The 68,906-nt window shown below is 53.7% G+C and overlaps 5 protein-coding genes across 5 annotated transcripts in view; 3 read left to right on the top strand and 2 right to left on the bottom strand.

Moving 5' to 3' along the window:
• The first annotated feature begins 18,660 nt into the window (after positions 1 to 18,660).
• LOC128818088 (uncharacterized) lies at positions 18,661 to 21,156 on the top strand. The gene is made up of 2 exons (XM_053997127.1): positions 18,661 to 18,940; positions 19,216 to 21,156. Exons 1-2 carry the CDS (start codon positions 18,731 to 18,733, stop codon positions 20,836 to 20,838), a joined length of 1,833 nt encoding a protein of 610 aa, XP_053853102.1. The 5' UTR covers positions 18,661 to 18,730; the 3' UTR covers positions 20,839 to 21,156.
• A 7,419-nt stretch (positions 21,157 to 28,575) lies between these two features.
• LOC128817937 (serine/threonine-protein kinase pim-1-like) lies at positions 28,576 to 31,303 on the bottom strand (the record flags this gene model as incomplete). The annotated part of the gene is made up of 4 exons (XM_053996842.1): positions 28,576 to 29,435; positions 29,626 to 29,775; positions 30,031 to 30,210; positions 30,787 to 31,303. Coding segments are annotated over 3 exons (804 nt in total), but the record flags the coding sequence as incomplete, so codon positions are not given.
• A 27,704-nt stretch (positions 31,304 to 59,007) lies between these two features.
• Positions 59,008 to 62,239, top strand: LOC128818090 (gastrula zinc finger protein XlCGF49.1-like). Its single transcript, XM_053997128.1, has 3 exons — positions 59,008 to 59,118; positions 60,898 to 60,979; positions 61,165 to 62,239. Exons 2-3 carry the CDS (start codon positions 60,925 to 60,927, stop codon positions 61,833 to 61,835), a joined length of 726 nt encoding a protein of 241 aa, XP_053853103.1. The 5' UTR covers positions 59,008 to 59,118; positions 60,898 to 60,924; the 3' UTR covers positions 61,836 to 62,239.
• A 1,650-nt stretch (positions 62,240 to 63,889) lies between these two features.
• LOC128817939 (olfactory receptor 14J1-like) lies at positions 63,890 to 65,023 on the bottom strand. Its single transcript, XM_053996843.1, has one exon. The coding sequence runs from the start codon at positions 64,880 to 64,882 to the stop codon at positions 63,890 to 63,892; it is 993 nt and encodes a 330-aa protein (XP_053852818.1). The 5' UTR covers positions 64,883 to 65,023.
• Positions 65,024 to 67,628: 2,605 nt separating this feature from the next.
• LOC128818091 (serine/threonine-protein kinase pim-1-like) overlaps positions 67,629 to 68,906 on the top strand; it is a 2,093-nt gene continuing 815 nt past the window's right edge. The window contains exons 1-2 of the mRNA XM_053997129.1: positions 67,629 to 67,935; positions 68,579 to 68,758. Coding sequence (XP_053853104.1) covers positions 67,680 to 67,935; positions 68,579 to 68,758 — 436 coding nt within the window. The 5' untranslated portion in view covers positions 67,629 to 67,679. The remainder of the gene's footprint in view (positions 67,936 to 68,578; positions 68,759 to 68,906) is intronic.

Raw genomic sequence — 68,906 nt, forward strand, 5'->3', positions numbered from 1 at the left:
TTCACCTTCCGCAAATTTTTCAAACAATGCAGGGCAGTTGTGTGTTTTCCTCCACAGCAGACGCTTCATTCTCATCCGCAAGCACCCAGCCTTCATCTTCGCAGATGCCACAGATGCCGTGGATGTCGGTGAGTTCTGCTGCACCAAAGCAGCACTCACAACAGATGACTCCACTCTACAGGCAAGTACCCACAAAACTTCCAGCTTTACCGAGCGCAAAGTTAGACTGGCAGGACATTCGAGCAGAATTGGAAAAGGAGAAAGGTTTATTGCAGGGCTCGGGAAACATCATGATGCCAGTGAACTATGACGCTCAGGGCCAAAACCCAAGGTGGGAACTCCTGGATCGTGGTGCGATCAAAGACCTAGCCAAGGCCATCCGAGACAACGGGCTGTCATCACCCTACTTCAAACAAATGTTGAAGAGCATTTTTGGTATGTACGATTTAACACCCTATGATCTTAAACATCTCGCAACATCAGTTCTTACAGACACCCAAGCTCTTGTGTGGCAGAAGGCATGGAGGAGATCCCTGGAGGAGCTGAGAGCCAGATACCAGGGCGGACCAAACGCGAACCTCACCATGGTGCAGCTTGCTGGTGATCCTCCCAAAGACGACCTGACTCAACAAGCGGTGAGGCTTCCACGGAACGTGCTCAGCGACATCAAGGAGGCGGCACGGAGAGCAATCCTACAGATTGCTCCGGCGGGAGTCCAGGACAACATCTACACGGAGATCAAGCAGGGTCCTTCGGGGCCATTCTCCTCATTCGTGGATCGTCTTTCCCAAGCAGTGGAATGACAAGTGGTCGATGAGGGGGTGAAGCCACATTTGATCAAGAGCCTCGCTTTTTCCAATGCCAACCCGGAATGAAGGCAAATCATCAGCATGATGCTGCACCAGACCAACCTGGCAGACATGATAGAGGCGTGCAGCAAGGTGGGGACACCGCAGCATGTCACATCCATCGTGGAAGAGCAGTTGGGAGAGAGGATTGAGAAGCATGTCAAGGAAGCTCTTGCGAATTACACAGAGAGCAACAGCAGCGCAGGAAGGCGATGTTTTGGATGTGGGAGTGTCGTGGTTCAGGGCAAGTCTGGGGAAAGAATTCCCCTCCCCCCCACAAAAGGGTTCCTTTAGGAAAGCAGATTCAATTGGCCCCTCCCCCCAGCCAGTTCAGGAGAAAATACCTCTGGAGGAAAAAAGTGGAAAAAACCTGTTTATTATACAAGAGAACTTAGACACTATTAAACAATAAGACTTCTTGCCACTCCAAGAGAGACAAATTCAGAGCAAATCCCCCCCCCGGGCTGCAGCTCAGCTCACTCAGTCTCTGACCAGTCCTTCCGGCGCTGGCAATGCCGCGGCCCAGGCCCGGCCCGCTGGGCCACAGGTGTGAGCTGCTGATGCCCTTCTGGTGTTCAGTCCAGAGCAGATCCAGAGAAAGGAAAAAAAACACAGTCCAGGGAACTTCTCTGCCTCAGCTAGCTAAAACTAACTAGAAAAAGCAAAGGAGAGCTCTGTCTCGCTGTCCGTCCGTCTGCAGACAACACCGTCCCGGAGCAGGAATGTGGAGGAGGGAGTGAGTTTTTTGAAAACAAACCCTGAGCTTCTTCCCTCCTCCTTTCACTCTTGGAACAAGACTTCAACATAAACAGGGCAGACGACTGGGGATAAAGGCATCATACAGCCACCCTAGGACATTCCACCCCTTATCCCCATATCGTCAGCTTACTACTAAAACTAATATATATATATATTCAAACCCTATAAATAGATACATTATACATCTAATATACAACTATACACAGACAATGGCAGCAGTATTCAGGAAACAGTGACAGTGATGTCATGGTTGGACACTGGCGCAATGCCAGCGTCCCCATGAAAATGCACCTTTTCTAAATAAATGCTGTGAGATGTTATCAGGAACAGAGCAGAGCAGGCCCAAGCTTAATAACAAAGGAAAAAAAACTTTATTAAACTACTACTAATACAGAAAACACATAAACTAAATCCAGGATGAAGACCTTTTAAAACACCCCTCCTCCTCCCAATTCCAAAAACACCCAGCCATGAAACATCACCCGGGATTCTTGATCAAATCACCACCCTTCAGGTAATCTATACTCAAACTATCAAGGGAGAGAGAAGTCTCTCTTGTACCACAGACCCCCAGGAAACACAGCTGCCCCCCTGTGTTTCCCTGTCACACATGGCAACCGCCCGGGAAAAAAAAATCTGCCAGTGTGACACTCTCCATTCCATGACACAGTGCTCTCACCACCGTGCATGGACAGACTGCTCATAGGGCTCCTTTAAGGATGCTTTGCCACGGACCCAAAGATACAACAGTTCAGTTTCTCATCCTGGGACTACAGTCCCCCCCATTTTCCCCTGGGGCCGAGGGGTCCAAAAACAGGACTCATCTTCTTCCCGAAGACAGAGGGTATCACCATTCCCTCTTCAGCTTTCTTCGTTTCTCGCCATTCTTGTGCTGCTTGAAGCTGAAACAGGTCTCCTTGGGTCACCACTGCATCCCCCTAAAATGCAGTCTCTATTGCAGGAGAGTTTGGTTCAGTCCATGGCTAACAAGAAAAGTCCAGCCAAAGCTACTTCATCATCTCTTCCCACCTAAATATTTCTTCTTCTAACATCTCAGTTCCCGGACTATCTCTCTTCCACTACAAATCAAGGAGGAGTAATACTTTTAAAAAGCCCTCATTTCCTGGAAAGGGTTAAAAGTTCAGACTCCCTGGACGGCTGATATCTCAGTCCAACATCCCGTCTCCCACGCTGGGCATCCCCCCCCTTCTCCTTCTCCTCTGCCGGCAAATTTCCAGGTGCCGCCAGGCTCTCTGTCTCTTTCCCTCTTGGGGGGGGGCAAAGGCATCTCCCCTTCTCTCCACCCTTCCGTCCAGGAGCTGGCTCGGCTCCAGACCCTCAGCCCCTCGGCCTACCCGGACAAGGCCGCGTGGCTTCCCCTCCCCCACCCAGCCTGAGGCCGGGCAGGGGAGGTCTGCACTCTCTGACGACCGGAACCAAAAGAGACAGTTCTCCTGGGAGTTCTTGCTTTTAACCCCCTGTGTTCTCAGAGGCGTGTCTATACTTTCAGTGGTCACTCCAGGTGCCAATATCCAAACCTGACCACTGATTGGTTTGACCCAACTTCCTGGAAAAAATTCACTTCCATGTCAAACCACGACAGGGGCACAAGGACATATTAAAAAGAATTGCCCACAATTTGTAAAATTTGACAAACCACCAGATCTTTGTCCCCGATGCAGGAGAGGGAGGCATCTTGCGAGTGAATGCCATTCGCAGACAGATGTGGATGGAAGACCTCTGCCGCATCCGGGAAACGGGAAAAAGAGCGCGAATCATCTCCAGCATGCTCCGACACAAATCATGGCAGTGACGCAAAATCAGCAGGGACAACCCTCGGGGAACAACAAACAGATCCCCTCAGCAGAGCAATCTACAAAATCCCCAGCGACCCAGACTTGATAGCGCCCGGATTCCAATGTGTGCTGGCAACCGCCAAATTGACGTGTCTTTTGGACAACAGCCACACAGTGATACCCACGGGTGTCACTGGGACTTCTTGGAAAAGGCAAGATTTTTGGAGAATGGCCAGGGACAGAAGCAGCATTCTTGGACTTGTTGTTTATCCATCCTTGATTTCAGCAAACCACAACGAGGAGCTGATGGTCACGGCAAAAGCCCTTCAACCACCTTTGACAATTCCACAAAATACACCGATAGCCCAGGCCATGGCTTTGCCATCTCATGCAGGAAAACAAATTGTGCCAGTGTTTAACAAGCAAGACTCCTTTTCTGGTGATCAAGCAGAAGTACATGCGTCCTGGGTGAAACATTTGAGCCGAGATCGGCCCATCGTTACCTGTCAGTTGACTTGTAACGAAAAAACAGTCATCATCACAGGGATGCTCGACACAGGGGCAGATGTCACAGTCATCTCATACATTTCTGGCCCCAGGAATGGGACTTGGTTGCACCTTTGGGTTCTCTCACAGGCATAGGAGGAAGTTCCCTATGCATGCAGAGTGAGAACGCAATCGTTGTCACAGGTCCAGGAAGAAAAACAGCAATCATTCGTCCTTTCATTGTGCAAAAACCCATCACAGTGTGGGGAAGAGACCTCTTAGCACAGTGGGGACTGAGATTGGAGTTGGATTTTTAACGGGGGTCACTGTGGCACTCACCACTCTGAAACTGACTTGGAAAACCAATGATCCTGTTTGGGTGGATCAGTGGCCCCTTGAGTGAAAGAAATTGAGTGCACTGAAAACGTTAATCCAGGAACAGCTGCAGAAGGGACACATCAAACCAACGAACAGCCCATGGAATTCCCCAGTGTTCGTCATTCACAAGAAAACTTCAGGATCTTGGAGACTGCTTCACGATCTCAGGAAGATCAATGAGGTCATCGAAGACGTGGACCACTCCAGCTGGGGTTTCCATGTCTCTCAATGATCCTGAGAGATTGGTCGCTTGTGATCGTCTATCTCAAGGACTGCTTTTTCAGCATTCCACTCCATCCAGATGATGCTCCACGTTTTGCATTTTCCATCCCAAGCATCAACAGGGAGGAACCCCTGCAAAGGTACCATTGGACCGTTCTTCCACAGGGCCTCAAAAATTCTCCGACCATCTGTCAATGGAACGTGGCTCAAGTTTTGTGTCCAGCGCGGGAGAAACATCCGAAAACAAAAATCATTAATTACAGGGATGATTTGCTCATTGCAGCACCAACAAAACAGGAGGTGCAGAGAGTCCGCGACTGTGTGATCGCAGAGGTACAGAAAGCAGGAATGGAAATCAGTGCCTCAAAAATACAAGAAATTGCACCTTGGAAATATCTGGGATGGAGGATCACAAAGCAAACAATAAGGCCACAAAAACTGTAAATCAACACAAAAGTCACCAATCTGCAAGACTTGCAACAGCTTTTGGGGGAGATCAACTGGATGAGACCGATCTTGGGAATGATATTTTGTCATTGCTCGATCTCATGAGAGGGGACAACAACATCAAATTTCCCAGAACTCTCACGCCTGAAGCACGGAAAGATCTTGAGAAGATCACAGATATGATTCAACAGAGACAGGCACATCGCTTTGCGGAATCACTGCCTTTCCATTTGGCAGTGCTGGGGGAAACAGCAAAACTGTATGGGTTGATTTTTCAATGGGACTTGTCTCAAACGGACCCTCTTCTGATGATAGAGTGGTTTTTTTTAGCTTACATACCTTCGAAAACAATTCTCAAAGACTTGGAGATGATGGCTCAGATCATCATCAAAGCAACGACAAGGTTGCTGACAATGTCAGGCAGAGATTTCTCAATCATTCATTTACCTTTGAAGAAAAAATATTTTGAGTGGGCAATGCAAATATCAGAAGATATTTTGATCGCGTTGTTAGGGTATCCAGGAGTTTGCACAGTTCATTTTCCAGCTCACAGAATGCTAAATGCAAAAATAAGTTTTAGAGAAAAACCAAAAATAAGCCAGGAACCAGTGGAAGGGGTGACAGTGTTCACTGATGGCTCAGGGAAAACTCACAAACCAGTGATCACCTGGCAAAACCCAAAACCAGGGGAATGGGAATCAGACATCAAGACAGAGCAGGGTGCACCACAAATTGTAGAATTGGCAGCAGTGGTCAGGGTTTTTCAGTTATTTCAGGAACCTCTCAATCTAATCACAGATTCAGCATATGTTGTGAATGTGGTCAAACGATTGGAGGGATCACTTTTGAAGCACACAGATAATGAAATTTTATATTCATATTTATCATGCATGAGAACAATCCTAGAAAACAGGGAACACAAATACTTTGTTGCACACATCAGGGCGCATTCCTCCCTTCCAGGGTTTTTAGCAGAAGGGAATGCTCGCGCAGACAATCTCACAATGCCCATCTCGCAGACACTGCCAGACATTTTCGAGCAAGCAAAATTGAGCCATGCATTCTTCCATCAAAATGCTCAAGCATTGATGGAATCCTTTCACCTTTCAAAAAGCCAAGTGAAGGAAATCATCAGTGCGTGCCCAGATTGTCAACTTGTGCAGCCACCTGCATTCACAGGAGCAGTCAATCCGAGAGGATTGCAAAGTCTCCAGCAGTGGCAAACTGATGTCACAAAATACCCATCTTTTGGGAGGCTCAAAAACATCCATGTTTCAGTTGACACATTCTCAGGGGCAATTTTTGCATCATTACATACAGGGGAGACCGCAGAACATGCCTGCAGACACTTTTTACAAGCATTTGCATCATTAGGGATGCCACAAGAAATAAAAACAGATAATGGACCAACCTACACAGGCAAAGTGCTTGACAGATTCTTAAAAAAATGGGGAGTCAAACACATTTTCGGTATTCCTCATTCTCCCACAGGTCAAGCAATCATCGAAAGAACACATCATACCCTGAAATCCCTTTTGGATAAACAGAAAAGGGGGGAGGCAGGTGCAACACCTTATATGCGGTTGAGCAAAGCTCTGTATGTGTTGAATTTTTTAAATGGCTCTTTCTCAGAGCCCACTCCACCAATTATCAGACACTTCACGAACAACACACAAGCAAAACTAAGGGAAAATCCTTTAGTTCTGATCCGAAACCCAGAGACAGGACAAATCAAAGGCCCATTCACATTAATCCCTTGGGGCAAGGGTTTCGCTTGTGTCTCCACAGGGCGAGGGCTGAGGTGGGTGTCAGCAAGGCACGTGAAACCTTACCGGGTGCAGACGCAAGCGGACACAGATCCAAGAAGCAAAGAGACAGGCATGCAGATGAAGGCAGACGACGGTGCTGCAAACATCTCATCAGACAACGACTGACAACTCAGAGACTTGGGGTTCTTCTTGGGACTCGAGTGTCATTCGGGTGTTGCTGCATTGCAAGGTTTCTCACAGAGAGTGAGGACATGGGCATGGGGTTCAGACAGAGAGTGTTCATGTGCTCCATTCTCTTGCCTGTTGCCATGGGCAATAGGGCACATTTTCCCATGAGACAGCCAAAGGGAAATGTGTGGGAGACTTTGGCAAAGGCAGCGGGTCTGGACAGCATTTTTCTGACCCATTCAAGGCCGGGGAAACCATTCTCAACATGTTTGGTAGGTGTGCCGGTGAAGGAATGGCCGATCCCAAAGAACATCCCTCCAAAGGTTCTGAAATCTTTTTTGGATCCTGTGGAAGGATGGCATGTTTGGACACAGTTCCTTCCTGTGGCTCGTTTCAAACCCCAGGAACTGGACATCTTTGGGTCAACAAGAATGAAATTTTGCATCATATTCAACCCATCGGGAGTGACAGAGACAGATAACCACACGATAGATGTCACTCCAAACCAGCTCCTTTACAGAAATGCATCATCCTGGTGCAATTACACCAAGATGATGAGCAAACTATCCCTCCAGAATCCAGCCGTTTTACCAAAAGGAATTTTCTTGATTTGTGGGGACAGAATTTGGCCTGCTATCCCTGCAAAAACCAGGGGCGGTCCATGCAGCATTGGAGAACTCTCACTGATAACACCCAATTTGAAAACTTTGAGGGGACAGACACGCAGGGCAATAAGATCCATTGAACAATATGGCCCAAATTGTGATGATGAGGTTTATACCTGGAACAAGGCTTGGAGAATTGCAGTAGTGATTTTCTCACCCCAAGCAGCATCGGGGGTGGCCTTGACACAATTGGACCACATGGCGTGTTGGCTGAGCAACTCATGCCATTTTTTCTGCACTGAGCGACATGTTAACAGATATCGACAGTGCGAGACAAGCAATGCTTCAGAACAGGGCGGCAATTGATTATTTGCTGCTATCACACGGACAAGGGTGTGAAGAATTTGAGGGGATGTGCTGCATGAACTTGTCTGATCACTCGAAATCTATCCATGAAAATATAAAACAAATGCAAAACAGCATCAGCAAATTGCAAGAAGTTACAGGATCCTGGTGGGATGACTTCATCAACCTTTTTAGTCTCTCACCATTGTGGAGGGAGCTTTTGAAAATAGCATTTTATATCCTTATAGGATTTGTAGTTCTTCTGCTTGTTCTGCCATGCATTTTTCTATGCATTCGGCGGGTCATGGACAAAGTGGCAAGACAGGTCTTCTTGGTGCAAACAGGAGGGGGAGATGTCGGAACCCATGGTGTCCCTCAGATGCTCCTGGATGTTCTGGGTCCAGGTCAGAAGCATCTGAGACCCTGGCAGGCAGCAGGAAACCCCTGTGGTTTTGAGTTTGACCCATGGAACAATTTACCAACCTTGCAGGAAGAACAAGAAATCACAGAAGTTTAGATATTATAGTAGAAGTAGTGACAAAGTGAAAGGAAGGATTTTTGAGTGCTGTACAGGGGGGTTTTAGGCCTTGTACAGAGGGGTCTGAGTTTTGTACATGGGGGTCAGAAGTTCTAAGACAGAGGGATTTGGGCGTGCCCTGTCCTCCTTCTTTCTCCTTCCTATCCTCCATGTTCATGGTGATGTTGGCACTCACAGACTGGTTTAGACTAGAAAGTCACTGTTCAATATAGGTGATAGGCATTGGGGAAAAACTATAAACATTTAATACGTAATGTGTGATATAAAAGATGGCACCAGCCCCTTGGGCGGGAGAGACAGAGACAGAGAGAGACAGAGACAGAGACAGAGACAGAGACAGAGACAGAGACAGAGACAGAGACAGAGACGGAGACAGACGGAGACAGAGACAGAGACAGAGACAAAGACAGAGACAGAGACAGAGACAGAGACAGAGACAGAGATGGAGATGGAGGGAGACAGAGAGGGAGAGAGACAGAGAGAGACGGAGATGGAGGAGGAGTCAGAGAGAATGCCAGGGAGTCTGTGTGCCTTGAGATAACATGCAATAAACTGCCTTGAGACCGGACGACTGAAGACTACTGAGTGTTTCTTTGAAGGCCCGGGTTGGAGGAGAGATTTTACCACCTCCCGGGGTCATCCCAATGTGGGGGTGATTCCGACACCTCTGGTCTCACTTGGTTGGCTTTCTGACTGGGTCTGAGGCTGGGGCTGCCATTCCTCGCTTGTGGGGACCAGAACCACACCCGGGATCCCAGCACTGCCTGACAGCGCTCTGGGCACTGGCATGGTCACATGCCTGAGTCTCGGGCACTGTGCTGCTGCTTCATTTGCTCTTAGGCACACCCAAAGCTCTCTGTTAAGCCCAGATGGTCTCTGGTTCTGCCCTCTTCCTGATCCTGTGCAGGGATGGAGCACTGCTGTGCTTTCAGGAAGCTCTTCTTGAAAACTTCCATCATTACAAGCTCCTTTGCCCTCTGTGGATGCTTGCCATGGAGTCCCTCACAGCTGGGTTCAGAGCATCCTCAGCTTGGCTCTTCCAAAATCCAGGGGCTCCAGGGTGCTCAGCAAGATCTGTAACTCCACAGTGTTGTGGAACTGGACCTTCAGCACCGATCTGCCCTCGTTCCTCTGTGTGTGTGCACAAAACACGGTGTGGAAGAGAACGGCAGGAGGGGCCTGTGTGTCCCAGGGCCCCAGATTTGCATCGCTTCAGCTCCACAGACAGGCTGGTAAAGCGAAGCAGCCAAACAGTTTATGAATGGAAGGTGAAGCAAAGGCATGAACTGGGAGGGAAGAAAGGGGATGGGCAGGGTCTGAGGGCTGCAGGGAGGGAGCTGTCAACAGGGAGGGAGAAGGCAGGAGCTATGGGAGCTTCCCAGAGGCTCAGCTGTGCCAGTCATCAGCTGTGCCTGGAGCTCCAGCTGGTCTCCTCTGGTCTCCAGGTGGTCTCACCTTCCAAGGGATCTGCAGGTATTAAAGAGACACTGGTTCTTCTGAGCCAGCAGATGGAAGTAGTTCTGCAGCTCTTCCCTCAGACATCACCTGAACAAATATGCTTATGCGGGAGGGGCTGTCGTCTTCACTCAGGGCTTGAAGGGCTGGAAGAGAGAGGAGCAGAGCCACGTTCAGAGCCTGGATCTGCAGGAATCCAAGGAGACCTTTCTGCCAGGGCCATCCCACCCAGCTCTTGCCATGGCCACAAGAGAGGAGAGGGCAAGGGGATCAGCTGCAAGGTGCTGGCCATGAATCCCCCCACCCACGTTCCTGAAATCTCTGTGTGCTCTGCTCATGCCACCCCTCATCCACACAGGGAGCGAAGCCCACCACAGCTGGGGCAGGGATTGCAGCTCCCTGCCCAGGCATTGCAGCCCACCCAGCCAGCCCCTGCTGACAGCTCACTGCCCTCATTCACACTCACGGAGGGCCTGGATCTCTTCCTTCTGCCCCATCAGGAGCACCCCAGCAATCCCTGGGAACACAGGCTAGCCATAACTAAGGCTACTGTGGCTATTTTCCAGTTTGCTTTATGGCTTAATAAGGTGAGGAATTCATGGATCTTTTAAGTTCTGCTGGAAGGCAGGCACGTGGATTCAGAGCTATCACACACTAACTATATGGTTTTGGGGTTACTTTAATAATGGTACCCACTGTGGGGAAATGACACCAGGGGAAATTTTCTCCCAACCCTTCACTCAGCTCTTTGGGTCTCCCACACCAGTTCTCAAAGGGTTCAGATCCACTCTAAATACTAATGATATCATACAATGGTTGGTGTTGCTGATAGGCCTGTTACATTTAGCATTCAGAGATAAGGGAAGATTAACCTGGATAACCAGCCTGACACCTACCCCAGAGACTAGGGATGCTGCTGCCCCAGAGCCTGACCCTGCCCCACAGCCCACCTTAGAGATGAACCACTCAGACTGGATGGGGGTTCTGGTGAAGGAGATGGGCCAGATGCTGAAGGAGAACATTTCCCCAGCTGGTGAGAAACCCTCCCCCTGCCTCTAAGAGGGAGAGTCTGATGGTGCAGCAGTGGAACCCACAGATGTTACAACCGTCCAGGTTCCAGCTGAACCGCAAGGGCAGTCAGAGCCAGCAGCAGTCACCCCTGTGGAAACGAGGAAGTCTAAGATGAGATCAGAGCACCCAGACAAGGATAAGAATGGAGGGCCTTCACCACCCACAGGGGAGCCAATGGTTGAGATCATCACTGAGTCCCTGACGTACGAAGGTCTCTGTAATCTGCATAAAGACATTTTATGACAGGGACGTGAGGCTTATCCAACCTGGTTACTCTGGGTCTGGGACCTTATGGGTACAGGCATGCAACTGGATGGTGGTGAGGCAAGGAATTTGGGAGCCTTGACCCAGGACTCAGGTATGAATCAGATTTTTGTAAGGGAGTCAGGGTCCCTTTCCCTGTGGGAGCGGCTTTTAATGAGTGTCAGAGAGAGGTTTGTCCACAGGGAGAGAATGCAGGAGCACCACCATAGAATGTGCTGGAAGACCCTTGAGGAAGGGATCCAACAGCTGAGAGAAGTGGCAGTATTGGAGGTACTCTTTGGGAGGGATGGACAGCATGCTAATGACCCCAACAAGGTCAGGTGCCCAGGGCAAATGTTGTGGAGCCTGGCAGATCTAGGGCCATCTCAATTCACCACCTTCATTGCAACGATTAATGCCGATACCAACCGAGAGACAGTGGGTTCTGCTGCCAACAAGCTTAGAAATGATGAGAGTATGATCAATGGCCCAATGCAGGCTCATGTCTCTGCTATGATCAAGGACCTCAAAGAGGAGATAAGGGAGATGAAGGAGGAGGTGAGTGTCCTGGATTGACTGTAGGATGCTTTTATCCCCAATCGTCTGTTTTTTTTATGCTGAATAATAAGTTTTGCACCTTTAAGACTTGTTCCAGGAGTGAAGGCGGGGGGGAGAAGAAGTGCAGAGTTTGTTTTCAGAAACTGCGCTCACTCCTCCACATTCCTGCTCCTGGACTGTGTTGTCTGCAGATGGACAGACAGCAAGACAGAGCTCTCCTTTGCTTTTAATTAGTTTTAGCTAGCTGAGGTGAAGAAGTTCCCCGGACTGTGGCTTTTCCTTTTCTTTGGACCTGCTCAAACCTGCTCTGGACTGAACACCAGAAGAGCTCCAGCAGCTCGCCCCTGTGGCCCACCAGGCCCGGCCTGGGCTGCGACATTTCCAGCGCCAGAGGGACTGATAAGAAGCTGAGTGAGCCAAGCTGCAACACATGGAGGGGACTTTCTGAGTTTGTCTCTCTTTTGGAGCGGCAAGAAGTTTTATTGTTTAATATTGTTTAGGTTTTCTTGCTTAATAAGTGTTTTTTTCAACTTTCCACCAAAGGGGTATTTTTTCCCAAAGCAGTTCAGGGGAGGGGCCGATTGAATCTGCTTCCTAGATTTCTTCCTAGATTTACTTCCCAAATTTGCCCTGAACCAGGAGAGTGAGGAAGATCAATGCAGCACCCATGCGAGTCACAGGCCCAACATCCCCCAGCTAGAGAGAGGGGGTACAGCCCACGGGCTGACCTGTGGTTCTTTCTGCATGACCATGGGGAAGACATGGGAAGGTGGGATGGGAAACCCACTTCTGTCCTGGCAGCGCGGGTGTGTCAACTCAAGGAGGGAAACACTAACCGAGGGAGTTCCACTAAAGTGAAGGCAGCCTCAGCCTCGCATGGCCGAGCTGCTGGGTATGACCTGTCAGATCCCCTTGAAGGTACCACTAGTATGTACGTCCAGGAAAGAATTAACAACCCGGGCTAGAGGGGCCCTGCCTCTAGCCAGGAAGAGGCACGGGAAAACCGGATCTTCCGGATGGTGTGGATCTGCTGGCCTGGCACATCAGAGCTACAAAAATATGACATCTTAGTTGATATTGGTGCACAGTGTAGCCTGATACCATCGGGACATGTGGGGGCAGAGCCTGTTTCCATTGCTGGGGTGATGGGGTGTCCTAGGGTGACGGTATGGTGCTTGTATCCCAAATTGTGTGTTCTGTGCCTTCAGGACTGACTCTGAAAGTGAAGGATTGTTTTGTCTTGTTATCAGCCAGCTCACCTCCCCCCATGGTCTGTGTCTAGGAGAGGCTTGGCTGGCTTGGCTTTGCTTGCTTTTGCTTTTGCTTTTGCTTATTCGTTAGTTTAGCTAGGCAGTCCAATTTTTACCCTGGACTGTTTCTTTTTCCCTTCCCTTTCCTGAATATCATCTGAACCTGCTCTGGACCTGGACCTGGGAAACATCAAGAAACACCAAGAGTCTGCATTTTGTGACCTGCCATCCCCAGCGCCGGAGACTGATAGCTGGGCAACCACTCCCAGGAGAGACTTTCTGAATTTGTCATCTCTTCAGAACGGTGAAAGAGTTTTGTCATCTGGTGTTGTTTTTTGTATTGGGGACTGTTTTGCTTGTTAAATAAACAGGGTTTTTTCACTTCTCTCTGAGGAAATCCTTCCCAAACCAGGTGGGGGAGGGGCCGTGGGGGGTTTGCTTTCTGGGGGCTCCTTCTGGAGGTCTTCTCCCAGATTTGCCCTTAACTAGGACAAATATTTTGGCGCCCAACTCGGGGCTCGAGAGAGTGGAAAAAACCCTGTTCTAATCATATTTTGGTTGCAATTACTCTGGGCTGGTATAGAGCAGTTACTGGCTATGTTGTTTGAATTCATAATGTCTCTTGGGGTGCAGGCCTGCATGTGTTTCTGGTCCCTAGGGTTTTTTGAGGTCTTACTACCTCTATGGTCCTTAGGTTTATTTTCTTATCCAGAAATAGCTTCGGTATTGTCCCTAAGACGTAGTTTTTGCAGTAGAGGGGCACTGACCAGAATATCCATTGGGCTGGGCTTGGTTGTAATGGCTTGCAGGAGGTTTATAAAGGTGCTGGAGTCTGTTCCAGGAATGTATGGTTCATGGTTATGGTTGTGCACCCAGTTTGTTAGAGGAGAAGCAGGAGATGAGGCTTTTCAACCTTTGCTTTCCTTCTTCTCCTCTGAATCTGTTACATCCCTATTGGAGAATGTTCAGTTTTCCCTGAATATTAAAGAGACCATCTTTCTGGTATTCAATTTGGTAAGCTTTCTCTATACAGTCTGCAGCTTCTCTAGAATGAGGGCTGAGATTTCTAGAGGGGCTGATGAGACCCCTGACCCAGGAGTAGACCCAGGTGTGAGAAATCCTGAGTGGTGTGGGAAATGGGAGGACATGGGCCAAATCTTAAAGGAGTTTTCTGACCCTATAGTCTGGCACTTTCCATGTGAACAAATTCAGAACCCAGCTGAGGTGGCAAAGTACCTGAAAGAGAAGTGCCATGATACCTCTAAGGAGAAAAAGATCATTGCAGTGAGCTGGGCCCTGGCATATGCTTATCGCACCCTGCTAGATACTGTAGGGCAGCAGACAGAGGAAGGGGGGCAGGGAGATAAACCAGCAGCCATCCCAGTCACTCAGGCTGCAGCCAACAGCCCAGGCTCGAAGCCAGCAGCTAAACCAGACTGTGAGCCTCAAGCAATGGCTGTTGCTACTAGCACGAGAAGTGGAAAGTGCACAGACAAGACCGATCGACCAGTGGATGATGATGATGATTATGATGCAGGAGAAGGACCCTCAACACCTCCTGACATAAAATCAGGAGTCAGAGCAACTGGTACAAGATCAGAGGCCAATGTTGAGTCCTTTTCCCTAAAGGACCTCCGTGGCCTGAGAAAGGATTACACTCGACGACTTGATGACTCTATAATTAGTTGGTTGGTCCATCTTTGGGATGCTACAGGTGAAGCTACAATTCTAGGTGGCACTGAAGCGAGGCATTTGGGATCCCTGTCACATGATCCTGTCATCGACCAAGGAATGAGGGGAGCTAACCCTCACAGCCTCTGGGCATGGGTCCTGGAAAGTGTAGCACAAAGATACCTGTGTGCAGATGATCTTTATATGCAGCGGACCCAGTGGAAGAGTATAGAACAAGGGATCCAATGCCTGAGAGAAATGGCAGTGGCAGAGATTATCTTCTCAGATGAAATAACAACTAGGAATCCAGACATGGTACCATGTACATCTGTGATGTGGAGAAATCTTGTACGGCTTGGGCCACATGAATACGCTTCTGCTTTAGCAATAATGAAGCGGGATGACAGGGATGAGACCGTGCTCAATATGGCAAAGAAGCTCCAAGCACATGCAGATGCTGTGCATGGCCCGACACATGCCAGAATCGCAGCAGTGGAAACACGTCTACAGAAATTAGAAGACAAGCTAGAGGAGAATCACCAGAAACTCAGGGAGGAGATTAAAGAGGACCTTCTCCAAATCTCGGCAGTACAAATTAGAGGCCCTGGTATCCAACGCAGACGTTCCCCAGATGGGGAGAGAAGGTCACCCCACGAGCTGAGCTCTGGTTCTTCTTGCGTGATTGCGGATAAAACATGAGGAGAAGGGACGGAAAATCTGCTGCTCTGGCACAACGGGTGCATGAATTGAAGGAAGGCAAGACTCAAATAGGAAGTTCCACCAAAAGGAAAGCAGCCCCAATTGCCCGTAGCCAAGCCTCCAGGTATGACGATGATGATGACATGTCCGATCCCCTGGAAGGAACCTCTAAGACATACGCCAAGGAAAGAAGGATAACCAGGCTTAGAGGGGCCCTGCCTCTAGCCAGGTAGAGGTGAGGGAAAACCGAGTTTTCTGGACTGTGTGGGTCCGTTGACCTGGCACATCAGAACCACAGAAATATAAGGCTTTGGTTGATACTGGTGCACAATGCACACTGGTCCCATCAAGGCATCTGGGGGCAGAACCTGTCTCCATCGCTGGCGTGACAGGGGGATCACAGGACTTTACCTTGGTGGAAGCTGAGGTGAGCCTGACCAGAAATGAGTGGAAAAAACACCCTATTGTGACTGGCCCAGAGGCCCCATGCATTCTGGGCATAGATTACCTCTGAAGGGGGTATTTTAAAGACCCAAAAGGGCTCAGGTGGGCATTTGGGATAGCAGCTGCAGTGACAGAGGGCATCCAGCAATTGAACACCTTGCCTGGACTGTCCGAGAATCCAACTACAGTAGGACTTCTGAAGGGAGAAGAGCAAAAGGTACCAATTGCCACTTCAACAGTGCATCGCCGACAGTACAGAACAACCCGAGATGCTGTGGTTCCCATCCATAAGATGATTCCAGAGCTGGAGAGTCAAGGGGTGGTCAGCAAAACCCACTCACTCTTCAGCAGCCCTATTTGGCCTGTGCGTAAATCTGAAGGAGAATGGAGATTGACTGTGGACTACCGTGCATTGAACGAAGTGACTCCACCACTGAGCGCTGCTGTGCCGGACATGCTGGAACTCCAGTACGAGCTGGAGTCCAAGGCAGCACAGTGGCACGCCACTATTGACATAGCTAACGCGTTTTTCTCCGTTCCTCTGGCAGCAGAATGCAGGCCTCAGTTTGCCTTTACGTGGAGGGGAGTGCAGTATACCTGGAAGCGACTGCCCCAGGGGTGGAAGCACAGTCCTACCATCTGCCATGGACTGATCCAGACTGCATTAGAAAAGGGTGAGGCTCCAGAACATTTACAGTATATTGATGATATCATTGTGTGGGGGAACACAGCAGCAGGTGTTTGAGAAAGGAGAGGAAATCATCCGAATCCTCCTGGAAGCTGGTTTTGCCATCAAGTAGAGTAAAGTTAAGGGACCTGCTCGAGAGATCCAGTTCCTGGGAGTGAAGTGGCAAGATGGACGGCGTCAGATTCCTATGGATGTCATCAACAAGATCACAGCTATGTCCCCACCAACCAACAAGAAGGAAACGCAAGCTTTCTTAGGCGCCATAGGCTTTTGGAGAATGCACATTCCTGAGTACAGTCAGATCGTGAGCCCTCTTTACCTGGTCACCCGCAAGAAGAACGATTTCTACTGGGGCCCTGAGCAGCAACAAGCTTTCGCCCAGATTAAGCAGGAAATTGCTTATGCAGTAGCCCATGGCCCAGTCAGGACGGGACCAGAGGTTAACACCCGAGGCTCTACCAATCGAGTGGGCCCTGCCCAATCTGAGCCTTTGCATATAGTAGATGGAGACAAAGTCCCAGTGGTGCATGTCAGAGGTTTGTTAAGGAAGACCGTGTGGATCAATTCTGCCTCGAGTGCAGACAAACCCATTTGTGGGATTGTCTTTGCTCAGGGACCAGGTTGCACATGGTGGATAATGCAGAAAGATGGCAGAACACAATGTGTACCTCAGGGAGATTTGATTGTTGGGTGAGAACTATGTGTAAATATCACTGTTTGCTGAATGTTACTACCATTGTCTTTGTATAGCTGTATATTGGATGTGTTTGTAGAGTTAGAATATATATATTAGTTTTAGTAGTAAGCTGATGATATGGAGATAAGGGATGGAATGTCCTAGGTTGACTGTATGATGCTTTTATCCCCAATCGTCTGTTCTGTTTATGCTGAATAAGTTTTGCACCTTTAAGACTTATTTCAAGAATGAAGGGAGGGAGAAGAAGAGCGGAGTTGGTTTTCAGAAACTGCACTCACTCCTCCACATTCCTGCTCCTGGACTGTGTTGTCTGCAGATGGACAGACAGTGAGACAGAACTCTCCTTTGCTTTTAGTTAGTTCTAGCTAGCTGAGGCAAAGAAGTTCCCCGGACTGTGGCTTTTCCTTTTCTTTGGACCTGCTCAAACCTGCTCTGGACTGAACACCAAGAAGAGCACCGGCAGCTCGCACCTGTGGCCCAGCAGGCCGGGCCTGGGCCGTGGCATTTCCAGAGCCAGAGGGACTGATCAAAGATTGAATAAGCCGAGCTGCAGCCCGGGCAGGGGGGGATTTTTCTGAGTTTGTCTCTCTTTTAAAGCGGCAAGAAGTTTCGTTAGTTAATATTGTTTAGGTTTTCTTGTTTAATAAACAGTTTTTTCCACTTTTCTCCAGGGAAGTATTTTTCCCCAAACCGGTTGGGGGGAGGGGCCAATTGAATCTGCCTTCTAGAGGAACCCCTGTGGGGATTCTCTCCCAAATTTACCCTGAACCAGGACAATGGCCACACAGAGCAACTGGAATTTTGAATTTAATGTTGCATCCATCTGTACTTTTGTTAGTTTTGGCTATATTCTGCCTACTGTTTATAATCATCCTGTATATCCTGTCAGAAGATAAACCAAATTATATCCATCCAGCATGTAAACCACATACAGTGAACTCAGTGCATGAAATGTTCTATAATTGCAGTATTTCTGAACCATAAATGAGAAAACCTATCCATTAACTGTACCCTTACCTCTAATCTGCAATACACCACATATTTATGACAAACACACAAGAGATAACTGTATTACCACTCGAGGAGTTGGTAATTTGTATTAAATGGAGCCACAGGGTAAAGGGAGTCAAAGCTGGGCAGAGGATATGAGGTGTGGCCTCCCCAGAGTCCAGCACAGAGGGACAATCAGAGCCCGGTCGTGCTGCCCACACAATTGCTGACACAGAATACCAGGATGCCCCTGGCATATTCCTGACCAGAATCCCGATGTCCCTTGTCCCTCCCTTGTTATTAATCTTTTTAAAAAAACCCACATTGATAATCTTTCACAGTAGCCATCAGAGTAATTTCAAAAGGAGCTTTTGCCTTCCTGATGGTCTTTCTTGAGGAGGTCAGGGCTGAGGGCTGGGACCCAGGGTGGGCTGGGTGGGAAAAGCACTTTGGCACTTTGGCACAGGGATTCCTTGGGGATGTTTAGGGGAGGAACAAAGGTGGGACAAAAGGCCTCTGGGAGAAAGGGCAGCCATGCCCACCAGGCCTTTGTGACCCGCAGTGACATGGTGCCCAGAGGCCATTGTGACACCGGTGCATGTCATGACCCTTGGGGCTGCCAATCCCTGCAGGAGCCACTCCCACGAGAGCAGCTCTCTGAGGAGGCAGCAGCTTCTCTGGAGGCAGCAGCTCCCCTGGGTGATTGTGGCCAGTGTTCACCAGAGCACTGCCACAATGCTGAAGGAGGAGGAGGAGGAGAATGCCCACGGCCAGCCCCGTGAGGGGCGGCCACTCAGGTCCAAGCAGCAAAAGGTGAGGGAGAGGGATCGAGGGACAGCTTGCAGAGGGACAGCCCTGGGGCAGGGACAGCCAGGCCTGGCACCAGGCCATGCTCTGTGGAGGGGACAGTGCTGCGATGGCCCAGGCACAGCAATGCCCCAGAGGCAGTGAGCCCAGCTGGGAACCCGGCCCAGCCTGGCTGCTGTGGCCAGCACCGGCCTTGGGGCCAGGCCCGGCCTTGCAGGCACGTGGGGGACGCTGTGCCCGCACAGCCGCCTCCATCCCGTGCCTCCTCCTGCTTCCCACAGGTGACCCACAGGCAGCCACAGGCGGCACCTCAGGTCACCTGGAGGAACAACACGCCACACAGCAGTGTCACACGGCCACAGAGACTGTCCGTGTCGGACCTGCCGCCTCTCCACGGCCCTCAGTTGCCGCTGGTACCTCCCTGCCAGCTCAGCCCTGAAATGCAAAGAGCAGCCTCTGCGAGGGTCAAGCTGCCACATCTGCCAGCTGCAGCACCAGGAGCAGCCCCTGGGTTTTCTCCTGGAGGCACAGCACGTGCTGTGGGCCCCGTGGCCAGAGGCCAGACAGAGATGGTACCACCCCCACCAAGGGGCACTCTGGCTGCTGGTGGGGCCTGGGAAATGCCTTCCCTGGCAAGGAGAACAGAAGGGCTGTGGTGTGGCTCAGCAGCAAGGCAGGGCCATCACCTGCCACCCGTGCCACCCGCACACGGCCTGCAGATCTGCACTGGGACCCAGCCAGCTTGGAAACACCTGGGGCACTCTGAGATAGAGGAACTCATCAAGGTGAAGGAAGGGCTTGGAGGCAACACCTGCAGTGACCTGTTTAGAGACCTGGGCCCATACCTGCGTGAGAACAGGTCCGTCAAGTCCACCTTGAGAACCCCCAAGTGGTTAAGTGCCCGCCAAGAGGCAGAGGGAATTCGTCGGCCAGCCCAGCAAACTGCACAGCACAAGCGGCTGTGCCCAGAGGATGAGGAGGCTTTGATGGAGCGTCTGCGGAAAAAGAGGGAGGAGCTGGAGGAGCTGGAAGACAAAGTCCATGAAGAGATGTTTAGAGCCATCTTCTCCTCCTTGGATGACGCAGAAAGCCCCATGAGGTCCAAGTGCATCCTCAAGGATGCATCAAGCCTCACCCTGGAGCCAGCTGCAGGCCCCTGGGTCCCGCACAGCACTTGCAGTGTGATCGCTGATGCCACAGGAGAGACACAAATGTCCTCAGAACTTGTGTCTCTTGACCAGTTGCTGGCTGAGCTGTGCCCTGTCTGGGACAACTCGCAGTCATGCAATGCCCTCAAGGACTCCGCGGGAGAGACAGAAAAGAACGCAGGGATTGCACATCCTGACCTGCTGGCAGGCCTGTGCCCTGTCTCTGGTGACTCGCCATCCTGTGCCGTTCTAGATGAGCTCCTGGAAATGTGGGAGGAAGACGAGCTCCAAGACAGAGCAGTGGCAGGAGAGAGTGACAGTGAAGCAGAGAGCCCGTTGCCTCTCCCGCTGCAAGAGGAGGAAGCAGAACCACCAGCTTCTCCCGTGGACAGCGATCCCTGCATTGAGCTGCACAGCGAGCCCCTCCCCACGGCCTCACTCGAAGACCCAAATATGTCTGTGGGTTGTGCCTTGCCTGCTGACCCTGCGGACGAGGCCGAAGAAGCTGGCAAGGAGGCTGGTTGTGCCCAGGTCGCCCCTCCCCAGGAAAAGCTCTGCGGGGATGAGGCGCTGGCAGGAGCTGGCCCGGTGCCTGCCCAGCCCCTGGCACGCTGCGTTCCTGCCTGCCCCACTGGCAGCGCAGCCGTCCCGCAGCCCCCGGCCCCACGGCGATGGCGCTCCATGGCCAAGACGGCCCGGCGGGCTCTGCGCCGCCTTTTCTCCTTCAGCTGCCTCAGGGGGCAGCCGGAGGAGTGAGCCCGGGGCCAGCACCAGGACGATGCCCAAAGACGCCGGCTCACCCTGAGGATGCCCAGCTCCCAGGGGCAGCAGCAGCTCCCAGAGCTAACGGCAGCAGGGAGAGAAAAACCCTGGGTACACACCGATAGATGGGTGGGTGGCACCCAAGGCAGGGTGACAAGGACCAACGTGACACTGCTGGAGACAAGCGTCTGGACCTGTCCTTTGTTTGATCACTTCCCCACCGCACCGCAACCTCGCTTTTCCCCCTCTTTCCTTCTCACTCTCCTGTTTCCAGTCCCTTTCAATCTCCCTACACATTTATTGTTAAATAAAATCCCAGTTGTAGACTTTTGTACGTGATCTCCTTGGCACCTTAATTCACACAGAGGCATCTCCCACTAATCAAATCTTAATGGGGGCACACTTGTGCACACAGCACTCCAGGCGTGACCACACCAGTGCCCAGCACAGGGGGACAATCAGAGCCCGGTTGTGCTGCCCACACCATGGCTGACACAGAATGCCAGGATGCTCCTGGCATATTCCTGAGCACAATTCCACTCCCCTCCACTCCCCTAGGAAATAATGAATGGACATTTGCCTTGGCCCTGCTTTGTTATTAATCTTTTTTAAAAGCACACTTTTTATAGTCTTCCACAGTGGCCACCAGATTAAGTTCGAATGGAGCTTTTGCCTTCCTGATGATCTTTCTTGAGGAGGTCAGGGCTGAGGGCTGGGACCCAGGGTGGGCTGGGTGGGAAAAGCACTTTGGCACTTTGGCACAGGGATTCCTTAGGGATGTTTAGGGGAGGAACAAAGGTGGGACAAGAGGCCTCTGGGAGAAAGGGCAGCCATGCCCACCAGGCCTTTGTGACCCGCAGTGACATGGTGCCCAGAGGCCATTGTGACACCGGTGCATGTCATGACCCTTGGGGCTGGCAATCCCTGCAGGAGCCACTCCCACGAGAGCAGCTCTCTGAGGAGGCAGCAGCTTCTCTGGAGGCAGCAGCTCCCCTGGGTGATTGTGGCCAGTGTTCACCAGAGCACTGCCACAATGCTGAAGGAGGAGGAGGAGAATGCCCATGGCCAGACTGGGGCTGCTCACGGGCTCTTCTGTGCTGAGCATTGGCCTGGCCGTGTTCTTGAGAGAGCCTGGGCAAGGAGCCTCGAGCCCCCAGGCCCTGGCCTGAGGCGTCAGCGCTGCCCCAGCAGTGCCCATGGCCTGTCCCTGCTGCAGCCCCGGCACTGCCACCCCCAGGACTGTGCCCGGCCCCGAGAGCACTCAGGCCCTGCAGCAACACCAGGGCCACCAGGGCAGCGGGGCAGGGCCACGGGAGCAGCACTGGCAACACCAAGTGCTGCTGCTGCTGGGCACAGCTGCTGTGCCAGCACTGATCTGCCCCCAGCTCTGCACACAGAACCAAATGAGCAAGAAGTATCAAAGATGAATTTTATTACAAGTGTTTTGCAGAATTTGACCAGCATTTAATGTCCCTGAAAGCATCCAGTGATCAGTCTCCACACTGCAGCCTTGAGCTCCTGGTTGCTCAGGCTGTAGATGAGGGGGTTCAGGGCTGGAGGCACCACAGAGTACAGAACTGACAGGGCCAGATCCAAGGAGGGGGAGGACATGCAGGGGGGCTTCAGGTGAGCAAATGTGGCAGTGCTGAGGAACAGGAAGACGACGGCCAGAAGAGGGAGGCAGGTGGAAAAGGCTTTGTGCCATCCCTGCTCAGAGGGGATCCTCAGCACAGCCCGGAAGATCTGCACATAGGAGAAAACCATGAACACCAAACAGCCAAAAGCTAAGAAGGTAGTGAAAACAGAAACCCCGAGTTCCCTGAGGAAGAAACATGAGCAGGAGAGCTTGAGGATGTGTGGGATTTCACATATGAGCTGCATTGAGAAAGGCACTGGCCCAGGCAGCTGCTGCCATGTGGGCACAAGCTCTGCTGCCCAGGAGGGTCTCGTAGTGCAGGGGTTTGCAGATGGACATGTAGCGGTCGTAGCACATGATGATGAGAACGGAAAACTCTGCTGAGATGAGGAGAAACAGAAACAGCTGAGCAGCACATGCTGAGTAGAAGATGGTGCTGGTGTCCCAGAGGGAATTGTGCATGGCTTTGGGGACAGTGGTGCAGATGGAGCCCAGGGGGCTGAGGGCCAGGTTGAGCAGGAAGAAGAACATGGGCGTGTGCAGGTGGTGGCCACAGGCTCCGGCGCTGATGATGAGGCCGTTGCCCAGGAGGGCAGCCAGGGAGATGCCCTGCAAGAGGCAGGAGTGCAGGAGCTGCAGCTGCCGCGTGTCTGCCAGTGCCAGCAGGAGGAAGTGGCTGATGGAGCTGCTGTTGGACATTTCTTCACTCTGGGAGACATGGACTATTGAAAGAAGATATTGACAAGCTGGGAAAGATTTCATTGTGTCATTCCTATGCTTTTTGATTGGGAAACCCCTCAAAAATTCTTCTCTTTTTTGGCTGAACTTTGCTCAGCCTTTTTTCTCTGAGCTCAGGTTTGTGCCGCTGCCTCATCTTTGACACTGCTCTCAGCCTGAACCCTGGGGAGCCCAGAGGGAAAACAGGGCTCCCTGTGCCCCAGTGCAGTGAGACCTGCTGGTCCCACACAGGTGCCCTTTGCTCATTTCACCTTCCTCTATCTCAGGGTGATTCCACTTCCAACGTGCCTTGGAATAACTAAAGTGGCCTTTTTGATGACTTCCCGTTCATTTCAGCATCTCTAATTTTTTCTACATTTCCCTGTGCAGCTGGAAACGGAGGGATACCAAGGGTTGGTCTGGCTCTCTACCTTTTTGTCAGTGCTACCCAAAGTGATTTTGCGGTGGGAAACTCAGGGTTTTTCTCACAGGTATCATGATTAGCAGATCTTGAAATGCTCCCTTGACTCCTCATTGTCTCTGCTGGACCCCACATCCCACAGCCAAACCCGGCCCCTTCTCTGCCTTTCCTCCCCCTGCCCCAGGGGCTGGCAGAGCCAGGGTGGCACAGGTGACCTTTGGGCTTTGCAGGGCACAGGCACAAGGGCCGTGACAGAGTCAGGGCTGAGGTCACACTCTGTGGGCTGGGGCAGAGCCCAGCCAGAAATAAGCCCTGAGGCAGCAGCTCTGCAGTGCTGGCCACCAGGCCGGCTTGCCAAGGGAGGATTCTGGCCATGCCCTGCAAGCAGGTGCTGCTGCCAAGGTGCCTTTGGTGCCTCAGGCTCTGCCTGGCACAGCTCCCAGCACGGCACTCTGCCCTTGTGCCCGAGGCCTTCCCTGGGCTGGGGCTGGCCTGGGGCTTTTCCTGCAGCGGGATCTGCCCTGCTCCTGGCACAGGAAAGGCAGTTCCTGCTGGAGCAGGAGGCTCTGCCTGCAAAGGGCTCAAACAACTCCAGCAAGGCCCTGTTGGCAAAGCCCCCAGTGGGAAATGAAGGAGGGGGGTCGCGCTGCTTTTGGGGTGAATAATGCTGAAACCAGCCTGACTCCTCCATCCCTAAGTTCCACATCCTCAGAGGGAGCTGAAGCTGTGTCAGAGCTGGAAAATCCCCAGAGAAAGGAACAACCAAGTGACACCACTGAGAGCTTCTGCACAGCTGCTGAGCTGGCCCAGCCTGGGCACATCTGACCCACAGGGCAGCACTTCAGACTAGAAAAGCCCCGTCCCAAACTTTAATGGCAGCCTCTCCTGACATTTCCCTTCTTGGGGCCTGTGGAGATTCCTCCCTGCAGGGGGACACCCCTCAAGGTCACTGCTCCAGGTAGAGCCTGAGATTTGCCCATGGTGGTTGGTCTGGGGGAGTGACATCAATCTCTGCTAAGGAACTGGTTTTCCTTTCATACAATTGCTTCCAAATTTAATACAATTGCTTCCTGTTTCACCCTCAGTGTCCCCGCAGAAGAACAGGGCACCTCTCAGGCAGTTCCAGAAGCTCCGGGTTCTCATTTCATGAGGTAATCTGGGATGCAAATGGCCTTGTCAGAAGGATAAAAGCAGAAGCAATGGACTAGAAAGAATTAGAAAAAATCACCCTTCTTCCAGACAAAGTCCACCAAGTCATTCCCTACATTTCTCCTTTTCAAATTCTTTCTGTCACCTACTCTCAGAGGTCCAGCTTGTTCTGGTGCTTATCATGAACTGACTGTGCTCTTGATTTATACCAGCACAGGAGATGTAGAATCACCCAAACTGCAGACATAAACAAACTCCCTCTGTCCACCCATTTTCATCTTCTAGATCACTTTCCAGGTGTCCATGGAGATGTGGAAATCATTATCACACACCTCTCCATTTCTGGCTGCAGGCTGTGGAGATTCTTTCTCTGAATTCAGTCAGGCTTGTATTCCCTAACAAGTCCTGGTTCCACCTCCTGTTTTCCAAGGCTGCAACAGCCCCAATGAAAACCTCACCAGTGGCACAACTCCCCAGCTCAGCAGGAAAAGAAAGAACAAGCTGTCAAGTTCTCCAAACCTTTGGCCTGCTTGGCTGCAAGAGTCCTGCTGCACACACGGTGTGGAAAGCCAAGAGAAGCTGCAGCTGGTGGCACATCTTGTGACAGGAGCTCGACCTCGTTCTCCAGGAAAGTTTCTTGAGAAGAGCAGACATCACTGTGGAGAAGATTCCTGGAAAACTGAAATAGCTTTCCAGAAGTGAAATGAAAATGGAAAGAAACAATCCAAGATGTTTTCCTCTATTTATTTCTCTGCTGCCTTTTTCCATCTTGCACTACTTCTCCATGCCATGAATTCCAAGTGCATCTCACCTCTCAGATCGGTGACTTAGACACTCTAAAATACCATGAGCTGCACACAGTTTGCCTTCCCATTTTTGCTGGAAAGCAGTGCTGGACCCTTAAGTGCAGGGCCAGGGCCAGGGAATCCTCCAGCCAGGGAATGTGCCCCGACAGGGTTTGATCCTCAGCAGGGACAATGCACAGCAGCGACCGAGGGGATTTCTCTGCCCCTGTGCAGGAGTCCAGACTCTGGGTCTGGGCTGAAGAGGGCAAAGTTCCCGTGTTTGGACAGGCTCAGGGGCTGCCCCCGGGGAGCGCGGGGCTGGGCGCTGGGGCGAGCGGGCAACGGACAAACGGACACGGGGACAAACGGCCCCGGAGCTTCAGTTGCAGCGGCAGCTTCCAGTTACCAGTGGGCGTGGCTTGGGAGGCCAAGCGATTCCTGGGAGGATCAAACCCTGGCCACAAGCTGCTTATTTGCTTTGGATTGCAAAACCCCTCCTCTACGAGCATATCCAGCAGGGCAGCACAGGTCTTGGCTTTGAAGGTGTGTGAATATGGTCTGAGCCCTGTGCCCATGGTGCTGGTCTCTTCCTCCTGAATCCTCTTGATGAATTTGCAAACCAGGTGAAGGAGAAGGGCAGGAAGCTCTGTTCCTCTTTCTTTCAGCCCTTGAAGGCATGGCAAATGACATCAGCGTCACCGTTGGAAGCCTGGCAATTCAAACACTGTACGTCCTGCAGGCAGTGGAGAGAGCTCGATATTCCATCTTGGACAGCCTGCATAATCAGCTCCGCAGGGCATGGAGGACACGGCCTCGTCTGTTAGGGCTCAGCTGGCTGTGCTGCTGGAGCTCTGCAGAGAGCTGATCCCAGAGGCTCTGTCTGCTGGGGCCACCTGAGCCAGCAGGAGTGTTTCATTTCTTCAAGGTTGTTCTTTCCTTCTTTTCTCTTTTCTTTAGCATATAAATATAGGATGTGTTGTAATAGACAGACTCCCAGGATCTTTCTTTTGCTGCCCAGGCTCTGCAGGGTATAGGGGAAGAGGGAGAAAAGGGTGCCTGGGCTTAGCAAGCTGCCCAGGCGTGCAGGGTTGCAGGGAAAATGGCCAGAAGCCCCTTGGCCTTTGGTGGTTCTGCTGAAACCTTTGTGCTGCCAACAGAGCCGGTGGGCAGGGGCCGGAGTTCCAGGGATGCCTGTGAGACCGGTGCCTGGAGATGGCCACAAGCCCTGTCCCAGGTAGGAACCGCCATCTGTGTCCTCCTGCCCGTGTGTTGCTGGCCGGATTGCTGAGGGCTCCGAGGTGCCTCTCGATGGGGCTCCTCGGGAGCTCCTGTGGGGCTGCGGCGCTGCTGCCAGGCAGGTTGGCCGGGCTGGGGGAGACCCTGAGGGGATGGGGCCACCAAGGGATGAGGGGCTGTGGAAGCCCTGACAGGACAAGGCAGTGGGAAGGCACGGGGGGGATGTGGGAGGGAGTGGGTAACGTTGGCTCAGGGAGGAAAGTGGGTTGGAGCCAAAGAGACCACTCAGCCCGATGTTCATGTGGCAAACAGAGAGCGTTTGTGCTCAAGCCCTTCCTTCTAAAGGGCCTTTGAAAAAGCCAGTCTGGATAATTTCACTGGTCTGATCTCTGCGCCCCTTCAGATTCTGGCCTGAGAAATGCCTGCAGCCTCGGGAGAGATGTGATGGGCGAGGCCCCTGTCAGTCAAAGCAGGGGCTGGTACATTCACCAGTACAAGCCAGCCTGCACTGTGACACACGGCAACAGAGTGCCAGGCACAGCTGCGGGTGCTCCCCATGAACCTCAGCTCTGGGACCCCTGTCTGCCCCAAGCTTCAGGGCTGCAGTGGGAGCCTGGCTGGGCTCTGCCCTGGGGCCATCCTGCAGGGACAGCTGCAAACAGGGAACATTCCCTTGCCACCAAGAGCCAAGCCAGGGCTGCAGGACAGCTGCTCCAGCCCGCACTGCACTGTTGGGTCCTGTGCTCTGGGGCTGGGGCTCCCCACACAGGGGACTGGACTGGTGTGCCAGAGGAGACAGAGAAGCTGCAGCTTCAGCCTAACTGAGGTGGGTGCATGGGCTGGGAAGAGTGGGGAGGCTCAAGGGGATTTACAGAGCTCATTGTGCTGGAAGGACAAGGAAAAGGGAGTGGGAACTCAGCAGTAAGGAGAGCTGAGGGCTGGAGAGCAGCTCTGAATGCCACTAAAATCCAACCAGACTTCGGAGACATTACTGCTCCTCAGCCAGTGACAGGATGAGTCCCTAAGCTGGGGGCTCAGCCTTCCTCGTGGTGAGAGGCATCAAGGAAGGCAGCAGTGTGATGGAGACTGCCACGGGCTGGGAACTCACTGGGGGAAAAGAGGGAGCAGTTGGGAAGTAAAAGGCAGGTGGGGGAGAGAACTGTTCAGAGAAGGGCTGAGCTACAGCTTGAGCAAGCTGCAAAATGTCATTTGGGGTCATCCCAGATTGATTTCATTTCAGAACCTATTGAACAAGTTTATTTTTTGGGTGGTGGCATCTTTTCCCTTGGCGGTTTACACTCTGCAAACTTGAGCTGTGTTGCTGAAATGCTCAAGCAAGTCTGTGCTGCAGGTGACACCATTTCTTCTTTGGCTGATTCTGGCCCGGTGCTGAGCTCCAGCAGAGCCCTGGCAGAGCCCAGAGCAGCCTCAGCACCCGCAGAGCCCGGCTGCAAGGAGAGAAACCAGAAAGCGCCCGTCAGCTGAAGGCTCCTGTCCCCTTGTCCCAGCCGCCCGCGGTGCCCAGGCCATGCTGGCCGTGCCCAGAGCGGTGCCCAGAGCTGCCCATCACTGCTGCCTTTGGCAGCAGAGCAGGAGGGCAGGACATGTGCCCAGCCTGCAGCCAGCCACAACACATCCAGCCCTCAGCAGCTGCCCAGAGCAGGATGCTCCTGTGCTCGCTGCCATCTCCCCAAAGCTCTGATCCCACCATGCCAAGCAGACGGGACCCACCTGACACCATCCACCGCTGGAAGAAAAGCTGGTCCCAAATTATGTCCTCAGCCTTCTCCAAGGGCACGGCCCATCCACGCTGCAGCTGCTCCCAAGCACTTCCCCATCCAGACTGGACCCAACCTAGAACGCTTCCTCTAGAGAAACACACAACAAATGATTGAAAATAGATTACAGACAAAAAGGGGAAACAAGAAAAAAGGTCAAAAATCTTCTCTCTGTCTGGGGCTTGAGGAAGGCGCAACCCCTGCATGCCAGGGAAAACCCCACCCACGGTGAAGGAAGCCCAGGCTTTCTCCCTTCCCCCTGCACTGCCCCCCAAAATAAGAGTGATCCCAAAGCAAACAAGGGCAGGGGAGCAGCCCAAGCCCTTCCTTGCCTGCAAAGCAAAGCAGCCCCTGCACAGGTTCTGGAGTCCCACCTCTGCTCCCACCATGGGGGTTGGTTTGTGTTGCGCTGGCTGCCCCAGCCCCAGCCCCAGCCCAGGGCCTGGAGGGTGGTTGGGGCTGTTGGCAGGGCCAGGAGCCCACTCCCATTTTGTACCCACCCCAGCCCATGCCCCAAGCCCTGCCAAAAGCAGCTGGGCAGCCGACTGGAGGATCAGCTGCATCCGCCCCAGCAAAGGGGGAACCTTGTGTTCCCGGCCAGGCTGTGCAATGCCCAAATCTGGGAGCATCCCCTGCGTGTGGACTCATCTGCAAATTCCCTGTGGAGCCTGGCTTTGGAGAAGGTGCCAGAATCAAAGTGCCATCATCTTCAGCTTGCCCGTGACCAGGTGGAGCAAGAGGTTGTCATCCTTGATGTCGTCCTCGCTGTCTCCAGCAGCAGCAGCCCCACCTGCTACAGCTTCTCCAGGGGCTCCTTCTCCTTCCCTGGGGCTGAGACCAGGCTGTCAGGGTTCTGCCCAGGGCCCCAGCTGTCAGGGAACCAAGGACAAGCAGAACCAGCTCGGATGACGGCCACCAGTGCTGGGCAGAGCAGCTCCGCTCCAGCACAAGGGCTGCGTGTTCCCATCTGATGACCCCTGGGCAGTGACACAGGCAGCACAAAAAAGTCTGGGTTCCTTTGCTTCTGATTGCCAAGGCATGTGTGGAGCTGTAACTTACCAGGGCCCTGCATCAGAGTGTGCCTGTGGCTCTCTCCCTTCTTCTAGGGCAGATGAATGTCCTGCATCCAGGGATCACACAACAGCTCTTCTAACGAGGGCCTTTCGATGTCCAGCATGGATAAACACCGCCTGATCAGATCTTGGCACTCTGGGCAGAGAAACCAGAACCCGCTGGTCAGTCAGAGAAGGCTCCTGTTGGCTTTGCCCCACTATTCCCGTGCCCAAGCCATGCTGGATGTGCTCAGAGCTGGGCCTAAACTTTCCCATCAATTCCCTCTTTTGGAGGAGAGCAGGAGAGCAGGACATGTGCCCCCTCCTCAGCAGCTGCCAGAGCGGGATGCTCACGAGCTGCTGCTGTCTCCCAGCACTGGTATTGCCCCTGTGGCCACAGATGAGGATCCACCTGGAGAGAGCCGTTGTGGCAGCGAGAGCTGATGGTCCCAGCTGATGTTCTGGCACCACCTGAAAGGGTGCTCCCCGCAGACCATCTGGTGCAGCACGATGCCCAGGGACCAGACGGTAGCTGGCTTGCCATAGTACCAGCCAAAGTGGGTCCATTCCGGGGGGCTGTATGACCGTGTTCCTATGGAATAGAGATGGGCTTCAGCAGGGGCATGCTGCTGCTTCCAGAGCCTGGCCCCAGCATCCCTGGGCATGCAGGGGCTGCCCCAGTGGCACACGGGGTGACCGCTGCCCTCTCGCCAGCACCTGGGACTTGTGTACAGACTTGGGGTTGAAAAAGAAGACACAGGTGCTGGAGGAGGGCAGCAGGAGCCCTGGCAAGGCCCGACCATGACAAGGAAAAACCCACTCAGTGCTGGGGAAAACCATGCCTTCATCCTCCCTGCCTGCATTGCCCCAAAAAACATTATGAATCCAAAGCAAACCAGGTGAGTGGAGCAGTCCAAGCCCTTTCTCACCTGCACACCAAACCAGCTGGGCCACAGGTTCTGGCCCCCCCTCTCTGCTGCCCCCACCCACGGGTGTTTTTGTTGGGCTGGCTGGCCCCACCCAGCCCTGCTGAAACGCAACTCGGCTGAAATCGCAGTGCCATGAAGGGCAGCAAAAGGGACAATCCCCAATGACACAGCCAGCTTGGGCTGGGAGATGTTGGGCCATGAGATACTGGCACCGGGAGCACACCCCTGTGTGGACTCACCTGCAAAGTGAATGTAGGCTGTGTCTTGCAGGTAGGTGCCACAGCCAAAGTCGATCAATTTAGCCTCCCCGGTGGCCAGGTCGACCAGGATGTTCTGTGGTTTGATATCCCTGTGGAGGACCCCGCAGCTGGTGCAGTGCCGCACGGCCTCCAGCACCTGGCGGAACAGGTCCCGCGCCACCTCCTCGGACAGGAACCCCCGTGCCCGAATGAAATGGTGCAGGTCCTGAGACCGCTTTGGGCGCTCCAGCACCATCACGATGTCGTTGGGGAGCTCAAGCCACTCCAGCAGCTGGACGACACCGGGGAAGCCAGTGGACACCTTGGCCAGCAGCACGACCTCCAGGGGTGCGCTGGTGCCGTCGGGCTGCGGGAGGAGCACGATGCCGTCAGTGGGGCTGAGGCCGTGCCGGGGCTCGGGAACCCCTCGCCCAGCCCGGGATGCTCTGCGCCCTGCGCTGGCCCCACGCCCGCTCTCCCTCAAGGCGTCCCGGCAGCTTCCACCCTGCCGGGCCCCGGCTCATCCCCGCCCGGCACACCCCGGCTTCTCCCGCTGGCCCCGCTCACTCACCAGCTGGCCCCAGTGCAGGACGCGGTTCCGTGGCACCCTTTTGATGGCCACCTGCAAGCCAAGAGAAGCAGCGGGCTCAGCTCGCCGCCCGCCCTGCCCAGCCCCATCCTCCTCATCTTCCTCCTCCGCCCCCTCCTCCTGCGCCCCCTCCTCCTGCGCCCGCCGCCGGCCCCGCCGCTCACCAGGGCGCCGTCCGAGAGCCGCGTGGCCGCGAAGACGCTGCCGAAGCTGCCGCGGCCCAGCAGCGAACCCAGCCGGTACTGCTCCTTCAGGCCCTGCTGTGCCTTCCCTGCCGGCGGGACGTGGCTGTCAGCGCTCGGCCCGGGGCCAGGAGCGGCCCCCGAGCGCCCCTCAAGCGCCCCGGGCCGGCCATCCCCAGGCGTTCGCTCCTGGCAACGGGACAGCGGCGGCTCAGGGCCGGCGGCCGCGCTGCCGAGCGGCGGAGCTCGGGCCGGGGAAGCCGCAGCGGAGGCGGCGGCAGCGGCCGCGCCGCCTGTGTCCTCCGCGGGGCCCGGGAGGAGCCAGCGCCGGGGCCGGGGCCGGGGCCGGGGCCGGGGCCGGGGCCGGGGCCAGGCGGAGCCAAAGGGAGGCGATGCCCCCCCAGCCCCAGGCACTGATGCCCGCCCAGCAGCGCCAGCGCCAGCACGGCCAGAGCCGGGCAGGGGCGAGACGGCGGCGGGACGGCCGCGGCCGGGGCCGGGACAGCCCCGCCCGGGGCCGTGGGCGGGCCGGGGACATGGCCCGGCCGGGAATAGGGGGAGAGAGACCGGGAGAGGAGGGGACAGCGGGAACGGGAGAGCGGGAGAGGCTGCGGGACAGCGGGAGTGGGAGAGGAGGAGCAAGAGGGACTCCACAAAGTTGCTGCTTTCGCTGCTCTGTCTGCTGCTGCTGCCGCTGCTGCCGCTGCAACTGAAGCTCCGGGGCCGTTTGTCCCCGTGTCCGTTTGTCCGTTGCCCGCTCGCCCCCGCGCCCAGCCCCGCGCTCCCCGGGGGCAGCCCCTGAGCCTGTCCAAACACGGGAACTTTGCCCTCTTCAGCCCAGACCCAGAGTCTGGACTCCTGCACAGGGGCAGAGAAATCCCCTCGGTCGCTGCTGTGCATTGTCCCTACTGAGGATCAAACCCTGTCGAAGCACAGTGCCTGGCTGGAGGATTCCCTGGCCCTGGCCCTGCACTTAAGGGTCCAGCACTGCTTTCCAGCAAAAATGGGAAGGCAAACTGTGTGCAGCTCATGGTATTTTAGAGTGTCTAGAACTCGCTAAGTCACCGATCTGAGAGGTGAGATGCACTTGGAATTCATGGCATGGAGAAGTAGTGCAAGATGGAAAAAGGCAGCAGAGAAATAAATAGAGGAAAACATCTTGGATTGTTTCTTTCCATTTTCATTTCACTTCTGGAAAGCTATTTCAGTTTTCCAGGAATCTTCTCCACAGTGATGTCTGCTCTTCTCAAGAAACTTTCCTGGAGAACGAGGTCGAGCTCTTGTCACAAGATGTGCCACCAGCTGCAGCTTCTCTTGGCTTTCCACACCGTGTGTGCAGCAGGACTCTTGCAGCCAAGCAGGCCAAAGGTTTGGAGAACTTGACAGCTTGTTCTTTCTTTTCCTGCTGAGCTGGGGAGTTGTGCCACTGGTGAGGTTTTCATTGGGACTGTTGCAGCCTTGGAAAACAGGAGGTGGAACCAGGACTTGTTAGGGAATACAAGCCTGACTGAATTCAGAGAAAGAATCTCCACAGCCTGCAGCCAGAAATGGAGAGGTGTGTGATAATGATTTCCACATCTCCATGGACACCTGGAAAGTGATCTAGAAGATGAAAATGGGTGGACAGAGGGAGTTTGTTTATGTCTGCAGTTTGGGTGATTCTACATCTCCTGCGCTGGTATAAATCAAGAGCACAGTCGGTTCATGATAAGCACCAGAACAAGCTGGACCTCTGAGAGTAGGTGACAGAAAGAATTTGAAAAGGAGAAATGTAGGGAATGACTTGGTGGACTTTGTCTGGAAGAAGGGTGATTTTTTCTAATTCTTTCTAGTCCATTGCTTCTGCTTTTATCCTTCTGACAAGGCCATTTGCATCCCAGATTACCTCATGAAATGAGAACCCGGAGCTTCTGGAACTGCCTGAGAGGTGCCCTGTTCTTCTGCGGGGACACTGAGGGTGAAACAGGAAGCAATTGTATTAAATTTGGAAGCAATTGTATGAAAGGAAAACCAGTTCCTTAGCAGAGATTGATGTCACTCCCCCAGACCAACCACCATGGGCAAATCTCAGGCTCTACCTGGAGCAGTGACCTTGAGGGGTGTCCCCCTGCAGGGAGGAATCTCCACAGCCCCCAAGAAGGGAAATGTCAGGAGACGCTGCCATTAAAGTTTGGGACAGGGCTTTTCTAGTCTGAAGTGCTGCCCTGTGGGTCAGATGTGCCCAGGCTGGGCCAGCTCAGCAGCTGTGCAGAAGCTCTCAGTGGTGTCACTTGGTTGTTCCTTTCTCTGGGGATTTTCCAGCTCTGACACAGCTTCAGCTCCCTCTGAGGATGTGGAACTTAGGGATGGAGGAGTCAGGCTGGTTTCAGCATTATTCACCCCAAAAGCAGCACGACCCCCCCTTCTTCATTTCCCACTGGGGGCTTTGCCAACAGGGCCTTGCTGGAGTTGTTTGAGCCCTTCGCAGGCAGAGGCTCCTGCTCCAGCAGGAACTGCCTTTCCTGTGCCAGGAGCAGGGCAGATCCCGCTGCAGGAAAAGCCCCAGGCCAGCCCCAGCCCAGGGAAGGCCTCGGGCACAAGGGCAGAGTGCCGTGCTGGGAGCTGTGCCAGGCAGAGCCTGAGGCACCAAAGGCACCTTGGCAGCAGCACCTGCTTGCAGGGCATGGCCAATATCCTCCCTTGGCAAGCCGGCCTGGTGGCCAGCACTGCAGAGCTGCTGCCTCAGGGCTCATTTCTGGCTGGGCTCTGCCCCAGCCCACAGAGTGTGACCTCAGCCCTGACTCTGTCACGGCCCTTGTGCCTGAGCCCTGCAAAGCCCAAAGGTCACCTGTGCCACCCTGGCTCTGCCAGCCCTTGGGGCAGGGGGAGGAAAGGCAGAGAAGGGGCCGGGTTTGGCTGTGGGATGTGGGGTCCAGCAGAGACAATGAGGAGTCAAGGGATCATTTCAAGATCTGCTAATCATGATGCCTGTGACAAAAAGTCTGAGTTCCCCATCACTCACTCTCATTCCCCCCACTCAAAGCACTCTGGGTAGCACTGAGAAAAAAAGCAGAGAGCCAGACCAACCCTTGGTATCCCTCCGTTTCCAGCTGCACAGTGAAAAGTAGAATAAATTAGAGATGCTGAAATGAAAGGGAAGTCTTCAAAAAGGTCACTTTATTTATTCCAAGGCACGTTGGAAGTGGAATCACCCTGAGATAGAGGAAGGTGAAATGAGCAAAGGGCACCTGTGTGGGACCAGCAGGTCTCACTGCACTGGGGCACAGGGAGCCCTGTTTTCCCTCTGGGCTCCCCAGGGTTCAGGCTGAGAGCAGTGTTGAAGATGAGGCAGCAGCACAAACCTGAGCTCAGAGAAAAAAGGCTGAGCAAAGTTCAGCCAAAAAAGAGAAGTATTTTTGAGGGGATTCCTAATAAAAAAGCATAGGAATGACACAATGAAATCTTTCCCAGCTTGTCAATATCTTCTTTCAATAGTCCATGTCTCCCAGAGTGAAGAAATGTCCAACAGCAGCTCCATCAGCCACTTCCTCCTGCTGGCACTGGCAGACACGCGGCAGCTGCAGCTCCTGCACTTCTGCCTCTTGCAGGGCATCTCCCTGGCTGCCCTCCTGGGCAACAGCCTCATCATCAGCGCCGGAGCCTGCGGCCACCACCTGCACACGCCCATGTTCTTCTTCCTGCTCAACCTGGCCCTCAGCCCCCTGGGCTCCATCTGCACCACTGTCCCCAAAGCCATGCACAATTCCCTCTGGGACACCAGCACCATCTCCTACTCAGCATGTGCTGCTCAGCTGTTTCTGTTTCTCTTCATCTCAGCAGAGGTTTCTGTTCTCACCATCATGCGCTACAACCGCTACATGTCCATCTGCAAACCCCTGCACTACGGGACCCTCCTGGGCAGCAGAGCTTGTGCCCACATGGCAGCAGCTGCCTGGGCCAGTGCCTTTCTCAATGCTCTCATGCACATGGCCAATACATTTTCCCTGCCCCTGTGCCAGGGCAATGCCCTGGGCCAGCTCATATGTGAAATCCCATGCATCCTCAAGCTCTCCTGCTCATGTTTCTTCCTCAGGGAACTCGGGGTTTCTGTTTGCACTACCTTCTTAGCTTTTGGCTGTTTGATGTTCATGGTTTTCTCCTATGTGCAGATCTTCAGGGCTGTGCTGAGGGTCCCCTCTGAGCAGGGATGGCACAAAGCCTTTTCAACCTGCCTCCCTCTTCTGGCCGTCGTCTCCCTGTTCCTCAGCACTGGCAGAGTTGCTTATCTGAAGCCCCCCTCCATCTCCTCCCCATCCCTGGATCTGGCCCTGTCAGTTCTGTACTCGGTGGTGCCTCCAGCCCTGAACCCCCTCATCTACAGCCTGAGCAACCAGGAGCTCAAGGCTGCACTGGGGACACTGGTGACAATTTCAGAAACATTCAACTGCTGGTCAGCTTCTGCAAATCATTTGTAATAAAAGTAATCATTGATTGTTCCTGTTGGTTTGGTTGTGTGGGTTTTTCCCTGTGTTTTAAGATTTTTTAAGATTGTCCACAGAGGCCATTCCTTGTGCCATTTCTCATTTTGTTTCTCTCTAACTTTGCTGTGGCCCCAGAATTGCAGCAATTGGAGCAGCAATGTCTGTGTACAGAGCTGGGGGCAGATCAGGGCTGGCACAGAAGCCCCGTTCCTGCTGGCCACACCATTCCTCATCCAGGCCAGGAGCCATTGGCCTTCTTGGCCACCTGGGCACACTGCTGGCTCATGTCCAGTCTGCTGTCCATCAGTGCCCCCAGGTCCCTTTCTGCCTGGCTGCTGTCCAGCCCCTCTGTCCCCAGCCTGTAGCACTGCAGGGGTTGTTGTGGCCAAAGTGCAGGACCCGGCACTTGGACTTGTTAAACCTCACCTTGTTGGATTTGGGCCCTGCATCCAGCCTGTCCAGGGCCCTGTGCAGAGCCCTCCTACCCTCCAGCAGATCCGCACTCACACCCAGCTTGGTGTCATCTGCAAATTTGTTGATGGGCTCGATCCCCTCATCCAGATCATCAGTGAAGATGTGAAACAGGACTGGGCCCAACACAGATCCCTGGGGGACAGCAGCAGGGACTGGACACCAGCTGGAGGCAGCACCATCCCCACCACTCTCTGGGCCCAGCCTCCAGCCAGCTCTTCAATCTCCCAGTGAGGAGGGAACCTGCCCAAGCCGTGGGCTGCAGCTTTTCCAGGGAATGCTGTCAGAGACAGTGTCAAAGGCGTTGCTGAAGTCCAGATGGACACATCCACAGCCTTTCCCACATCCACAGGTGGGTCACCTGGTTATAAAAGGAGATCAGGTTGCTCAGGCAGGACCTGCCCCTCTTAAATCCACGCTGGCTGGCTCTGATCCCTCGGCCATCCTGTGATGGCACTCAGGGTGATCTGTTCCATAACCTTGCCGGGCACTGAGGTCAGGCTGACAGGCCTGGAGTTCCCCAGATCCTCCTTCCAGCCCTTCTTTGGGATGGGCTCACATTGGCACCTCCAGTCCTCTGGGACCTCCCTGGTGAGCCAGGACTGATGGTAAATGATGCAGAGCAGCTTGGAGAGCTCATCCACCAGCTCCCTCATGCCCCTAGGATGGATCCCATCCCATCCACCTGTGAGCATCTGAGTGGCTCAGCAGGTCACCAGCTGCTTCCTCCTGGATTACAGGGGCCTGTTCTGCTCCCTGTGCCCTTCTGCTAGCTCAGGAGAACTCTTGTCCTGAGGACAACCTGTCCTAATATTGAAAATTGAGACAAACAAGATGTTAAGTAGTTTGGCCTTTTCCTTATCTTTAGTTACTATATTCTCCACTGCATCCAATAAAGAGTAGAGGTTGTCCTTATACCACATTTTGCTATTAATTTATTCATAGAAGCATATTTTGTGATTTTTCACAGAAATGTCCAGGTTAAGCTCTAATTGAGATTTCACCTCTTTCCTTTTTTTTTCTGAATGACATAACAACATCCTCAAACACTTGCTAAGTTGCCTGACCTCCTGTCCAAAGTTGATGCATCCTCTTCTTTCCCTTAAGTTCCCACAAAAGCTCCATGGGCAGTCAGGGCAGTCATTTTCCTCACCAGCTCATCTTTTGCCACACTGGGACAGGCTGCTCCTTCCCCCTTAAGATTACTTTCTTGAAATGTGTCCATCCTCCCTGGACCCCTTTGTTTTTAAGAGCTGTTTCCCTTAAAAAAATCAGTACCTGATTCAGTACTCCCCAAATCTCCATCCTAAATAGGCCAAAGTCTGCCCTGCCTAATTCCAGTGTGGAAATTTTGTTGCTGCCCCTCCTTCTTTCACAGAACATTGAAAACTCGATTATTTCATGGTCACTGTGCCCCAGGCAGCCTCCGACCCCCACATCTGCCACCAGCCCTTCTCTGTTTGTGAGCAGCAGGAGACAGAGCTTTCCTTGGGAGTGGAGTGTTACCAAAAATTCGGTAAAACAGAAAACTCCTTCACACCAATGCAGCATCAAGAAGCAGCATTCTTTATTCAGCCGGATGCACGGGGGAGAGCTCCTCCCAAAGCCGAGCGTGCTGAGTGCAGGAAAGTTTCTGTTCATGTTCTGTATTTTGTGCACATATTCATTGACTGTCCCAGACTAAACACACAGATGATAATCATTTCCCCAAAATCATTAACATATTTCCCCTCCCCTTTACCCATGCTCTCTTCTGTCCTGGGGGGTCTCTCTGGTGGTCCCTGGTGGTCGTGGACCTCAATGTTCCCGTGGGCCTGGCTGAGCTGGCAGGACACTGAGGCTGGTGAACTTCCAGTTCCCCTTCTCACACAATGGGCATTGTGTGGTTTCCATAGGCCTGGGGTTTTGGAGAACAAGCTCCAGGTGTCAGCTCACCTGGTGGAGACAATTTATCATCTGGTAACATGAGGTCACAGAGTGGGCTATGACATGACAGAGTGGGGTATGTGAGGTCATCGAGCAGGTACAGCATCATAGACTGTCTCTGTGACATCACAGAGCTGGCTGTGACATCACAGGGCAGAGGTCTGACATCACAGAGCAGACTGTGACATCACAGAGTTGGCTCGAACATCAGAGACCAGCTGTGTGACATTAGAGAATGGGCTGTGACATTGCAGACCAGGCTGTGACATCACAGAGCAGGCTGTAACATCACAGGGGGGCTGTGTGAGGTCACTGGGTTGGTCACTCCACCCCAGCTCCCCCTCACAGTTTCTCCCAACAAGTCCAATGCTGTTCATGCCCAGCGGGGTCCCTGTCCCCCGGTATCCCCCCGGTCCACCTGCAGCCACAGCCTCCACCAAAGGATGTTCCACAGGATCCACCCCAGAGACTGACATGGGGAAAAGGGGCCAGGGCTGTGTGACCAGGACATCACGGACGGGGATTATCCAGGCCCCTGTGGCCTGGGTTGGGTTCCCCAGGGCAGGAAAGATGTCTGGCAGCTGGAGCAGGCTTAGGGAAGGGCCTCCAAGGTGGGCTGAAGCCCTTGGGCTGTGAGCAGAGGCTGAGGGAGCTGGGCTTGTCCAGCCCGGGGTAGGGAAGGCTGAGGGGCTCCTCATCCCAGCCTGGCAGTGCCAGCAAGGAGGGGATGGAGAACACAGAGCCAGGCTCTTCACCGGGGGGCCTGGTGGGAGACAAAAGCCAATGGGTGGAAGGGGAAAGAGGGGAGATCAGCCAGGCCAGGAGGAGATGAAATGAGTCAGGCTGGTTTCAGCATTTCCTCAACACCAAAAGTAGCCTGACCTCCCTTCTCCATCCACCACTGACAGCTTTGTAAATCAGGAATTGTTTGAGCTGTTTTTCCTCCACTCCAGGATGAGCATCCTGATACAAGAACTTAATTGTGTTTATATCTAACGCAGAACCACGCTGCTGGGACATTGCACATAGCTCAGGGAAGAGCATGATTGTTATTAAATTGTGCAGCCATGAAGTGTTTTGATTTTCATATCAGTTCAGACTGCATTAGAAGGTGCTGGGGGTCAATGTCAATTGGACATTGCTGATATCAATCCATAAACAGGAAAAGAACAATTCTCTCTGCATTGTTTTCAATATAGTAGATTCACTTTGAATACACTTCTGAAATCTGTCTAATTAACCACAGAAGAACTGAAAACTTTAATTATTCCTAGCACTTTTTCTTTTTTGGGTATTTTGAACAAATATTTATGAGCTTGTCTCATGGAATTCCTGAACTGAAGAGCTCAAGAAAGAAGAGGCCTCTGGAGTAGGAAAATTCATCAGCAACCTCCAAGAGGCTGAGGATCCATCCCCATCAGAGCAGCAATGAGCAGAAGTGGGCACAGCTTTGTGGCTGCCCCAGCTCTGGGATGGGCCCTGGGCCTGGAGCAGGAGCAGCTCTGGAGGGCTCCAAGGCTGGGGCTCTTGTGCTGGCCTGGGCAGATGGGATGGCAGCAGGGGCTGCAGAGCTCTCAGCACCTGAGCCCGAGGGGAGCAGGGCAGCCAGGGAGCCTCCTTGTGCCTTGGGCAAGCCCCTTCCCCCATGGCTGGGGCTGAGTCCTGGCTGAGCTGCAGCTGCTGCTGTGCCCTTGCCAGGGGCTGAGGCCGTGGGGCCAGTGGCCAGAGCAGCCTGGCCTGAGCAGAGCTGTGGGGCCAGAGGCGGCTGGGCTGTGCTGGGGAGAGGCCCTTGGTGCTGCACAGAGCTCAGGGCAGCTGCCAGAGCTCGCAGGGAGCTGGGCTGGGCTCCGAGAGCCTGGCACAAACACCAGCAGTGTCCATCTCAGCCTGGCTGAGCGTGCAGGGGCAGGACTCAGCCCAGGCCTTGTGGGGCAGGGCCAGCGCCTGTGCAAGGCATTGAAAACAGGCAAGTGCCCGAGAGAGGAGGCTGCTCTGTGCCCTTGGGGGCATGGACACAGCAGGGAGGGGGCCCAGGACATTTGTCAGCGCCAGCCTCTGTCCCCAGCCCTTGGCAGCCCTGGCTGCTGAGCCCAGCTTTGCCCTGGGCTGAGTTTGGCTGTGGCCCAGCTCCATCCTCCTGCGGGGCTCAGGGCCTGTTCCCGGCCATGGCCAGCCCTGGCCGGCCTCTCTGCTGGCCCAGAGGCTGGCAGAGCCCAGGGCAGGGCTGTCTGTGCAGCCCCACAGGTGCCACGGGCTCGGCAGGAGCTGGCAGAGGCTGCCCAGCAGGGAGGCCATGGGGCACAGAGCCCCAAGGCTGCTGTGGGCACCACGGCACAGGGGCCGTTCCCAGCTGCAATGCTCCTGTCCTGGGCTGGGCCTGCACAGGGGCTGTGGCACCATGGCTGGGCCAGCACAGGGCCACAAAGGGGCCACGCAGCCGCTGCCGGGGCTGGCAGCAAGGCCGGGCACAGACAAGGAATTGCTGAGCGTGGCCTGCGCTGGCCAGGGCTGACTGTGCCAAAGGCAGAGCTCAGCTGCCCTTGGGGGCTGCAGGAACAGTCAGGAGCCCAAAGAACCTCCATGGCTGCGCTGGAGACCAAGGCTGGAGCAGGGAAATGCAGGGCTGCTGCGCCATGGGGAGGGCATGGAATTCCAGCACACACCTCAGCTCTCTGATGATCCCAGCACCGTGCTGGGCCCTGTTTCAGCCTGGAGCAGAGCAGATGTTGATGGCACAGGAGCCCTGCGGGGCTGGCAGGCACCTGCAGCTTGCAAGGTGCTCTGCTCTCCCTCAGCTCCTCTCTGAGAGATGCAATCCCAGCTGGGCACCTCAGGGCACAAGTGGCACTGCCTGTTCATGGGCATACAGCTGATGTCTGCCTGGAAGGGGGCACAGGTGTTAATACTCGTACATTTCATATTATACAAGGTCATTTTATTATCTGGCTCACTTGAGTACTTTTAAGAAACAGCAAAATTTTCCCTCCAGGAACAGGAATTTCTTGGAGGTCTACTGATGGCAGGAGGAGAAATACTGATCTTGCCTTCTACTTGTGTCACCAATATGCTGTTTATTATTTCCTCTCCCTATTCCTTCAGGTGTTTCCAGCTCTCCTGTTGAAATGGCCATGACTAAGGCCATCTCTTCACTAGACCAGCTGGATCTATGCCCTTCCTGCTGCTCCCAGATTTCCTCCTCCTGATGCTTTCTGGTCATTCAAGTGCCTCTCAACTGACTGGTTTCATGCTTGGAGCTTCAGGGAGTTGTCCAATCTTCTGAAGTTCAAATAAATATCACATTAAACAACATCCTTATTGTGTTTATATCTATCACAAAATTACCTTTTCTTGTGTCTTTGTCTAAAACTCTTCCTGTACAGAAATCCCCTGGGGATGGGGGACATGTCAGATGCTGCTGGGACATCCCAGAGAGCTGAGGGAAGAGCTGGGATGGTTATTAAACTGTTCAAATGTTCAACTTGTGTTTTTTGGCAAGAAACCTTTCTGTGCCTCTGAGTGTCACCAGTCCCTGAGCGCAAAGGACACAAACCTGATGAGTTGTGGTTCCCACTGCAGGGGCACTTGGACCTTGGCTCTGCACAGGAGAGCTCTTCATCCACTTCCTCTCTTTTCCTCCCTCCGGGCATGGAGGGAGCTCCTGACTTCAGCCTGTGACTCATGTGTGCAAAGAGCAAATCTGGGCAGAATCGGGGCAGGGAGGGTTTGGGGGCACCTTGGGACCTGTGATGGGCACAGAAGGTGTTTTCCATTGCTCTGAGACTGTCTGCTGTGCAAAGTGGATTTAATAGTCAGCAGAGGAATGGCTTTTGCATTTGATGGAGCTGTGCCTTCCCGTGGCTTTGTTGGCTGACAAGAAATGAACATCCCTCTGTGTCCTGGGCAGCTCCTTCTCCAAGGAAAGCAGGTGGGAGTTGGAGCCAAGGAGCTGAACCCCGCAGGCCCAGCCTGGGCTGGAGGGAGCTCAGATTTGCACAAGGCTGCTCTGAGTGCCAGGGCTTGGATGGGGGAAATGGTGGGGTGGGGGTAGGGACAGAGGGACAGATTGATTGTCAGCCATAAAGGGTCTTGATTTTCATATCTATTCCAACTGCATGAGGAGGTTCTTGGATTCAATGTCAATTAGAGATGAAGGCGTTCCTGCGCTGATTGTTCCAGGCGCTGATTGGTTAGTTCGACACTGAGGGTGGGGCCAGGTGGAGAGTGGGCGTGGCTCACCGGCAGGGGTCCCAACCCCATTTCTGAGGGTCCCAACCCCATTTCTGAGGGTCTGTGGGGGTCCCAGCCCTATTTTGGGTGCCGGGGCCCATGGGGAGGGGTCTCTGGGAGTCCCAGCCCCATTTCTGGGGTGCCCCAGCCAATGCAGAGGGGTCTCTGAGGGTCCCAGCCCCATTTCTGGGGGTCCCAGTCCATGGGGAGGCGTCTCTGGGGGTCCAGCCCCATTTCTGGGGTGCCCATCCCATAGGGAGGGGTCTTCTGGGGGTCCCTACCCTATGGGGAGGGGTCTGTGGGGGAGTCCCAGCCCCATCTCCGGTGGTGCCGCTCTCCGTGCTCGTCGCCCCAGGGGGATGCTCTGTCCATGTCCTCCCTCCTCACCCCCAGGGGATGCTCCGCCGCTCTCCATGGTCCTCCCGGCCCCATCGTCCTCGCTCCACGGTGCTTGTTGCCCCGGGGGGATGCTCTGTGTCAGTGTCCGGGAGTTTTCTGGCCCCACATCGGGCAGCTCCTGAGGGAAGTTGAGACAACACCCTGTATCCTCCATCTTGTACCCATCTACAGTATGCTAAAAAACCCAAAAACCTAAACTTCTCACCTGTGTGACATACTAAATCACTCTCTACAATCCCTAAAATCCCTAAATGCTCGCTGTCCCAGGGGGATGCTCTGCCGGTCTCCGTGGTCCTCCCTGCACCGTCGTCCTCGCTCTGGGGCGATGCTCTTCCGGTCTCGGTGCTCGTTGCCCCGGGGGGATGCTCTGTCGGTGTCCTCCTTCCTCACCCCTGGGGATGCTCTCTCAGTCTCCGTGGTCCTCCATGCCCGCTCCTGGCACCCTGGTCTGCTGCCCTGCCCACTCTGAAGCCCCCTGGCTTCGCCTGCCCGGCCGAGGAACGGTCAGCTGCAGGGGACACTCCCCTGTGTCTCGAGGAGAGTCGAGGAGCGGCTAAGGCAGAGCGCTTCGCTGTCTGCCTTGTATGGAGGAGAGGCGACGTCCGAGGAGGTATTAAGGGATCTGACTCAAGGCTGGGGAAAAAGTCTCAGGTTTAATCCGAGCTCCCAGGAGCTCCGAAGGCCAGAGCTTCCAACAGCTGAAAGTTGCCTCAAGGCTTTTGCAACATCTTAAGTACCGGGGCAGTAACAAGGGCGAAGGAACGCCCATTCACCAATGGGGGGATTTGGGGGAGTGGAAGGTGGAAGGACAGACAGATACACAAACCAGTGGGGGAAGTTTAAGGGAGGGACCCCTAGGCCTCGTCCACTCACTGGATGCCCAAGGTGGAAGATTCTGGGAGAGTGGGATGGGGAGCAGAGGGATGGACAGGGTGCCAGGGAGGGAACAGGGGAATGACTGAGCATTTTCAGGGAGATCGAAACTGAGCGAAAGGGGGAAAGCTCAGGGTGGAAGCATTGGGAGAAAATGGGGGGAGAAGGGGCAAACCGTCACAGAACTGTTACAGAGATATAAAAGCACAATACAACAGGCTCGCTGCCTCTGGGGCATTGCTGTGCCTGGGCCATCGCAGCACTGTCCCCTCCACAGAGTATGGCCTTGCACCAGGCCTGGCTGTCCCTGCCCCAGGGCTGTCCCTCTGCAAGCTGTCCCTCCATCCCTCTCCCTCACCTTTTGCTGCTTGGACCTGAGTGGCTGCCCCTCACGGGGCTGGCCGTGGGCATTCTCCTCCTCCTCCTTCAGCATTGTGGCAGTGCTCTGGTGAACACTGGCCACAATCACCCAGGGGAGCTGCTGCCTCCAGAGAAGCTGCTGCCTCCTCAGAGAGCTGCTCTCGTGGGAGTGGCCCCTGCAGGGATTGGCAGCCCCAAGGGTCATGTGAAAAATGCCAATCACTTGGTTTTTAAAATTTTTAAAGTTTAATAATAATAAAAAATGGTTATAAAAATAGTAATACAATTAGAGTAATAAAAATTTAGAGTTAGGACAATTACAAGACAATAAAAAGCAAAGAATTACGGACGTCCGGATGCTCTCGGGCACTTAAGCCACGACAAGCATGCCTTGTGAACAAAGGGATAACCTTAAAAGCAATAGCCTGTTGCATATACAAAACACTTCATGATTATGCATATATTTTATTTAAAACAAGAACTTCGTCTGGTACTTGTCAAAAAGTTTCTGTTAATTCCCAGGCGCCTTTGAGTCTCAGTCAGGCTTGAAGAAGTTTGTTTCTGTTGACAAGGAAAGCCATAAATTCTTCTCCTCTGGAAAATTTAGGGGTTACCGTAATTGTTATCCTTGTGCGAAGAATTCCTTGATTATCTCATCTCTTTCTCGAGATAGTTAAAAAGTATCTTACATAGTATAGTTTCTATTTTAACATTGTGTTATGACCTAAAAATACATTCAACACACTACTTGAGAGAATTAATACAGCATAATGTTCCAACATTACACATATAATATTCATTGTAACTATTGCATAAAGCCAATCATAAAATATGCATTTTTCACAGTCATGACATGCACTGGTGTCACAATGGCCTCTGGGCACCATGTCACCGCGGGTCACAAAGGCCTGGTGGGCATGGCTGCCCTTTCTCCCAGAGACCTCTTGTCCCACCTTTTTTCCTCCCTTAAACATCCCCAAGGAATCCCTGTGCCAAAGTGCCAAAGTGCTTTTCCCACCCAGCCCACCCTGGGTCCCAGCCCTCAGCCCTGACCTCCTCAAGAAAGATCATCAGGAAGGCAAAAGCTCCATTTGAACTTAATCTGGTGGCCACTGTGGAAGACTATAAAAGGTGTGTTTTTAAAAAGATTAATAACAAAGGAGGGCCAAGGAAAATGTCCATTCATTATTTCCTAGGGAAGTGGGGGCGAGTGGAATTGTGCTCAGGAATATGCCAGGGGCATCCTGGCATTCTGTGTCAGCCATGGTGTGGGCAGCACAACCGGGCTCTGATTGTCCCCCTGTGCTGGGCACTGGTGTGGTCACGCCTGGAGTGCTGTGTGCACAAGTGTGCCCCCATTAAGATTTGATTAGTGGGAGATGCCTCTGCGTGAATTAAGGTGCCAAGGAGATCACGTACAAAAGTCTACAACTGGGATTTTATTTAACAATAAATGTGGGGTAGGGAGATTGAAACGGACTGGAAACAGGAGAGTGAGAAGGAAAGAGGGGGAAAAGCGAGGTTGCGGTGCGGTGGGGAAGTGATCAAACAAAGGACAGGTCCGGACGCTTGTCTCCAGCAGTGTCACGTTGGTCCTTGTCACCCTGCCTTGGGTGCCACCCACCCATCTATCGGTGTGTACCCAGGGTTTTTCTCTCCCTGCTGCCGTTAGCTCTGGGAGCTGCTGCTGCCCCTGGGAGCTGGGCATCCTCAGGGTGAGCCGGCGTCTTTGGGCATCGTCCTGGTGCTGGCCCCGGGCTCACTCCTCCGGCTGCCCCCTGAGGCAGCTGAAGGAGAAAAGGCGGCGCAGAGCCCGCCGGGCCGTCTTGGCCATGGAGCGCCATCGCCGTGGGGCCGGGGGCTGCGGGACGGCTGCGCTGCCAGCGGGGCAGGCAGGAACGCAGCGTGCCAGGGGCTGGGCAGGCACCGGGCCAGCTCCTGCCAGCGCCTCATCCCTGCAGAGCTTTTCCTGGGGAGGGGCAACCTGGGCACAACCAGCCTCCTTGCCAGCTTCTTCGGCCTCGTCCGCAGGATCAGCAAGCAAGGCACAACCCACAGACATATTTGGGTCTTCGAGTGAGGCCGTGGGGAGGGGTTCGCTGTGCAGCTCAATGCAGGGATTGCTGTCCACGGGAGAAGCTGGTGGTTCTGCTTCCTCCTCTTGCAGCGGGAGAGGCAACGGGCTCTCTGCTTCACTGTCACTCTCTCCTGCCACTGCTCTGTCTTGGAGCTCGTCTTCCTCCCACATTTCCAGGAGCTCATCTAGAACGGCACAGGATGGTGAGTCACCAGAGACAGGGCACAGGCCTGCCAGCAGGTCAGGATGTGCAATCCCTGCGTTCTTTTCTGTCTCTCCCGTGGAGTCTTTGAGGGCATTGCATGACTGCGAGTTGTCCCAGACAGGGCACAGCTCAGCCAGCAACTGGTCAAGAGACACAAGTTCTGAGGACATTTGTGTCTCTCCTGTGGCATCAGCGATCACACTGCAAGTGCTGTGCGGGACCCAGGGGCCTGCAGCTGGCTCCAGGGTGAGGCTTGATGCATCCTTGAGGATGCACTTGGACCTCATGGGGCTTTCTGCGTCGTCCAAGGAGGAGAAGATGGCTCTAAACATCTCTTCATGGACTTTGTCTTCCAGCTCCTCCAGCTCCTCCCTCTTTTTCCGCAGACGCTCCATCAAAGCCTCCTCATCCTCTGGGCACAGCCGCTTGTGCTGTGCAATTTGCTGGGCTGGCTGACGAATTCCCTCTGCCTCTTGGCGGGCACTTAACCACTTGAGGGTTCTCAAGGTGGACTTGACGGACCTGTTCTCACGCAGGTATGGGCCCAGGTCTCTAAACAGGTCACTGCAGGTGTTGCCTCCAAGCCCTTCCTTCACCTTTATGAGTTCCTCTATCTCAGAGTGCCCCAGGTGCTTCCGAGCTGGCTGGGTCCCAGTGCAGATCTGCAGGCCGTGTGAGGGTGGCACGGGCAGCAGGTGATGGCCCTGCCTCGCTGCTGAGCCACGCCAGAGCCCTTCTGTTCTCCTTGCCACCCTCTGGGAAGGCATTTCCCAGGCCCCACCAGCAGCCAGAGTGCCCCTTGGTGGGGGTGGTACCATCTCTGTCTGGCCTCTGGCCACGGGGCCCACAGCACGTGCTGTGCCTCCGGGAGAAAACCCAGGGGCTGCTTCTGGTGCTGCAGCGGGCGGATGGGGCAGCTTGACCCTTGCAGAGGCTGCTCTTTGCATTTCAGGGCTGAGCTGGCAGGGAGGTACCAGCGGCAACTGAGGGCCGTGGAGAGGCGGCAGGTCCGACACGGACAGACTCTGTGGCCGACTGACACTGCTGTGTGGCGTGTTGTTCCTCCAGGTGACCTGAGGTGCCGCCTGTGGCTGCCTGTGGGTCACCTGTGGGAAGCAGGAGGAGGCACGGGATGGAGGCGGCTGTGCGGGCACAGCGTCCCCCACGTGCCTGCAAGGCCGGGCCTGGCCCCAAGGCCGGTGCTGGCCACAGCAGCCAGGCTGGGCCGGGTTCCCAGCTGGGCTCACTGCCTCTGGGGCATTGCTGTGCCTGGGCCATCGCAGCACTGTCCCCTCCACAGAGCATGGCCTGGTGCCAGGCCTGGCTGTCCCTGCCCCAGGGCTGTCCCTCTGCAAGCTGTCCCTCGATCCCTCTCCCTCACCTTTTGCTGCTTGGACCTGAGTGGCCACCCCTCACGGGGCTGGCCGTGGGCATTCTCCTCCTCCTCCTCCTTCAGCATTGTGGCAGTGCTCTGGTGAACACTGGCCACAATCACCCAGGGGAGCTGCTGCCTCCAGAGAAGCTGCTGCCTCCTCAGAGAGCTGCTCTCGTGGGAGTGGCTCCTGCAGGGATTGGCAGCCCCAAGGGTCATGACATGCACCGGTGTCACAATGGCCTCTGGGCACCATGTCACTGCGGGTCACAAAGGCCTGGTGGGCATGGCTGCCCTTTCTCCCAGAGGCCTCTTGTCCCACCTTTGTTCCTCCCCTAAACATCCCCAAGGAATCCCTGTGCCAAAGTGCCAAAGTGCTTTTCCCACCCAGCCCACCCTGGGTCCCAGCCCTCAGCCCTGACCTCCTCAAGAAAGACCATCAGGAAGGCAAAAGCTCCTTTTGAAATTACTCTGATGGCTACTGTGAAAGATTATCAATGTGGGTTTTTTTAAAAAGATTAATAACAAGGGAGGGACAAGGGACATCGGGATTCTGGTCAGGAATATGCCAGGGGCATCCTGGTATTCTGTGTCAGCAATTGTGTGGGCAGCACGACCGGGCTCTGATTGTCCCTCTGTGCTGGACTCTGGGGAGGCCACACCTCATATCCTCTGCCCAGCTTTGACTCCCTTTACCCTGTGGCTCCATTTAATACAAATTACCAACTCCTCGAGTGGTAATACAGTTATCTCTTGTGTGTTTGTCATAAATATGTGGTGTATTGCAGATTAGAGGTAAGGGTACAGTTAATGGATAGGTTTTCTCATTTATGGTTCAGAAATACTGCAATTATAGAACATTTCATGCACTGAGTTCACTGTATGTGGTTTACATGCTGGATGGATATAATTTGGTTTATCTTCTGACAGGATATACAGGATGATTATAAACAGTAGGCAGAATATAGCCAAAACTAACAAAAGTACAGATGGATGCAACATTAAATTCAAAATTCCAGTTGCTCTGTGTGGCCATTGTCCTGGTTCAGGGTAAATTTGGGAGAGAATCCCCACAGGGGTTCCTCTAGAAGGCAGATTCAATTGGCCCCTCCCCCCAACCGGTTTGGGGAAAAAACTTCCCTGGAGAAAAGTGGAAAAAACTGTTTATTAAACAAGAAAACCTAAACGATATTAAACAACGAAACTCCTTGCCGCTTTAAAAGAGGGACAAACTCAGAAAAATCCCCCCCTGCCCGGGCTGCAGCTCGGCTCACTCAGTCTTTGATCAGTCCCTCTGGTGCTGGAAATGCCACGGCCCAGGCCCGGCCCGCTGGGCCACAGGTGCGAGCTGCCGGTGCTCTTCTTGGTGTTCAGTCCAGAGCAGGTTTGAGCAGGTCCAAAGAAAAGGAAAAGCCACAGTCCAGGGAACTTCTTTGCCTCAGCTAGCTAGAACTAACTAAAAAGCAAAGGAGAGTTCTGTCTCGCTCTCTGTCCGTCCGCAGACAACACAGTCCAGGAGCAGGAATGTGGAGGAGTGAGTGCAGTTTCTGAAAACCAACTCCGCTCTTCTTCTCCCTCCCTTCATTCTTGAAATAAGTCTTAAAGGTGCAAAACTTATTATTCAGCATAAACAGAACAGACGATTGGGGATAAAAGCATCATACAGTCAACCTAGGACATTCCATCCCTTATCCCCATATCGTCAGCTTACTACTAAAACTAATATATATATTCTAACTCTACAAACACATCCAATAGACAGCTATACAAAGACAATGGTAGTAACATTCAGCAAACAGTGATATTTACACATAGTTCTCACCCAACAATCAAATCTCCCTGAGGTACACATCGTGTTCTGCCATCTTTCTGCATTATCCATCATGTGCAACGTGATCCCTGAGCAAAGACAATCCCACAAATGGGTTTGTGTGTACTCAAGGCAGAATTGATCCACACTGTCTTCCCTAACAAACCTCTGACATGCACCACTGGGACTTTGTCTCCATCTACTATATGCAAAGGCTCAGATTGGGCAGGGCCCATTCGATTGGTAGAGCCTCAGGTGTTAACTAACCAGGTGGCTTTTGCCAGATGCTGTTCCCAGTTTTTAAAAGATCCCCCACCCAACTCTGTCAAGGTGGTTTTTAACAGTCCATTTTACCTCTCCACTTTGCCTGCAGCTGGTGCATGGTAGGGGATATGGTACACCCACTCAATGCCATGTTCCCGAGCTCAGGAGTTGATAAGGCTGTTCTTAAAATGAGTCCCATTGTCTGACTCAATCCTCTCAGGGGTACCATGCCTCCAAAGGACCCACTTTTCAAGGCCCAGGATGGTGTTACGGGCTGTAGCATGAGACACAGGGTAGGTTTCCAACCATCCCGTGGTGGTTTCCACCATTGTGAGCACGTAGCGCTTGCCTTGGCGTGTCTGGGGCAGTGTGATGTAGTCAGTCTGCCAGGCCTCCCCATACCTGTACTTGGACCACCGCCCACCATACCATAGGGGCTTCACCCGCTTGGCCTGTTTGATGGCAGCACACGTCTCACAGTCATGGATAACCTGAGAAATGCTGTCCATGGTTAAATCCACCCCTCGGTCTCGTGCCCACTTATAGGTGGCATCTCTGCCCTGATGGCCTGAGGCATCATGGGCCCATCGTGCTAGGAACAACTGCCCCTTGTGTTGCCAATCCAAGTCTATCTTTGACACCCCTATCTTTGCAGCCTGATCTACCTGCTGATTGTTTTGCTGCTCTTCATTAGATCTGCTCTTGGGGACATGGGCATCTACATGGCGAACCTTCACAGGTAGTTTCTCTACCCAGGTAGCAATGTCTTTCCATTCTTCAGCAGCCCAAATTGGTTTTCCTCTACGCTGCCAGTTAGCCCCTTTCCATCTCTCCAGCCATCCCCACAGAGCATTGGCTACCATCCATCAATCAGTGTAGAGGTAGAGCTTTGGCCACTTCTCCCTTTCTGCAATGTCTAGGGCCAGTTGAATGGCTTTGAGTTCAGCAAGTTGACTTGATCCACCTTCTCCTTCAGTGGCCTCTGCGACCCGTCGTGTGGGGCTCCATACAGCTGCTTTCCACTTCCGATTCATCCCTACGACGCGGCAGGAACCGTCAGTGAAAAGAGCATAGCATGTTTCCTCTGCTGGCAATTGGTTGTAGGGTGGAGCCTCTTCAGCCCGTGTCACTGGTTCTTATTCTTCATCTGTGACACCAAAGTTTTCACCTTCAGGCCAATTTGTAATTACTTCCAAAATCCCAGGGCAATTCAGTTTACCAATACGGGCACGCTGCGTGATGAGAGCAATCCACTTGCTCCATGTAGCACTGGTGGCATGGTGGGTGGAGGGAACCTTTCCTCTGAACACCCACCCCAGCACCGGTAGTCGGGGTGCCAGGAGGAGTTGTGCTTCTGTACCAATCACCTCTGAGGCAGCCTGGAGTCCTTCGTAGGCAGCCAAGATTTCCTTCTCTGTTGGGGTGTAGTTGGCTTCAGACCCTCTGTAGCTCCGACTCCAAAATCCCAGTGGTCGGCCTGGAGTCTCCCCAGGCACTTTCTGCCAAAGGCTCCAGGACAGACCATGGTTCGTGGCTGCAGAGTAGAGCACGTTCTTGACCTCTGGTCCCATCCTGACTGGGCCAAGGGCTACTGCATGAGCAATTTCCTGCTTAATCTGGGTGAAAGCTTGTTGCTGCTCAGGGCCCCAGTAGAAATCGTTCTTCTTGCAGGTGACCAGGTAAAGAGGGCTCACGATCTGACTGTACTCAGGAATGTGCATTCTCCAAAAGCCTATGGCGCCTAAGAAAGCTTGCGTTTCCTTCTTGTTGGTTGGTGGGGACATAGCTGTGATCTTGTTGATGACATCCGTAGGAATCTGACGCCGTCCATCTTGCCACTTCACTCCCAGGAACTGGATCTCTCGAGCAGGTCCCTTAACTTTACTCTTCTTGATGGCAAAACCAGCTTCCAGGAGGATTCGGATGATTTCCTCTCCTTTCTCAAACACTTCTGCCGCTGTGTTCCCCCACACAATGATATCATCAATATACTGTAAATGTTCTGGAGCCTCACCCTTTTCTAGTGCAGTCTGGATCAGTCCATGGCAGATGGTAGGACTGTGTTTCCACCCCTGGGGCAGTCGCTTCCAGGTACACTGCACTCCCCTCCACGTAAAGGCAAACTGAGGCCTCCATTCTGCTGCCAGAGGAACGGAGAAAAACGCGTTAGCAATGTCAATAGTGGCGTGCCACTGTGCTGCCTTGGACTCCAGCTCGTACTGGAGTTCCAGCATGTCCGGCACAGCAGCGCTCAGTGGTGGAGTCGCTTCGTTCAATGCACGGTAGCCCACTGTCAATCTCCATTCTCCTTCAGATTTACGCACAGGCCAAATAGGGCTGTTGAAGGGTGAGTGGGTTTTGCTGACCACCCCTTGACTCTCCAGCTCTGGAATCATCTTATGGATGGGAACCACAGCATCTCGAGTTGTTCTGTACTGTCAGTGATGCACTGTTGAAGTGGCAATTGGTCCCTTTTGCTCTTCTCCCTTCAGAAGTCCTACTGTAGTTGGATTCTCGGACAGTCCAGGCAAGGTGTTCAATTGCTGGATGCCCTCTGTCACTGCAGCTGCTATCCCAAATGCCCACCTGAGCCCTTTTGGGTCTTTAAAATACCCCCTTCAGAGGTAATCTATGCCCAGAATGCATGGGGCCTCTGGGCCAGTCACAATAGGGTGTTTTTTCCACTCATTTCTGGTCAGGCTCACCTCAGCTTCCACCAACGTAAAGTCCTGTGATCCCCCTGTCACGCCAGCGATGGAGACAGGTTCTGCCCCCACATGCCTTGATGGGACCAGTGTGCATTGTGCACCAGTATCAACCAAAGCCTTATATTTCTGTGGTTCTGATGTGCCAGGCCAACGGATCCACACAGTCCAGAAAACTCGGTTTTCCCTCACCTCTACCTGGCTAGAGGCAGGGCCCCTCTAAGCCTGGTAATCCTTCTTTCCTCGGGCATATGTCTTAGAGGTTCCTTCCAGGGGATTAGTCGTGTCATCATCATCATCCACTGGTCGATCGGTCTTGTCTGTGCACTTTCCACTTCTCGTGCTAGTAGCAACAGCCATTGATTGAGGCTCACAGTCTGGTTTAGCTGCTGGCTTCGAGCCTGGGCTGTTGGCTGCAGCCTGAGTGACTGGGATGGCTGCTGGTTTATCTCCCTGCCCCCCTTCCTCTGTCTGCTGCCCTACAGTATCTAGCAGAGTGCGATAAGCATATGCCAGGGCCCAGCTCACTGCAATGATCTTTTTCTCCTAGGGGTATCATGGCACTTCTCTTTCAGGTACTTTGCCACCTCAGCTGGGTTCTGAATTTGTTCACATGGAAAGTGCCAGACTATAGGGTCAGAAAACTCCTTTAAGATTTGGCCCATGTCCTCCCATTTCCCACACCACTCAGGATTTCTCACACCTGGGTCTACTCCTGGGTCAGGGGTCTCATCAGTCCCTCTAGAAATCTCAGCCCTCATTCTAGAGAAGCTGCAGACTGTATAGAGAAAGCTTACCAAATTGAATACCAGAAAGATGGTCTCTTTAACATTCAGGGAAAACTGAACATTCTCCAATAGGGATGTAACAGATTCAGAGGAGAAGAAGGAAAGCAAAGGTTGAAAAGCCTCATCTCCTGCTTCTCCTCTAACAAACTGGGTGCACAACCATAACCATGAACCATACATTCCTGGAACAGACTCCAGCACCTTTATAAACCTCCTGCAAGCCATTACAACCAAGCCCAGCCCAATGGATATTCTGGTCAGTGCCCCTCTACTGCAAAAACTACGTATTAGGGACAATACCAAAGCTATTTCTGGATAAGAAAATAAACCCAAGGACCACAGAGGTATTAAGACCTCAAAAAACCCTAGGGACCAGAAATACATGCAGGCCTGCACCCCAAGAGACATCATGAATTCAAACAACATAGCCAGTAACTGCTCTATACCAGCCCAGAGTAATTGCAACCAAAATATGATTAGAACAGGTTTTTTTCCACTCTCTCAAGCCATGAGTTGGGTGCCAAAATATTTGTCCTAGTTAAGGGCAAATTTGGGAGAAGACCTCCAGAAGGAGCCCCCAGAAAGCAAACCCCCCACGGCCCCTCTCCCAACCTGGTTTGGGAAGGATTTCCTCAGAGAGAAGTGAAAAAACCCTGTTTATTTAACAAGCAAAACACTCCCCAATACAAAAAAACAACACCAGATGACAAAACCCTTTCACCGTTCTGAAGAGATTACAAATTCAGAAAGTCTCTCCTGGGAGTGGTTGCCCAGCTATCAGTCTCTGGCGCTGGGGATGGCTGCTGCAGGTCACAAAATGCAGACTCTTGGTGTTTCTTGATGTTTCCCAGGTCCAGGTCCAGAGTAGGTTCAGATGATATTCAGGAAAGGGAAAGGGAAGGGAAAAAGAAACAGTCCAGGGTAAAAATTGGACTGCCTAGCTAAACTAACTAATAAGCTATAGCAAAAGCCAAAGCAAAAGCAAAAGCAAAAGCAAGCAAGCCAAGCCAGCCAAGCCTCTCCTAGACACAGACGATGGGGGGAGGTGAGCCGGCTGATAACAAGACAAAACAATCCTTCACTTTCAGAGTCAGTCCTGAAGGCACAGAACATAATATCAGGCATGAACAGAACACACGATTTGGGATACAAGCACCATACCGTCACCCTAGGACACATTGTCACCTGAAACAGTGAAGCAATCCCTGCTCGGGGTGGGGGGATGAACACCACCCCCTTACCCAAACTGGCTCAGGTGTAAAACCCCCCTGGGAAGGCCACGCACCACAGGGGACAATGTCACACTTGCCCCACCCCAGGGGAGGTCTCTGTCCCTGTCACTCCCTTGCTCTCCCCCCCTTTCTCTTTCTTTCCATCTCTCTCTCTACCTCACATGTACTGCTCAGTAAAATCCACTTTGGATTTGATCTCATTAGCACCTTAATTGTGGCAGAGGCATCTCTCTAACAATTTTATTGAGTAGATTTTGACATTATTTTGGCAGAGAGTTTAGGCACTGTTGTCTGACCCCAAGTGCCTTTGACAACAGCATGGTTCCCTCCTCTGAGGAGGTTCTGGTTCTTTCTGGAGGAACTCTTGGAAACTTCAATGCAGCTTCCTCTGAGAGACTTATGGGAGAACTTATGAGGAAAATGGCTGTTGTGGGTGGCCAGTGTAATGATACTATTTTGTTGTCCTTCCTTGAAAAGTTTGTTAAAATCACTGGAGGAAAGGAAGCAAATGATACCAGAGAGACTGACAAGGATCATTCACCACAATATGAGGAATGCAAGGCTGCCAGAAGGCCTACAAGAAGCCCAGCTCAAGTAGCTAAATTCCTGAAAAACTCCCAAATTCACAGGCTTGGGGGCTTTGCCAAATGTGAGAATCATTTTTTTCTTTCTCCGTGTCACCTCTGTGACAGCTACACAGAGCTTTCCCTTCCTTTTAATAATCTGTATTGGGCCGAATTTCCGCTTTGCCTTTATTGGAACCTGCCAGCAGCTGAGCTGGAGTTGTGCAGGAACTGATGAAACTTGGAATTGCCACAGAATTGCATCTGTTGTTGGTTTGTTCATGTTCTGGATTTGTTTGCATTTCCATCACAAGTGACTTGTGGGAATATCAAATATTCCTCAAGGCATTTTATGTAGGCTTAAATTTGATTTCTGCCAAGTTTATTTTGGCCAGTGCCCAGGGGATGCTCGAGGGGTCTCTGTGCCTCTCGTCCTGAGGGATGTTTGGGAGGGACTTGGGGCAGTTGTCCCTGTCCCTTTTACCCCAGGCCATTCCCCAGGGGCTGTCCCTGTCACCCAAAGCCATTCCCAAGGGTGTGTCCCTGTCTCTCACCCCAGCCCATTCCCTCGGGGGTGTCCATCATTCTCACCCCAGGGAATGCCTGGGGGGTCTCTCTCCCTCTCACCCTGTGCCAGGTGGTGCTTGGGGGAGTCTCTGTCCCTCTCAGCCCAGGGGATGCTGGGGAGTCTCCATCCCTCTGGCCTCAGGGAATGCTTGTGCTGGGCTGGGGACCAGGGGCTCTGTGTCCCTCTCACCGCTGAGGGTGCTCGGGGCTGGGGGGGCTCTCCAACCTTCTCATCCCTGGGGAGGCCGGGGGTTCTCTGTCCCTCTCAGCCCTGGTGTGACCCCACCCAAACATCATCGGGGTCAGAGGGACAGAGACACCCCCAAACCCCCAGAAAGGCTGAACCTGGGATTTGGTTTGGGGCTGAGGATTTAGAAGGGGCTGGATTTGGGGCTGGGGTTGGAGTTGCAGCTGAGATTTGGATTAGAGCTGGGCTTGGGGTTAAGGCTAGACATGGGATTGGCTTTAGGGCTGGGGTTGGGATTGGGTCTGGGGCTAGACGAGTCTGGCACTGGGATGAGATTAAATAGAGAACTCTGAGTGTGTCTAAACGTGGAGTGAGATTGAGACCAGGATCAGGGTCAGGTTTGGGACTGAGCACACACAGAGCGGGACAGGGGGGATGTCACTGCAGGATGTCCCTGGCATGGTCCCAGCCCTCCTCAGGCACCTCCAAACATGGGGAGCGGCTGGGTGCCCCAGGATCCAGGGGCTCCCACGCTGCCCCTCAATACCAGGCGAGCATTCCCTGAGGGCAGCCCTCAATGTGACCCTTGCGGCTCTGGGATCAGCCCTCACATCCCTGTCGGAGCAGCTGCAGTCATGATGAGAGATTTTTCCCCCCCTCCTCTTTCCGGAGGAAGGGTGAAGCCCAGCTGTCCTTTCCTTCTGGTGCCTCCTCCTCTCCTCAGCTGAGGATGTCAAACTCCCCAGGAGCAGGAAAGTCCCCATTCCCTGTTTCCTTGTGGCTGCAGCCTGGAACATCGACTCAGAACGAAGAACTTTCTGACAGCCCTGCTGAATGACACCGGGAGGAGGTCTGTGAGAAAGGGAGGAAAAAGTGTTCTGATAGGAAATAAAGTTACAAAATTATTTCTTTCTGTCGCATGCATTTTCAGTCAGTTGCAGTTCTGTTTTCAGAGTGCCACCTTCTCAGCTGATTGTGTTTGTGTCCTCCTTTCTCTCCTGCCTCTCTCTGCCTGCTCTATTACTCTCTCAGTGTCTCCCTTGAGCCAGGGCAGCTCCCAACAAAGGCCCTGCCCTGATTTCATTCCCAATCCACGAGCTACAACAACCATGGGTGAAGTTATGAAGGCTGGCAGTGAAACGTCACTGTAGGATCTTGCTGCACTTGGCTTTTGGCTCTTGCATAAGAGCTTTGCCTTCAAGGGCAGGAAGATCTTTTCCTGGCTGGGAACTGGAATTCCAGCCCCTGGGAGCGTGTGCCATGGATCCCAGAGGGGCATTCCCGAGGCTCCCAGGGTGCTGCTCCTGCCGTGCCTCCCAAGGAGCCGTGCAGGGCCAGGGGGCAAGGTCCTGCAACTGTGTGAGCTCCCAGAGCACGCAGCAAAGGTGGCTTTGCTGGACATTTCTGTAAGAGCCCGTCTGAAGCCCCTCATTTTCCATTCTGCCTTCCGATTGCCACAAGAAAGAATCCCTTCCCCCACTGCAGTTCCGGCTTAGAACAGGACACAGCACAGGTGGGACCACTGAACCGTCATGCTGGCTGTTCCGAACAAGGCCTGGTAAGAACTTGGCAAGGACTTGGCAGGGACTTGGCAAAGACCTGACATGGAGCCAGCACGGGACAGCCTGATGCGCAGCCTGCTTCTAATCTCCGTTCTTAAGCCGAATGAACTTTTGGGGTGACTCTCGCGGTCCTTCATTGAAGACCCTTCATCTGCCTCGTTACCACTGTGACAAAGAAAGAATGAGAACCCTCCTCCCAAGGACTGAGACTGAGACCCCTACTACAGGGAGGAGGGGAAATTGGTGGTCTGACCACTAATGACATGACCTGTTTCCCTTCAGTAATTTTAATGGACTTATTCTTCATTGGATTCGTCTTGCTTTGGTGGTTTCTGTGGACTCACCTGTTCCCGCGTGGCGATTACAATGGACTTTCATTGTTACACTTCTTCCCCCCTCTTTCCTCTGTGGACTATAACTGGAGCCCCGAGTCGACCAGAACTTCGGAGACTCCCCCGACACGACAGACGGATCCCCATCGTCCGGAGCACTGAGGATCTCGCCTGTGTTGGTAGCTATTCCCATACCCCTCTTCTCTCTCTCTCTCTCTATCCTTTATCTCCTTTCCGATCCCCGCTATCACATTTGCTGTTTTGGCCCCTAATAAAGGTGCATTTGTTGTGATTAACTGATAGTCCCTTGTTGTTTGCCTTTGTTGCACTTTTGGGATCGGTGAAAAGAACCATCACGACACCCCGCAATAAGCGGATCGTGACAATTTCCCAGCACATTCCCAGCTGGAAGCAGAGGGAAGAAGGAAAGGGAAGCGAGTCCCTGACACAATCCCGGAACGATTGCGGTGGGAAGGGACCCTGCCCGCGGGTTACGATCCCGTGAGGGAGAGACGCCTCTGCCCCAGCGAAGGTGCAAATGAGACCTGGGAGCGCAACCTGCGGATTCGACTGAACATGGATTGAACGGAACAAGAAATGGGAAGGAGGGAGGGAGAGAAAGAAATAGTAAAGAGATCTCAGAGAGAGAGAAAGAAAACGGAAAAAGGTCTCAGAGAGACAGAAAGAAATCGGAAAAGGCTCCGGCCCGGCCTGCGCAGCTCCCCGCGACAGCCGCAGGGCGCAGCGCCTTTCACAATTCCAGCCAATCAGAGAACGCGCTGAACAATTTCCAGCCAACCAGAGCTTTTCTCGCCGATGACTCACCAGTTGCCGGGCGGACCCGCAGAGCCCGGCGGCCCCGCCAGCGGAATTTCGGGCTCGGCCCGGGGGGACGGATCCGCACCGGGGGGGTCCCCGAGCCCCCTGCCCACCCCTGGGGCCGATCGGGGGCTCCCCGCACCCAGCAGCCGGTGCTGCGGCTGTCGCGGGGCAGAGGGGTGGGAAAGGGAGCTCCGGGCTGGGAGCGCAGGGAATGCGGGAGGAAGAGGAGGGACAGCAGGAGGAGGAGGAGGAGGAGCAGCAGGAAGAGGAGCAGGAGAATCCCGCCGCTCGCACCGCTCGCACGCTGGGTCTGCAGCACCCCCTGCCCCGGGAGCATCGCCCCCAGCCCCGAGGCGCAGGTGAGGGGGAAGCCGAGCTCGCCGCGACGCTATCGAGGGGTCTCAGGGAGGATTTTTCTGGAGAGTGTTCGGAGCCGGCAGATTCCGAACTCGAGCCCCGCATCCCTCCGGGCGTCCCTAAGAGGAGCTTTTTCGGGGGGAGAGGAGCTGTGATCGCCCCTCGGGATGGTCCCATGGGGTCCACGTGCGGCTGGCCCGGTACTGACAGGGCGGGACATTGGTTTTGGGGATCCCCGTGAGAGCCGGGGCTGCGGAACGTGGGACCCCCGGGGCGGGAGAGGGGAAGGGGCGATACCGGAGCTGGGGGACCCCCGGCAGCCCGGAGATGAGGCGGGGACGGGACCCCTGACCCTGGCAGGGGCGTGTCCTGGGGTGACCTCACGGTGCCCGTACCCCCATTGGTCCGTTTAGCCCCGAAATGAGTTCTGCACCTTCAAGGCTGGTTCTGAGAGCAGAGGGGGGGGAGGAAGAAGTGCGCAGTTTGTTTTCAGAAACTGTACTCACTCCTGCACATTCCGGCTCTTGGACTGCTGTGATGCCTTAAGGAGCTGGAACAGAGGCCAGACGGAGGCAAGAGGAATAAAGTGGATATTTATTGAAGTGCCTTCAAAGGCCACAGCCCGGCAGTACCGGAGCCACAGTCGTGGCTCTGCCCAGATGGCTCCAAGATGGAAGCAAAAGAGGGCTTGGTCATGAGATCTTACATTTTTATAAGTTTTAGTCCATTTGCATCCAGGATTTAACTACCCAACTAGTAGCTTCAAATGATGAAGTTTCATCCTCCTTGCTTGCTTGCCTGCCCTCCTCTTTTCCTGTTGTTTGTGCTTTGGGCCTGAAGTTTGAAGAGATTGTCCTTGACTCTCCAGCTAGAACAAGATTGTTTTGTCTTCACCACCCTGTGAAAAGATCCCAGTAACACTTAATAGAAAGCTAAAGCTGCACACCAAAGCAGAACAGAAAAACTTAAACCTAAGGTATCAGTTGTCTGCTAACAGACAAGACAGCGAGACAGAGCTCTCCTTTGCTTTTAGTTAGTTTTTAACTCACTGAGGCAGAGAAGTTCCCTGGCCTGTGGTTTTTCTTTTTCTTTGGAGCTGTTTAAACCTGCTCTGGACTGAACACCAGAAGAGCACCGGCAGCTCGCACCTGTGGCCCAGCGGGCCGGGCCTGGGCCACGGAGGGACTGATCAGAGACTGAGTGAGCCAAGCTACAGCCCACGGAGGGACTTCCTGAGTTTGTCATCTCTTTCAGAGTGGCAACAGGTTTTATTGTCTAATATTGTCCATTTTTTGTGCTGGTGAATGCTTTGCCTGTTAAATAAACAGGTTTTTTCTACTTTTCTCCAAGGAAATCTTTTCCTGAACCAGTTGGGGGAGTGGCCACTTGAATCTGCTTTCTGGAAAACTCCCTTTTGGGGTTTTCTCCCAAATTTGCCCTAAACCAGGACAGGGTGGTGGGGAGAGAGGGGAGCCCCAAGTGCCTGGACCAGGGGGAGGCTGGAGAGAGGGAGCCTCGTACCCCGAAACCCCCCAGCATCCCTAAGCAGGACCCTGGAGAAGGGGGATCCCCAGGACCCATGGGATCCCCTGCAGCCTTGAGATGGGGACCACCAGAACCCCAGAGGGATGAGACTGGAAATAGGACACTCCTGGTGGCTTTTTTTGATTCACTCTTGATTTTTGGAGGTTTTTATGGACACCTGGAGACTTCTGGAGATGGATTTGGGCAGGAGGAATCCCCAACGCAAGGCGTTTACACCTTGTTTTTCCCCAAACCAGGATTTCTCATTCCCAAACCTTGGCTGGATGGAGGAGGAGGAGGCTGCGAGGAAGAGGAAGATGCTCTGGGACACCCAGGCAGGTGAGGAGGAAGTCAGTGCCCCTTTCCCCTCTCTCCTGCTCCATCTCCCAGCCCAGCCTGGCCCCTGGCTGCAGGACAGCCCCGCTGCCGACGCCGTCCTGCCGGGGACGCACTGGGGGGATCTCCTTCCCCTTCCCTCTGGCACGGAGGCAAATCCCATCCTCTCCTTGTCCTTCCTCCCCCAGACAAGGAGCTGAGGATGGAGACCTGCAGGGACAAATCCCCACAGCAGAACCTTGTGGCAGAGGCCATTTTGAGCGACTCCATGGCGCAGGAATCCAATAGAGAGGAAAATCCCTGGAGGTCCCTCAGGAAGAGGGGCTGCAAACTCAGCCCAGGGTGCTGTGAGGAGGAAAGACCCACCCTGTGCCAGGAAGGTGGACAGAGCTCCAGCCAGAGCTCGGAGCTGGTGGTCCATGAGCAGCCTCATGACAGGGAGAGGCCCTACAAGTGCTTGGAGTGTGGGAAGGGCTTCAGCAGGAGTTTCAATCTGATCTGCCACCAGAGGATCCACACTGGAGAACGGCCCTATGAGTGCTTGGAATGTGGGAAGGGCTTCAGCCACAGGTCCAACCTGATTGTCCACCAGAGGTTCCACACCAGGGAGAGGCCCTACGAGTGTCCCGAGTGTGGGAAGAGGTTTCACACCAGCTCCCATCTCCTTGTACACCAGCGGATTCACACCGAGGAGAGGCCCCTCTGCTGCCCCGACTGCAGGATGGGCTTCAAGCACAACTCCACCCTCGTCACCCACTGGCACATCCACACTGGGGAGAGGCCCTACGAGTGTCCCCAGTGTGGGAAGAGCTTCTCAGACCGCTCGTTCTTTACCCGACACCAACGGAGGCACCACTAAGGGAAGCCCTGCGAGAGCCTGGACTGCAGGAAGAGCTTCGTGCGCTGCTCCAGCTTCATCCCCATCACAGGACCCACATTGGTCAGAGCCCTGGTGACCCACATTCCCTGTGATACGCAGAGGGAAGTGGCTGCTGTTCCTTTTATTTTGTCTCATATTATCTTTTATCTTCCTCCCTTCAAAACACAGAAATTTAGGGTAAAAATCAACAAATTAATCGAAGGCATCTAAAGCCTCACATTTTACTTGTGTTTCGGAGAATCTTGGATTCCGGGAGATATCTGGGAGTATATGGGGGGGGGGAGGTATTTGGTTTAGTTGTCTTCATTTCCTGGCACTCCAAAATGACAAGAAGGATTGACCTGTCACCTCAAAACCACTCAATGCCACTGAAAACTACTGAATCCCACCCCAAAATTACTCAATTCCACCACTCCAAGGTCTTTTCCAGCCTTGTTGGTTCTGGGATTCTCTGCAAGCACCCTTGGAGCAGTTGCAGGAGGAGCCCTGGGCCTCCTCTTCAGAAGCTCCAGCAGCCCAGGTCCCTCAGCTTCTCCTCACAGCCCCAAAGCCCATCCTGTCAGTCCTGCAGAGCCTCTGCAGCTCCTCCTCCTTGCCCAGAACAGGGAGCCCCACAGGCAGACAGAGCAGCCCAGATGTGCCCCCCTGGCCTGGGGTGCCTCTGGCAAGGGAGTAGCACCAGGCACTGCAGGAGCCCGCAGACAATTCCTGCAGCACTTGTGGGATGATCCTGCTCCCCAAGGGACGTTCCCATGGTGCCAAGTCAGGAACTGCAATGGGGAGTGGGGCCAGAGAGGAGAGGTCAAACAGGGATGGGCTGTTTGCAGGGCAGGGAACAGGGCTGGGCAAGAGGAAGAAATCTGGACCAGGGAAGAGGAAAGAAAGCAAAGGAGAAGCCAAGGAAATGCTCAGGGCAGTTTGGGGGTGGCTGCCAGGCAGCCCTGGCTCTGAGCAACAGCGTCTGCAGTGGGACAGGAAACTCCCAGCTGATGGGAACAAACTTTCTGGCTGAGTGCAGAGGCCAGGACAAAGCTGAGTGGTTTCCCTGGCGTCCTCCAGCCCTTCCTGGCCCCAGGGGCTGATGGCATTTGTGCTGCCTCAGGTTCATGTCCCCACAGCACCAGCATGGGGGTGCTCCCGCCTGCTGTGTGCAATGCAAACGGGTTCCTGAGCCAGTGCTGCCGTGTCTGTGCCTGCAAGGATGCGGCACCTGTGTGAGCTGGGGGAGAGGCCAGGGCTGCAGAGGGGGTGATGTTGTTGGCAGCTCCATGAGGACGCTCTGGGACGCTGCCCTGGGCTGTCCAGCGCCCTGGGGATGGATCAACCCCTGCTCTGCTGCTCCTTCTCGTCTCCCCCAGGGCCCTTGCAGGGCACCAGCCGTGCTGTTTGCCCCCAGCCTGCCCACGGCCAGCCTGGGGCTGCTCACGGGCTCTTCTGTGCTGAGCATTGGCCTGGCCGTGTTCTTGAGAGAGCCTGGGCAAGGAGCCTCGAGCCCCCAGGCTCTGGCCTGAGGCGTCAGCGCTGCCCCAGCAGTGCCCATGGCCTGTCCCTGCTGCAGCCCCGGCACTGCCACCCCCAGGACTGTGCCCGGCCCCGAGAGCACTCAGGCCCTGCAGCAACACCAGGGCCACCAGGGCAGCGGGGCAGGGCCACGGGAGCAGCACTGGCAACACCAAGTGCTGCTGCTGCTGGGCACAGCTGCTGTGCCAGCGCTGATCTGCCTCCAGCTCTGCACACAGACATTGCTGCTGCAGCTCCAGAGAAGGCAACAAAAGGGGGATCTCCAGTGAAAACTCTGCTGGGAGATCCTTGAGTTCCTTTAAAGACACCAAGAGCGCTGCCCCTCATTGACACAGTCTGTGGCCCCAGAGAAGGTGGAGAGAAACAAAATGAGAAATGGTACAAGGAATGGATTTGCTTTATAGACAATTTGAAAAAACTAATTTAAAGGAAAAAAAAAAACAGACCCAAACCAACAAGAAGTCTCGAAGATGAATTTTATAACAAGTGATTTGCAGAAATTGGCCAGCAGTTCAATGTTTCTGAAAGCATCCAGTGATCAGTCTCCACACTGCAGCCTTGAGCTCCTGGTTCCTGAGGCTGTAGATGAGGGGGTTCAGGGCTGGAGGCACCACTGAGTACAGAACTGACAGGGCCAGATCCAGGGATGGAGAGGAGATGGAGGGGGACTTCAGATAAGCAACTGTGCCAGTGCTGAGGAACAGGGAGACCACGGCCAGGTGAGGGAGGCAGGTGGAAAAGGCTTTGTGCCATCCCTGCTCAGAGGGGATCCTCAGCACAGCCCGGAAGATCTGCACATAGGAGAAAACAGTGAACACCAAACAGCCAAATAGTAAAGAAATGGAAAACACAATGAGCCCAAATTCCCTTAGGTAGGATTTGGAACAGGAGAGCTGGAGGATGTGTGGGATTTCACATATGAGCTGGCCCAGGGCATTGCCCTGGCACAGGGGCAGGGAAAATGTATTGGCCGTGTGCATGAGAGCATTGAGAAAGGCACTGGCCCAGGCAGCTGCTGCCATGTGGGCACAAGCTCTGCTGCCCAGGAGGGTCCCATAGTGCAGGGGTTTGCAGATGGCCACGTAGCGGTCGTAGCACATGATGGTGAGAATGGAAAACTCTGCTGAGATGAAGAGAAACAGAAACAGCTGAGCAGCACATGCTGAGTAGGAGATGGTGCTGGTGTCCAGGAGGGAATTGCGCATAGCTTTGGGGACAGTGGTGCAGATGGAGCCCAGGTGGCTGAGGGCCAGGTTGAGCAGGAAGAAGAACATGGGCGCGTGCAGGTGGTGGCCGCAGGCTCCGGCGCTGATGATGAGGCTGTTGCCCAGGAGGGCAGCCAGGGAGATGCCCTGCAAGAGGCAGAAGTGCAGGAGCTGCAGCTGCCGCGTGTCTGCCAGTGCCAGCAGGAGGAAGTGGCTGATGGAGCTGCTGTTGGACATTTCTTCACTCTGGGAGTCATGGACTATTGAAAGAAGATATTGACAAGCTGGGAAAGATTTCATTGTGTCATTCCTAGGCTTTTTTATTGGGAATTCCCTCAAAAATACTTCTCTTTTCTGGCTGAACTTTGCTCAGCCTTTTTTCTCTGAGCTCAGGTTTGTGCTGCTGCCTCATCTTCAACACTGCTCTCAGCCTGAACCCTGGGGAGCCCAGAGGGAAAACAGGGCTCCCTGTGCCCCAGTGCAGTGAGACCTGCTGGTCCCACACAGGTGCCCTTTGCTCATTTCACCTTCCTCTATCTCAGGGTGATTCCACTTCCAACGTGCCTTGGAATAAATAAAGTGACCTTTTTGAAGACTTCCCTTTCATTTCAGCATCTCTAATTTATTCTACTTTTCACTGTGCAGCTGGAAACGGAGGGATACCAAGGGTTGGTCTGGCTCTCTGCTTTTTTTCTCAGTGCTACCCAGAGTGCTTTGAGTGAGGGGAATGAGAGTGAGTGATGGGGAACTCAGACTTTTTGTCACAGGCATCATGATTAGCAGATCTTGAAATGCTCCCTTGACTCCTCATTGTCTCTGCTGGACCCCACATCCCACAGCCAAACCCGGCCCCTTCTCTGCCTTTCCTCCCCCTGCCCCAAGGGCTGGCAGAGCCAGGGTGGCACAGGTGACCTTTGGGCTTTGCAGGGCTCAGGCACAAGGGCCGTGACAGAGTCAGGGCTGAGATCACACTCTGTGGGCTGGGGCAGAGCCCAGCCAGAAATGAGCCCTGAGGCAGCAGCTCTGCAGTGCTGGCCACCAGGCCGGCTTGCCAAGGGAGGATTCTGGCCATGCCCTGCAAGCAGGTGCTGCTGCCAAGGTGCCTTTGGTGCCTCAGGCTCTGCCTGGCACAGCTCCCAGCACGGCACTCTGCCCTTGTGCCCGAGGCCTTCCCTGGGCTGGGGCTGGCCTGGGGCTTTTCCTGCAGCGGGACCTGCCCTGCTCCTGGCACAGGAAAGGCAGTTCCTGCTGGAGCAGGAGCCTCTGCCTGCAAAGGGCTCAAACAACTCCAGCAAGGCCCTGTTTGCAAAGCCCCCAGTGGGAAATGAAGGAGGGGGGTCGCGCTGCTTTTGGGGTGAATAATGCTGAAACCAGCCTGACTCCTCCATCCCTAAGTTCCACATCCTCAGAGGGAGCTGAAGCTGTGTCAGAGCTGGAAAATCCCCAGAGAAAGGAACAACCAAGTGACACCACTGAGAGCTTCTGCACAGCTGCTGAGCTGGCCCAGCCTGGGCACATCTGACCCACAGGGCAGCACTTCAGACTAGAAAAGCCCTGTCCCAAACTTTAATGGCAGCGTCTCCTGACATTTCCCTTCTTGGGGGCTGTGGAGATTCCTCCCTGCAGGGGGACACCCCTCAAGGTCACTGCTCCAGGCAGAGCCTGAGATTTGCCCATGGTGGTTGGCCTGGGGGAGTGACATCAATCTCTGCTAAGGAACTGGTTTTCCTTTCATACAATTGCTTCCAAATTTAATACAATTGCTTCCTGTTTCACCCTCAGTGTCCCCGCAGAAGAACAGGGCACCTCTCAGGCAGTTCCAGAAGCTCCGGGTTCTCATTTCATGAGGTAATCTGGGATGCAAATGGCCTTGTCAGAAGGATAAAAGCAGAAGCAATGGACTAGAAAGAATTAGAAAAAATCACCCTTCTTCCAGACAAAGTCCACCAAGTCATTCCCTACATTTCTCCTTTTCAAATTCTTTCTGTCACCTACTCTCAGAGGTCCAGCTTGTTCTGGTGCTTATCATGAACCGACTGTGCTCTTGATTTATACCAGCGCAGGAGATGTAGAATCACCAAACTGCAGACATAAACAAACTCCCTCTGTCCACCCATTTTCATCTTCTAGATCACTTTCCAGGTGTCCATGGAGATGTGGAAATCATTATCACACACCTCTCCATTTCTGACTGCAGGCTGTGGAGATTCTTTCTCTGAATTCAGTCAGGCTTGTATTCCCTAACAAGTCCTGGTTCCACCTCCTGTTTTCCAAGGCTGCAACAGCCCCAATGAAAACCTCACCAGTGGCACAACTCCCCAGCTCAGCAGGAAAAGAAAGAACAAGCTGTCAAGTTCTCCAAACCTTTGGCCTGCTTGGCTGCAAGAGTCCTGCTGCACACACGGTGTGGAAAGCCAAGAGAAGCTGCAGCTGGTGGCACATCTTGTGACAAGAGCTCGACCTCGTTCTCCAGGAAAGTTTCTTGAGAAGAGCAGACATCACTGTGGAGAAGATTCCTGGAAAACTGAAATAGCTTTCCAGAAGTGAAATGAAAATGGAAAGAAACAATCCAAGATGTTTTCCTCTATTTATTTCTCTGCTGCCTTTTTCCATCTTGCACTACTTCTCCATGCCATGAATTCCAAGTGCATCTCACCTCTCAGATCGGTGACTTAGCGAGTTCTAGACACTCTAAAATACCATGAGCTGCACACAGTTTGCCTTCCCATTTTTGCTGGAAAGCAGTGCTGGACCCTTAAGTGCAGGGCCAGGGCCAGGGAATCCTCCAGTCAGGGAATGTGCCCCTGTCGGAACCCAAGGTGTCCCTCAGACACTCTTGGATGTTCCGGGTCCAGGGCAGAAGCCTCTGAGACCCTGGCAGGCAGCCAGAAACCCCTGTGGTCTTGAGTTTGACCCATGGAACAATTTACCAACTTTGCAGGAAGAACAAGAAATCACAAAGGTTTAGATATTATAATAGAAGTAATCACAAAGTAAAAGGTAGGATTTTTGAGTGCTGTACAGGGCCAAGGTGTCCACTGGGTTCCCCGGTGTCGTCCAGCTGCTGGAGTGGCTTGAGCTCCCCAACGACATCGTGATGGTGCTGGAGCGCCCAAAGCGGTCTCAGGACCTGCACCATTTCATTCGGGCACGGGGGTTCCTGTCCGAGGAGGTGGCGCGGGAGCTGTTCCGCCAGGTGCTGGAGGCCGTGCAGCACTGCACCAGCTGCGGGGTCCTCCACAGGGACATCAAACCAGGGAACATCCTGGTCGACCTGGCCACCCGGCAGGCCAAATTAATCGACTTTGGCTGTGGCACCTACCTGCAAGACACAGCCTACATTCACTTTGCAGGTGAGTCCACACAGGGGTGTGCTCCTGGTCCCGGTATCTCATGGCCCAACATCTCCCAGCCCAAGCTGGCTGTGGCATTGGGGATTGTCCCTTTTGCTGCCCTTCATGGCACTGAGATTTCAGCCGAGTTGCGTTTCAGCAGGGCTGGGTGGGGAGCCAGCTTCCAGCCCTGCTGGCAGCCTTTGCCCACCACTCTGCCCAGGGCTGGGGCTGGGGCTGGGGCAGCCAGCCCAACAAAAACACCTGTGGGTGGGGGTAGCAGAGAGGGGGGGCCAGAACCTGTGGCCCAGCTGGTTTGGTGTGCAGGTGAGAAAGGGCTTGGACTGCTCCACTCACCTGGTTTGCTTTGGATTCATAATGTTCTTTGGGGCAATGCAGGCAGGGAGGATGAAGGCATGGTTTTCCCCAGCACTGAGTGGGTTTTTCCTTGTCATGGTCGGGCCTTGCCAAGGCTCCTGCTGCCCTCTTCCAGCACCTGTGGCTTCTTTTTCAACCCCAAGTCTGTACTCAAGTCCCAGGTGCTGCCGAGAGGGCAGCGGTCACCCCGTGTGCCACTGGGGCAGCCCCCGCATGCCCAGGGATGCTGGGGCCAGGCTCTGGGAGCAGCAGCATCCCCCTGCTGAAGCCCATCTCTATTCCATAGGAACACGGTCATACAGCCCCCCGGAATGGACCCACTTTGGCTGGTACTACGGCAAGCCAGCTACCGTCTGGTCCCTGGGCATCGTGCTGCACCAGATGGTCTGCGGGGAGCACCCTTTCAGGGGGTGCCAGAACATCAGCTGGGACCATCAGCTCTCACTGCCACAACGGCTCTCTCAAGGTGGATCCTCATCTGTGGCCACAGGGGCAATACCAGTGCTGGGAGACAGCAGCAGCTCGTGAGCATCCCGCTCTGGCAGCTGCTGAGGAGGGGGCACATGTCCTGCTCTCCTGCTCTCCTCCAAAACAGGGAATTGATGGGAAAGTTT

The sequence above is a fragment of the Vidua macroura genome, chromosome 22 (genome assembly GCF_024509145.1).
Source record: "Vidua macroura isolate BioBank_ID:100142 chromosome 22, ASM2450914v1, whole genome shotgun sequence".
NCBI lineage: Eukaryota > Metazoa > Chordata > Aves > Passeriformes > Viduidae > Vidua > Vidua macroura.

Excerpts from the sequence above, each read along its gene's own strand:
- LOC128818088 (XM_053997127.1), top strand. The coding sequence starts at position 18,731 with ATGACCCTTGGGGCTGCCAATCCCTGCAGGAGCCACTCCCACGAGAGC. Across the intron at positions 18,941-19,215 it reads TCAGGTCCAAGCAGCAAAAG|GTGACCCACAGGCAGCCACA; the intron begins GTGAGGGAGAGG and ends TGCTTCCCACAG.
- LOC128818090 (XM_053997128.1), top strand. The coding sequence starts at position 60,925 with ATGGAGGAGGAGGAGGCTGCGAGGAAGAGGAAGATGCTCTGGGACACC. Across the intron at positions 60,980-61,164 it reads GCTCTGGGACACCCAGGCAG|ACAAGGAGCTGAGGATGGAG; the intron begins GTGAGGAGGAAG and ends TTCCTCCCCCAG.
- LOC128817939 (XM_053996843.1), bottom strand. The coding sequence starts at position 64,882 with ATGAAATCTTTCCCAGCTTGTCAATATCTTCTTTCAATAGTCCATGAC.